The following is a 64,249-nucleotide window of genomic DNA, read 5'->3' as shown; positions in this document are numbered from 1 at the left end:
TGCTTTCATTTTCATCTCAGTTTAATTTCGTCTCTCTAATTTCATGATTTCATAGTGCCTCTCACCATGAATATGTTTGTTTGTTTTGCCCTAACTTCTCTGATTTTGTTTTGTGGTTATCTTGGTTGTTTTAGGTTCTACTGATTTTCTTGAGTTTGTTTCGCCATTTTCTTGTTTGTATAAGGCTTGTTTTGTTGAAATAAAAACTAGAATCTTGTTTTGTTGAAATAAAAACTAGAATCAAGCTTGGAATGTTTTGTGCAGGCAAAGGTGACACCTCAGAACTACCACCAATATTGGCACGTGGAGAAATGAGGTTGGAAGCTAGGATGGAGATGAGCTAAGAGTGAAATGATATGATCAATAAGGCAATAGCAACCGACAGAGGGAATTGCTCATCTTATAGTGGCTCTCATATGTAAACTGACAAATATTCTCAAGGTTGGTATCTCCACTTTAAATTATAAACGTTCTCTATATGAATTTATTTTACCCTCTTTTATGTAAACTGTCGTCTATTGTGTTTTGATAGATACTTGGGTGGGTTATTTGTGCTAACATTATGGTTGGAGATGATATGAGAAGAGGCTTATGTGATGGCAAAAGAAGCGAGTAACAACAGGTTAACATTTTCTTAATAGATGTACAACCAATAAAACAAAGTTTTAATCTCATACGTCATATTGTTAAACATTTAAACTAATTCATCTCCTATGCTAGAGTTTAACAACATTTAATCGGGAATATATTCATTAATTAATATAATGATTCAAATAAAGTTCATTTATTTGTGATTATTGTTTAAAAAAAATTTAGTTATAAATTAATTTTAGTTTATTGAAGATTTTTATGATTTTAGAAAAATCTAAGGAGAATAGTATTTAAATAGGTTTTGATGTAATATGTGTCTTAACCTGTGTTGCAGAGGTATTAGCCGATGACCATTTTACTTCTTAAAATGTTTGAAAAATAAATAATGTGTTTCATATGCAATGCCTTTAGTGTACCTATTTTTAGTAATCCTAACAAATAGTTTTATTGGGCTTTTTAAATTTTTGGGCATTAGCATGAGTTTTCAAAACCCCAAATATTAACTCCTGATAATTTATTAATTATGCTTGTTCTTCCAGAAAAATTACAAACCTCTGGTAAAACTATTAGTGGAGGTTAAAACCTTATAAATATCAAATAAAACCTCACTAAAAATAAGTATTTTTTAGTGATTTTTGTCTAACATATAAACAAGTCTTTTAATTTATATAAAAAATGTTCACATCAAAATTTAAAGATTAAAAGTATATTTAAAGCTAATTTTGTTTGACAAATTCATGTTCCAAAACTAACATTTCTTCAAATTATAAATACATTTTAAGAAAAAGAATTAACTATTTATTAAAAAGTTTAAATTCTATTAAAAACAGTTATTTTAGTTTTTCAAAATAAAAAAAAATATTTAATTTCTAAATATTGAATGGCTAAAACATTTTATCAATATTGTTTCTAATCGAGGTTCGTATAAATTATGAAAATTTATCTAGTGATTCAGAAAATTGTACATACATTTAAAAAATGTATATTTTTTGACGTTTAATTGTAATAGATCTTTCTCATAAAATTTTTGAATTTTGATTACTAACGATAAATTTTTTTGACAAAATCTGTCAATAAATTAAAATTTTAATTATAAATAAATATTTTTATAAATAAAATTTATCAATAATTTTAAATTTTTATTACCAACATATATTTTTATGAGTAAATTTTGTCAATAAAATGAACATAAAAGTTCTTATTTTAAATTGTGACATTTTAATAATAAAATTAATTAATAATTGAAATTTGTTTTTAAATTTTTAGTAAAATGGACTGTAAAATTTTTCTTTAAATTTTGACCATTTCACAATAAAAATTTATCGATAATTAAGTTTTTTTAAAAATTGTCAATTAATTTATTGATAATAGATTTTTAAAATATATTAATAGAGAAGTAATCAAATTATATGACTTCAATCCAAAATAATTTATACTGAAGTCGTAAAAACTGAAGACGACTTCAGTTAAAAAATTGGTAGCTTTGAAGAGTTATCTTATGCAAAACATTTAATTAAAATTACTAATCCCTAATATAATTTCTTCTGATTTATTACGGTTAAACTTAATTACGTTTTTAATTAAATTATGTAGAAATGGGCTGATTTAATATTGTACAGAAGTCCTCATCAGAACTCATGCATTCCAAACAATTTCGTCATTACGTTTCACGACTTAACCCCTTTCATATATATATATATATATATATATATATATATATATATATATATATATATATATATATATATATATATATATATATATATATATATATATATATAAACGAGATCCAAACATGTAATTTTCAAAATAAATTAACCCCGTAAAAAATCCTACCCATTCTTGTGACACCCGAGATATCTTGACAAAGACGTGCTTTTTCTTTCAAAACTCATATTTTATTCTCACTAACATATACACTCAAATAATTACTGTGTTATGTTATAATAAAAAACATATATAACTTTTACTTTCTAAAATAAATTAATAAAAAAAATACTTGTATAATATATATAATATTAAATTATGGATAGAATTTTACCAATAAAAAGAATTATCAGAAAGTAAAAGCTATTAACGAAATTTAAAATTTTAACTAGTAACGATAAATTTTGATCATAAAATTTATCGATAAATAAAACTTTCAATTATGTATGGATATCTCTATCGGTAAACTTTCAATACATCATAAAATTTTGGGTTAAATATGATTTTTATCCTTAATTTTAATGAATTTTTGAATTAGTCAATTTCGAAATTTTGGACCAATTTAGTCATCTATTTTTCAAAATATGTGAATTTAGTCTTTTTAATAAGATTTTGTTAAGTTTATTTGACATTTCAAACACGTTTCATAATAATTCTTATTCACAACTTCCACTTGATGAAAAAACCTTGATCTAATTTAAGAAATTTAAGACAAAATTGCATCATTTTCTCAAAATTCGAGATCAAATTGAAACTAAAAAAAATTAGAGGAGCAACTTCATATTTTTGAATGAAAATAGAAACCAAAAGAATAATTCCAAAATTTCTATAGAAATTAGTAAAAACATTATACTTACTTTTATATGATAATAAAAATAAAAAATTATAATTATTGTTATAATGATAATTATAAAATTAAAATTTAATTATTTTTATAATTTTACTATAATTAATTTTTATTTATAAGGATTAGTTTTAAAAAGATAATCAAATAAAAAGAATATTAAATTAAACAAATAAACACTTATAAAATAATATTAATAAAATAATTATCTTATTTAAAAAATATTTAAAAGGTAAAATTAAAAAATAAGTATAGAAAAAAAATGATTTTTTCTCAATGTATAACATTTTATTAGAATATAAAATATATTAAAATATTAAATTTTGAAAAGATGTATTTCAAATAATATAAATATAAAAAAAAATTGGGGGTTGTGTATCTCCTTTGTCAATACATGTGATGCACGAATACGATATGTGTATTAGATACGACACGTATCCAATACATCTACGTTTATTTTGAAAATAATAGGTATTCGATATATGAATATTGAAAAGTGTGTACAATAATTCTTAAAAGCATAATAAATATATGATTGTTATTGTGTTAATCCAAATTAAAACTATATGTACTAAAGTTATCAATATAAAAAATATAAATTATTGTCATCATAAAAGTATCACTATAAGAGAACTCTTAAATAATGATCAATTTTAATAACCGAAAATATGTTACAAACCAATTTATAGACTAATTATTTTGGTAGCCAAAACTTTCGTAGCTAATGTTAGTGACTAATTTATAAACCAATTATTTTAGTAGTCAAAATATTGGTAGCTAATGTTACTGACCAATTTAGAAATCAATTCATAATAAAAATTATTTTAATTATCAATTTAGAGACCAATTATAATATTTTGGAATTATTTTAGTTGTCAATAATTTTTAGTTTTAAAATTAATACTTAAATTGGTCACTATATAATAACTAATTATTTTTGTTACTAAAATTGATCATTATTCAAAGATTTTTCTTGTACCGTATTACAACTTTGTAAATTAGATACTTAACTTATAAATATCGATAAAGTATCTTAAAGTATTGTATACGGATACGTGTTTGACACGGATACTTGACCCCCAACTTAAAGTATCAGTGCATCATAGGTCAATACCAAAGTTCATCATTGATCCTGCAATAAATTATTTCAAAAAATAAATTATCTATTGGAAGTAAATATATGAAAAAAAATTTTAATTATTAGCTTTTGTGTTTCTTAATAATTTTCTAATTTCTCTAAAATATTTCAAACAAGATTGTATCTCAAAGTTTTCAGTAAAATTAAAATATCCCTACTTATGTTCACTAAAATGGTTTAGTTAAAATATTACTCAAACATTTAAAGGTTTGGTTGAGATAACTATATTTTTTGTACTAAATATTGTATGGTTTTTGCTTCTAATACTTTTTGGGTATGTCATTTTACCCTCTTTTAAATCAATATTATATATATATATATATATATATATATATATATATATATATATATATTCATTGTAATAATCATCTTGGGCTACTTTGGTTGGCAATTACAATGATGTGTACGTCCAAAGTAAGTTGTCTCATATATGTTAAGAATTGTCGTATTCATGCAAAATTCTATTGTCTCGGCATAGTGGCATAATTTATATGAATTTGTTCTAGATACAAAAGTTAACAAAGCCAGACATGAGTATTTTTATTAGCTTATATGTAGAAACATGATAAGTGCTTGTTGAGTACATAAAATAAGGAGGCAAAATATATCTAAAATGCGAAATCCTATTTATATTAAGGGTTAAGTATCTTTTTAGTCCCTGAACTTTGGTTCAAAATTAGAATTCGTCCCTCATCGAAATTTTGATAAATTTTGGTCCCTAAACTTTAAAAATGAATGAATATAGTCCTTTTAACCCAATTTTATTAACTCCTTTTTAAGTTTCAAATGCATTTCTCAGTAAATATTGGAATTGTTTACGCAGTTTGACACATTCTCGACTCAATATTTATTGAGAAATGCGTTCGAAACGTGAAAAAAAGTTAACAAAATTGGGTTAAAAGAACTATATTCATTCATTTTTAAAGTTTAGGGACCAAAATTTATCAAATTTTGACCAGGGACGAATTCCAATTTTGAGTTAAAGTTCATGGACTAAAAACATACTTAATTGAATTTTTATGGTATTTAGATTGCAATTTTGAGTCAAAGTTCGAAATGTTTATTATTTTAAGTTTATTTAAATAACTTTATTCCAAATCTAAATTTATATTTTTTGATTTTAAGTTTAAACTACTTAATTGAATTTTTATGGTATTTAGATTGAATTATTTTTTGAATTTTGAAAATCCAAAATTAAGGTTGTTTAAATCGAGACAAGGTAGTAGATGACCAAGTTGAGTTAAGTTTGACTAAGTCGTAGGTCGAACAGAGTTGACTTAGGCCAAAAGTTGAGCCGAGTTACTTCAAGATGACTGTCGAATAAAATAAGTGAAGGTAGAGTTGAGTACGCATGAATCGAAGGTCGAACCGAGTCAACCCTAAGTTAAAGATTTGATTTAAGTATGCCTGAACCAAATAATCGAGCTGAGTCAACCTTGACCGAAAGGCCTAGTAGAGTTAGCTCATGTCGTAGCTTCACAATCCGAAGGTCAAAATGAGTCGATCGAGATGTGTTGCCTTGTTCGAAAGTCAATGTTAAAGGTCGAGCCAAGTTGACATAGGTCGAAGAGTAAAATTGAATCGTCAAGAGCTCAAGGTTGAGCTTAGTTGATTTAAGCAAAAGAAACATGTCGAGTCGGTTAAGGTCGAATGTCAAAACATGTTCGTCCTACTTGAAGATCGATCTAATTTAGTCTGGATCGAAGGTCAAGTTGAGTCGACACAGTCCCAATTCAACCCGAGTTGACCCAGACCTAAGTCAAGCCAAGTTGACGCAAACCCAAGTCGAGCTGAGTCAGTCGAGGTTTAGGTGGAGTTAAGTCGGCATAAACTCAAATCGAGTCAAGTCGATTCTCTTCTAGGTTGAGTCAAGTCGATTCTTTTCTAGGTTGACTCAAGTCAATTTTAGTTGATGTTGAGATAAGTTACGACCCATATTCAAGTCAAGTGAATCAGATACAAGTGAATCTGATGACATAATAGTCAAGTATATTAAATCAATTTCATTGAATTTAATCTATAAACAAAGTGAATTCAATCTAAAATTAATCCAATTTAAATTGGATGAAAAAAAAAATCTAAAACTAGTTGATGCAGTTAAAATGAATTTGAATTATAGATTCAGTATCGATGTAGATTAAATCTAGACCAGAAAATCCAAGACTACCATTACAAAATATGCTTTTATTTTATTCGCTCATCTTTAATTGTTATGATTTTTTATGCTGGTTTTGTTTTAAGTTTTTATGTTAAACTAATGCAATTAGGGATGTCAACGAGGCGGGTAGGGTACGGGTAGTAGCTCCCCCGTACCCTACCCGCTGGATAAATATTTGTCCCGTACCCGTATCCATATCCGTCGGGTATCCGTTATGCGGGTACCCGTCTATTTTTTTTCATATCCGCAGGTATCCACGAGTATCTGCGGGTATTTACAAAAGTATTTTAAAAAATAAATATTTAATCATAATTAGTGCTTAGATCAACAAGTCCCCTTTCTCCGATTGATTCTTGAAAAACAAACAAATAAAAAATCACTACCAATTTATATTGTAGTTTATTTTTGAATAAAATATTAAAGAAATTACTAACTTCATCAATGTCCACCTCTTGCAACATTGTATAAAGTTTCATGTTGTCCAATTTTAATCTAGAAGAGCCTTAAAACATAAGAAGTTCAGTAAAAATTTCTAACAATCACTTAATTAAAATATCTAAGTAAAAGTGTTAATTTCATTACTTTCCATGTTGGTCCATAAGCAGTCTTAGAGACACATCAATACCTCCACAGTATATGGAAGTAATTTACTCATTTGTGGGGTAAGAATTTGACCACCATTATTGGATGAAGACTCATAATGTTGTTTACTAATTATATATATATATATATATATATATATATATATATATATATATAAGGTAAAGTTTAGCGGGTACGGGTATCCACGGGTACGGATACTATGATACCCGTATCCGCCCCGTTAACATGCGGGTATCAAAAATACTCATACCCGCGGGTAGCGGGTATCCATTTTTAATATCCATTTCCTACCCGTTGCGGGTTTTATCCGCGAATATCCGCGGGTACGGATTTTTTTGAGATCCCTAAATGCAACTGGCTTGTTACTTTTTTGTATTAATAATAATCTTACTTTTGTTTGACGTGATAAATGGTTATTTAATATGGCATCTCTTACCGTTAATGATATACTTTAGCAAATTATTCCTATTAACCTAATAAACTAATTAAAGAATAATTTTATACATCGGTGGCAGTAAAAAATTACCGTAAAAATACTATTGTAATTAGTCGATTTGGTGGAACTCTTCAAGATTTTATTCAAGAATATCACAATTCAAATTGAGTAACCTATTATATAACAAGTTTTTATCACTGCTCTTTCTACCTTTCCTTTCGCAGAGGTTTTGTGAAAGTGTTTGCTGGAAATTAAAATTCTTTATCGGAATATCCTAAATTAATACTAATCACGTTTGGTGGACATCTCTGCATCGGTTTCATCGCGGTTGAAAGCATAGTATGCGCTATATAAATAGCACAAAAGGGAATGTGAAAGGGTGAGTAATTGAAAAGTTTTGAAGATGGCGAAGAAAAATTTTCCCATGGGTTTCTCTGTTGTTTGCATAACCTTAATCCAGTTCATAGCTTCACTGAATTTCAGCACATCCCAGAACGAAATTAGCACTAGTACAACAACCACCACAACTAAGGCCTTTTTCATATTTGGCGACTCCACTGTAGATTCTGGCAACAACAACTTCATAGATACCATTCCAGAGAACAAAGCGGATTACAAACCATACGGACTCAACGCTTTTTCTCATCAACCAACGGGACGATTCTCAGATGGTCGTGTCATTGTAGATTTTATAGGTATGTTTTTGAAGTTGTTTTTGAAGCAAATATCATAGTACTTTGTCCTTTGTGTGTACTAAATTAACTTCTATTACGTGCTAATGCAGCTGAATATGCTGAGCTTCCACTAATCCCTCCATTTTTGCAACCAAATGCTGATTTCAGCAACGGTGTCAACTTTGCTTCTGGTGGGGCCGGTGTTCTTTCTGAAACCAATCATGGACTGGTAAATTGCCGGCACAATATGATACATATGTAATGTAACACAACTGTTGTTGTCTAAGATATATAACATCATTCATTATTACATGATCCTTTTGCACCTATATCTGTGACTCGTGACATGCAACTTGTGAACCTGACTTATGAAGAACTCTTTAATTAACAAGTTGCTATGTGAATAGGTGATTGATTTTCAAACACAATTACGTCACTTTGAAGAAGTGAGGAACTTGTTATCAGAAAAGCTTGGAGAGAAGAAAGCAAAGGAATTGATCTCAGAAGCAGTTTATTTCATTAGCATAGGAAGCAACGATTACATGGGTGGTTATCTGGGTGACCCAAAAATGCAAGAAAGCTACAATCCTGAGCAATATGTTGGAATGGTCATTGGAAATTTGACACAGGCCATCCAAGTAAGCCAGATTAATTAAGCAAACTAAATGAAACCCTAATTAATGAGGAAAAACATAACAAGTTGATCTCTTTTTTACAGATTCTATATGAGAAAGGAGCAAGAAAATTTGGGTTCTTGAGTTTGTCTCCTTTGGGTTGCTTACCAGCTCTTAGATCTCTAAACCCTGAAAGCGACAAAGGTGGTTGCTTTGAGGCAGCTTCTGCTCTTGGTCTAGCGCATAATAATGCTTTGAGTAATGTTCTCACAAGGCTGAAACAAGTCCTTGAAGGGTTCATGTACAGCAACTCTAATTTCTATGACTGGCTTCTAGATAGAATAGATAACCCCACAAATTATGGTAAGTAATTCACAACCGATTCATGGACAAGAACATGTATGAACAAGTCTTGGTAACCAATTGGATTTTGTTTATTATGGAAGGTTTTAAAGATGGAGTTAATGCTTGCTGTGGAAGTGGACCATACGGTGGCATGTTCAGCTGTGGGGGCTCTACGAAAGATACAGAGTTCAGCTTATGTGACAATGCTGGTGATCATGTATGGTGGGATTCTTTTCACCCAACACAGAACATTCATCAGCAATTCGCTAAGGCATTATGGGATGGACCATCCTCTTCTGTAGGGCCATACAATTTGAAACAACTCTTCTCCAACAACGAGATCACGCTCACTATAGCTGATGTAGTTGATGCCCCACAAAACCAGCAACACAGTTTCACTGTCTGAGTTCTTTTTTTCTTTTAAATGAATCTCAAAGGTAATGGTTGAACTGAAATAAGAACGTTAATTTCTACTCAATATTATACAGCAGCACGTTGAAAAGTTATAATGCTTTAGGCATTCAAATAAAAAAGTTATCAGTTTTAGTTTCTTGTCTAGTACTGTAATGATACTAATTATAATCATTTTCAATTTAAAATAAAACTTACATTAAGTGCAACGCATTAACGGGTATAATTTCTACACAATGAAGGAGACCGTTACCTTCCTAGTACAAGAATAGTATAGTCACATAGCGACCATTGCACCAGCTCCTAGCACTCCATTTATAGAGGAGTTCGGTACATGAAGATTAGGTAAAGAATTTCCATCACAACCTCACAAACTATATTTTACAACCAATAACAACTTGTGTTACAATAAATAGCAACTTCTATTACATCAGTACCTGAAAGACATAGACAAGGTTTATAATAAAACAATTCACATGTTTTAATATCTTAATATATGTGTTAGGTTCAAAACATTTGTATTTTTACAATAATATACAATAACATATTATGATGTGTAAGACACTTTGATGTGACTTGGTTATCAATCCCATCTATTTTAATTCCACATGAGTCTGATTTAATCTAGACCGGTCAAACTCAATCTGATCTAAGCAAAATCTAACTTGACTCGTACGAGACATAAGGCAACTCACTTCAACCTTAATCCAAGTTGACTCAGTTCTACCTAAGCCTAGATCGATTCTACTTAACTTGGACCTGACCATACTTGGTCTTGATCGGGTTGTGCTTGGCATGATCTTAATTGGGTAGGCTCAACTCGGTCTTTATCAAACTATGAATGACTTCGGCATAGTCCAACTCAATTGAATGTGGGTTGATCTCGACTAAATTAAATATGGATCCATCCAACTTGACTAAATGAGATATACTCATGCATCATATATTGATTCATCTTGACTTGTATCCATACCAATTCATTTCTATCTCGACCTAAATCGATTTGTTTTGACTTGTTCTCGAACTCACCTGCCTTGATTTTGGACCTTGGCCAACTTAGCTAAGCATGAGCCTATGAAGACTCAACTTGATCTAGGCAGGGGTCAACTTGCCTTGACCTGGGCCAAGGCTAACTCTACTCTACCTAGGCCTAAGGTAACTCACATATATTGGATTCAAGCCCAAACTGACTCATTTGGACCTAGGTCTGAGTCTTGACTCTACGTAGGTCTATATTGATTTAGTTTGACTTTGGTTAATTCAACTTGTACCCCAGTTGATTTGTCTTGACTTTGACTTGGATCAACTCGGTCCAACCTTGTTTGAGCCCAACCCAATTCTATCTTACTTGATCTAACCCAACCTAACATTTTGTAACTTGAAATGACATAGATGTATCTTAGATTTTTTATTTTCAAAATCTACAAAAATATCAAATATCTATACCAAATTTAATCCAAATAAATGGATTTGACTTAAGCTCCCAAAATATGGATTTTGATTTGAAATAAATCCATTTAAATAGACCTAAAATAATATGGATTTGAATAATTATGAATTGGATTTGACAATTTGAAATTTTTACCCACCTTTGGACAAAAGTGCAAGACACATGTCAATAAAAGATGATACTAACGCAAAAATGACTTATGACGTCTGCTCATGTACATATGATTAACAAAGATCAGACATAAAAAATGCGGGGTAGTAATTTATAAATAATTCGTCAATTTTTACGTTTGACATCTTTCCATCAGACATAACTTTTGATTTTTATGTCTGATCCTCTAAGCCATAACCTCTATAGCAAAACAATTATAGTGGATAATGACCATAACTACCTGAATTTGCAATTAGGTATGAAGACAAGGTTAGGTATGTACATACACGCCCCAACCCCATCCCGATATCATTTTAATACTCCTTTTTAATATTTTTATTTTATTTTTTTTACACAAAATATTTGACTCTCAATTTCAAGTGTTCAATCACACAAACCTTTAATTTGGTAGCTAATATAAACAACTTATATTTTTTTATCCTAACTTTTGTTTCATTTGAAGAACTTTTATTTTGTCAAAATAATTTTCACTAATTATCTCTTAATAAATTGACTAGTTTGATATTGAAATTTTTTTCTTAAATCTACAAGGTACTTTTCATTTTATCATCTCTTTAACTGTATATTTATTTATTTTTTTTGCAATTTCAATAAATGGTATATGAAATTGTTTATAAGATACCCATTTGATTATTTTTACTTTTTTATATTTATATTTATTATTTATTTTTATCATGTAAAATATTATTTTTATTTTATAACTTATTTTTATCACCGTAATTATATAAATACAATTTTACTTATTATAGTATAATAATTTAATGGTACTGTGAGTCTTATTTACTATTGTTTAACATCTATCGAAATATATGTTAAAGTTTAAAACATAAAAAAATATTTTAAATTCAATTATTATTAATTTAATATTTATTTTTCATGTGATTTGGTTTGGTCGAAGGTCGGTATTATATTTTTTGTTTATAAGAAAACAATACTTTTCTGTAATAAATAAAGAAATAGATAGGTGTCAGGATATTAATTGTAGCATTTTAAAATTTTCTCTAATACGTTGTTTTTTTTTTTAGTTATATAGTTGATTCATAACTATATATTTATATCATGTAAATACAATACAATTTATGAAGGAATAAAAGCCTAAACTTTAAGAAAAGAAGGTGACTTAGTTTCTTGTGAGAATTAATATGTCAATTCAACGGAATAACTAATTTTAATACAGCCTGTGTTAAATAAAAACACGATGACATAACATGAAGAAAAAAAAAATAGCGAGGTCCTTGTTTCGGTGAAATAAAATTAATAATTCTCCAGCTAAAAGATAAATATTTTATTGGGTTATTAAAAGTTAATAAAAATATTTCATTAAAATCAACATGTTATAAAATACTATCACCAAGAAATAATAGACAAAGTGATAATATGATAATAAAGAGTGAAATTTGTGTATTATTAGCAAAACAAGAAGATGAATATAAAAAACTAACTATTATCTATATTTACATTTTTTTTTCTACTTCTGATTTTGAGTAGCACCCAAACAAAGCCCAAATAAAATATAGCCCAGTGGTTGATGTTTGTTTACAAATATTTATGCAATGCACAGGATTCATTCATGCGACTTTGTTCCATTGGAGTGGGCAAGAAAGTTTAAATGCCACGTTAGTTCACAATCACATTTACTCCGCGGTCGTTGAAACAAACAACAATTCAGATTTCAGACTATACCAAAATCGCATATAATACTTACAATTATTGCCAAACAATCTCTTCCATCTAATTCACTCCAATATATAGTTATTCTAAAATGAAAATAACTTCTCATACTTATTTATTTCAGATTTTTAATTGTGTGGCTTTGCTTCTTCTTTTCTCTTTGGATCTGTGACCACTGAGCTGTCAATAAATCACAACTTCGCAAAAATTAAATACAGTATAATAATATAAATAAATAATATATATAAATTTAAAGTAAACAAAAATTGAATCAATTATTAGCTGTTGGTCGTTCTTCTTCTCTTCTCTTCCCGTTCGTTCCCGTGCTCCAAACTTTTCCTTCTTCAACCTCTCAAATCTCTCCTTTTTTTTTCATCTTCTTCTATATCTTCGATCTCGCGCTAGCGTCTTTAAACGCTGCGTTTCGAGTTTCCGTTTTTCGCAACACGCACGTGCTTTTTATTCTCTGCGACTTCCGCTTCGTAGCTACAAAATCACGCAATCCGTAGTTTGTGAAATTTCGATCTGTGCGGTGGAGATTCTTCGCGGTGAGGTTGAGTCTCATCGGAGGGAGAGTAACGCGGGTTGCCGCGGGTGATGGCGGGGGAGGTGGTGGTTGGTGGCGGTGGTGCAGGAGGAAGAGGCGGTGGAATGTGGAGGGAGGTTCGATGAATTTGGGGGTGGGAGAATGCTGTATTTGAAGCAACCTAGGGTTTTTGAGAGCATGGAGTTGTGTGTTTTGGAGCATTGGTGGTTTTGTGCCTTCTCCTCGTGTTAGGTGGTGGTGATCGTTGTGTGCGAGAACGTTGGGTGATTTTATTGGCTACACTTTGCATGCGTTTTTGATGGTTTCCCTCTGAGCCCGAGGCTCGGGGGATCTGAATAATTGGGCGAAGGAGCAGCCATGGCATCTTCGGAGAATGAACCTTCTTCTCACTCTTCACCTCCTCCTCCTCCCGCAAATATTTGTATGCAAAAGTTCCGGCTATATGAGACTCTATCGGTGTGTATTTGTATGCTATTATGCACTTTTCTTGTTCTTTCCAATTTCCGTTTTTTAGTTGTTGTTGTAGTAAGGTCTGAACTCTGAACTCTGATTCTGCTGAGATCCCTTTATTTTTGTCGCAATTGATCGTTTCGTGTGAAAAATACGTTGTAGCTAAATTTTAGTTCTACGTCTTTATTTCTTGGTTGCTTATTGGCTGGCTTGTTCTGTATCGACGTATTGTAGAAGAAGAATTTTGTTTTTCCTCTTCCTTATAATTGAGTTGAGGGGCTATGATACGAAGGTTAATAAATAGTATTAGAAGTAAGGTCAATGCGCTTCTTTCTCGCTCACCATCGTATGCTGTGATGATATGCATGTTATCGAAGTTCTGTCGTATAGTTTCTCTAAATTTTTATTTTAACTTGTACATAAATTAATTTCAGTTTAGGGAGAAGTTAATTTTATTTTTTACTTATTTTTTTCTTAGAGGGACTTCTTGAGAAGCTCATCCGAACAAATCTTAATTTCTTGCTTTATTATAATGGTTTTTTACATTTCCAAAATAAATTTGACTGTAATTTTTATGGTATACACGTGAGCTTCTTTGTGGGTGATGCTTCCTATTTCATTTTACGCTAGAGTGCAATATGCCTTCACTTTAAAAGTGGGTCTTCTATGGCCTGTTTATGATTTAGACGATGTGTTTTACAATTGCACCGTTGAATTATCATGCCTGTTGTAATCCAATGTGTATATTAAACTTTGGATATCACATTTTGAGAAAATGCCGAGTTTCATGGTTGGATACTTTTGAAGTTGTGTTTATCAAATGTTTCTTTATTTAAAAGTTTTTTCCCTGTTTGTGCCACAGAACTTTTACATGATAGGAAGGGACAAGAGCAGGACTTATTGGAAAGTGTTAAAAATTGACCGTCTAGAGCCATCCGAGCTGAGTGTGCTTGAAGATTCCACCACATACACAGAAAGTGAATGTTCTGATCTGTTGAGACGTATACATGAGGGGAATAGGTCCACAGGTGGACTGAAATTTGTTACAACTTGTTATGGAATTATTGGTATGTTGATCTGATGTGTATTTTTCAGTTGACCTTTGAGAAGTTATGAATTTATATCTTGATTTGTTATTCTGCATCCAGGGTTCATAAAATTTTTAGGGCCATACTACATGGTGGTCATCACAAAAAGAAGGAAAATTGGTGCAATCTGTGGTCATACAGTATATGCTGTCTCAAAGAGTGAGATGATTTCACTGCAAAATCCTTCTGTTCAATCTAACATCGATGAAAACAGGTCTTTAAATTTTTGATGTTATATTGATTTTACTTTTCTAGTTAAAAAGAAAAACTGGATGTTATCGCAAGGGATGCCCATCATATACGTGCATTTATATTTACTATTTTGAAACAGAATGTTGCTTCAGATTTATTCTTTTTGTGTCGTCTTTCAATTTAAATTATTTTAACTGCCTATTGTTCATAAGATATTTAAAGTTAATAAGTTAGTGGAAAACTTGAGGTTAAAATTGCATCCCATCTCCTTGGCCTAAGTAAAAAGAATGTCAAAAGGTGAAAAGGTTTTTTTATTCATTATAAACATGTCTGCTGATTATTGAGATGTGAATTTTGATTACTTTTTGCTCCTTATAGAAATGTTGCATAAAATTGAATTGTTTGGTGATTATTCTTAATGCTTGCTATTTGCTACCATCTTTTGATTTAGACAAAATATTTTGTGCTTAATGTTTTGCTACAATCTCAAATTTATTGTTCTTAATGTTTTGTGCTTTTGTATTAACTTTTTTTTTCGTTCACTTTTTAGATACAAGAAGCTTCTATTAACGGTTGACCTTACGAAGGATTTCTATTTTAGCTACTCATACTGTATCATGCGTAGTCTTCAAAGGAATTTGTGTGATAGTGAAACAAGCCACGTCCTTTATGAGACCATGTTTGTCTGGAATGAGTTTTTGACTCGAGGAATTAGGAATCACCTCCAGAATACTATTTGGACAGTTGCACTGATATACGGCTTTTTTAAACAGGTGATTCTTAGTGTCTCTTAGTGCCATTGCAAGAATATATGATAAACTTTTCTCATTAAAGTGAATACCATTCTGATATGACTCATTCAAGTGACAAAAAAAAATATACTTTATTTTCTTGTTATTAGTATTAGTATAAGTGTTCAACACATCTAGATGACATTGCATCTTAAGTTTTCATTTCTGGGCTAGATACCTTCATAAGAATATGGTCATGTACTATTATCTCATATTCAGATCAAGTAGTTGTGCTGTGTCAACTCATGCTTGAAGTTCTAATGTCTATTTTGTGGCTTCTTTAGGAAACACTTGCAATATCTGGGCGGGAGTTCATTCTTACTCTCATTGCACGACGATCTCGCCATTATGCTGGTACTAGGTATGAAAGTTTCATTGTATTGAGTTTGTGTTCCTTATGCTCTAGTAATTTTTGTATTTTCTACCTGTTTTGACTTGTTGCCACGACTCTAATATAATTATAAAGAAATGGTCCATGGAATCCTTGTCTAAAATTTTTAATGGCATTAGTATTTGAAAAGAAATTTACATGATTAAGTTTTGACAAGCGAGCTCTTTGCAAGGCTTCTTAACATAACAATGAAAGCAAAAAAGAAGAGAGAAGGCAACATGATAGTCAAAGTTGCTTAAGTTGTGATCTGATGCGAGTCCTTAGTCCTCTCCCAATCAATACATTCACATGGAGTTTAGTATTTTTGGTATCATAACATACTAAATCAGCAGAATCGAGTTGGAATGGATGAATATTGACTCTGTTCTGGGTCTGGCGATACAGATCTCAGAGGATGAGAACCAACAAACCTTATGGATTGATGAACTGAAGCAATGATGGATGGGTGTGTTCAGAAACTCTTTGGTAGTGGTCGGCAAAGGTAGTGGCTAGATACAAGCTCTAATGTGCCATAATGCACTGTACAAATATTTGCTTTGGACCAGCAACTCAGGAATGAAGTCTTGTGGCTGCTTTGGCTATGATAACCCTTAGGTCAAAGGATATCTTGGAAAAGTGAATTTTAAGCATAACAGAAACTGGCTAGGTAAGGTGATATTTGCACCCACTTTTATATATTATAATTTGACCATTTCTATAGTTGATATAAGATCTCTAACACAACTCCTTACACCGAATATTGACATTTTGAATGTGGTAATAGATGGAGGTTTCATAATAAGTGGCATGATAGGCCCAAACAAATTTGACTTGGTCATATCTCTAGTTGATATGGGATGTTGAACAAACTCTCACTGAGGACTACACATCTTAAGTATGGAAATATATATTTATGGGTGGTTTGATAGCAATCCAATAATAGGTGACACAATAATTTCAACAACTCTTGCTTGGAGAAGTTATAATACAATTTTAGAAAGTGGACTTTAAGCCTATTCAATCTCGTAACCATCTTGGAAAGATGAGGTTTACACTCAATTATATACTATAATTTGGTCATATCTTTAATCAATGTGGAATTTTTAACACACGTCTTTACACTAAGTACTAGAGATCTCGAACATGATAATAGATATGGGTCTAATAAGGGGTGACATGATAGACCCAAACAAATTTGGTTTGGTTATATTTCTAATCGATGTGAGATCTTCAACATGATATGACATTGGGTTGGTCAAGGTGAAAGTGAAGCACCCCGCCAAACATGAGATTTGATTTGAGATGCATCACCACTGGTGAGAGAGAAATAATGCTATGACATAGGGGTTCTATTGGTAGGTTGTAAGTAAAAGCCTTGTCAAGAGGGACGTCGAGTGTCTCTTGGACACCTTGAGGGTTTCCCTTTTCACCCCTATGTTATATATTCTCTTATCTAAAGTGGCCTTTGGACCTACTACTCCTTTTCTAGGTTAACAAATTTTTTTTCATAAAAACTTAATGGAAAAATCACATATCTTGGTCTAATTTCTTGAGTTTTGGGTTTTTGGTCAAGGTTTTCATGATCACTAAGATAATAGTAAAATACAATCGGATTGAACGTGGGAAGAATATGGGTTCAACTTTGTGCCTTTTGCCATGGGAACTCTTACAACATTCAAAACTTGTAATTCCCTTAGGCCAAGATTATTTTTGCAAATGATATTCAACACCTTTATGACTCTTCTCATAAACCAGTATCTGTTGAACAAATGGATCTTGACATTTCTTCTTTTATTGTTAAAGCCCAATCAATTGCTAAGGAATTGCAGATGTTCTAAGAAGTTGGATAAGTTCTACATGGTTACGATTCTTCATGCCATGCACCTACATTTTGATCATGTTCTATACAAGGTCCTGACTGGTTTAGAAAATTCCATCAATGGAGTGTTATTATAATAATAGAAATAAGGGATAAATCATTTATAATCAGAATTTTTTACTTATTATCATGTTATATCTTTATTATTAAAAAGAATATCAAATCTTCTCTATTGTATTGATTCTATTTTATCAATATAAATTAAGTCACCCATTTTGTCTCAAACATACTGTTTCAACTCAAGGTTTCTTTCTTTCCTATAGTTTAACAGTCTGTTTGCCACATGTTATTTCAAGTTAGATTCAGGCTATTTTCAATGGCTGTGTAGCAGGGCTGTTATAATATCATTATCTTGTTCCCGTTTAGTAATGCTATACCCCTGTTCTGTTGTATTTCATGGTGCTACTATATATTACTTCTGGGTGGTATTGTGGACTGTAGCATGTGGAAAGAATAGAGTTCTTCATTTTATGTTCAGGTCGTATTAACTAGAACCCATCTATATCTGGTATATTCAATCATCCTTGGCTGTTTGATAGAATACTCTTAAAACTAGAAGATTGGACAAAGGTAAAGGCGAAAAAAGAAATTAAGATGGAAAAATGCAAGCAAGAGAAGATTGAACTTTGGTGCTGCTGGGTAATTGGCAAATTAACTAGCACTGGACTCAAGACCCATTTTTCGTTAAATTGCCTTATGTGCTTGTTGTTGTGGTGGTGTTATCCAATGGAGTAAATGGTTGACTTTTCTTTGAAATGATATTGTGAAGTGTTGCTCACTCTCAAATATTGTAGGATTTATATAAAACAAGAACTTACACACTTTGAATTTGTCCATGATCGAATGTTACCGACTGTCAAATATGTGAGGATAGGGTCATAATTACAGTATGGACTGATGAAGTTTCCCTATCATGGTTTGTTTCACCTGTTGCCCTATCAGTTGGCAGTATTTTCTAGACATCAAAGGATGATTTTCCAATTTTGTTTGTTCCTTTCAAATATTCATAAGAAAGCATTAAATACTCTACTTTCCATTTTAAAAAATTATATTGCAGTTACTCATTAATGGATGTTTTCCTTTTAAAGAATAAACAGAGAGCCTTTAAGGTTGTGGAGATATTATCAGATTCAGTGCCTAAAATACTCGGGCCTGTTTAATTTTAGTGCTGAATTGAAAAGATACTGCACTGATAATAAATTTAAGTGGAATTGCATATATTCATGGATACCTAATGTATTCAGGAGCAACCTTTTCCTTATGTAATCATTACATGATATTTAATTTTATTTATTATAAAATCTTGTTTATCTTATGAAATACAAATATTTTCCACTAATACACAAAAAATTAGAATTTTTTACAATTGGGGTTGAGTGCTGAGTTTTCCCATCAGACTCCTTACTAGAAATTCAGTGCAAGTTAATTTTACCAAATATACCAGCTTTACTTTAATTTTAGGTTTCTCATTTCTCCAAGCTCTAGTCAGGATTCTAATATTATATATTTGCCAGATTATATGTGCAACTTGCAACTTCATTTATGTGGTTATTGCTATGTAGGTATTTGAGACGAGGATTAAATGACAAGGGTAGAGTAGCAAATGATGTGGAGACAGAGCAAATTGTATTTGAGGATGTTCCTGAAGGTCTTCCCGTCCAAATATGCTCTGTTGTCCAGAATCGGGGTTCAATCCCCCTGTTCTGGTCACAGGAAACTTCACGTCTGAATCTTAAGCCTGATATCATATGTATGCCTTACCATTTCCTGAATACTAGCACTTTTCGAGTTATGTTTTTCTTATCTTCTCTTCCCCACCTAATGTATGAGGCACTATCTGTTTGCTTATGTTTTCACTTGGTCTTCGTCAGTGTCAAAGAAAGATCAGAATTATCAAGCCACCAAACTTCACTTTGAAGATCTCGTCAAAAGATATGGGAATCCCATAATAATTTTGAATTTGATAAAGGTAGTTTTTCTTCTTTGAAGGAGTTTATTTTATTTTTCCCATTTTATCAATTGTCTAATTTCCTCAATAAGCATTTTTCTTGTATTTTATAATAGAAAGGTGTTGATTTCTTCTGTCTTTTTTAATTTGGTTAGATTCTTAAGTAATTGATATTGTTACTATTTAACCAACAGTCACATGAGAGGAAGCCTCGCGAGTCCATTCTTCGTTCTGAGTTTGGTAATGCCATCAATTTCATTAACAAAGATTTATCAAAGGAGAACAAATTGAGGTTTCTTCATTGGGATCTTAAACATTTTCAGAGGTTAGTGTCTTATCCTACAATTTTTTCTTTTTAACAATTAAACTAAAATTGTTCTCTGAATAAACTAATATAGTTTTATGTTCTTTTTATCTGTTCTATTTCCAGCAAAGCTACAAATGTTTTACTACTTCTGGGGAAAGTGGCTACATATGCTTTAACATTAACAGGTTTTTTATATTGCCAAGTGTCACCAACTTCTAGACTCGAAGAATGTATAGAAAGACCACCTATTGAGTAAGTTTTTCATTTTCCTCCAACGTCTTTCACTATTTCGTTGAAACATTGGGTGTATTTGTGAAATTTCTAGAGGAAAGTATTAAGACAATGTACAATGATATAAAGTTTTCTGTGAATAGCATTAAGGAATGTTATTAAGGTGTTAATACATGTGCCGAGATAAAGGCATTAATATTTGACGTTACGTTCATCCACTGACATCTTTTGTTTATATTATTGATGTTAAGTTTCGCATATGACAATATTGATAAGGGAAGCTTTCAACCCACGAGACATGTTGATGTTGACAATGAAGATGGAAATAATTTAGAGAGGAAACCTAGTGGAGAAGACAACCATGCTAACGGAAATCATTTTGTTAAGTCACCCATGTTCCAGAGGGGGGTTCTTCGAACTAATTGTATAGACTGCTTAGATCGCACTAATGTTGCACAATATGCATATGGGTTGGCTGCTCTTGGCCACCAGCTTCATGCTCTGGGAATTATTGACCACCTGAAAATTGACCTTGATGATCCTGTAAGTGATGATTTGATGGGATTTTATGAGCGGATGGGTGACACTCTTGCACATCAGTATGGTGGTTCTGCTGCACATAAGAAGGTGATTACTTATGATGTTCTTTGCAATTGCTTCAGTTAGCACTTATATTTATCTAGGGAACTGACCTTTAAAATCTTTCAAATAAAGCTTATATTAACTTTATAATTGGTTTAAACTTTATAATAGACAAGATCATTGTTAATCTTAGTTTTTGAAGACAATTTTAGCTGGACAAAATTAAATAGATATACCAAAGGAGAAATCTCTATCAATCAGCCCAATGATAATTATTTTGTGGTTTACTGCCAATAATGCCAATTTAAATGTGTTCCTATGTTATCTGAGTTGGATCGTATTCAATTGTATTAGTAGTCTTGTTTGCTTTCTCATTTATAGGACTTGAGAATAGACTTATGTCTCGGATTGCGTACTTGCATCAGTTTCTGATTACATAAACAAACTTGGAAGTGTTACTGCCACTAATGATGACTATCATATAACATATAAAAAGTTGGAAACCTCATTATCCCTATTGGAGTTAAATTTTAATTTTTCAGAATGGTAATTCCATTATAAACTTGGTCAATCTTCAGAATTTTGGGTTTGGCTCCTATATAGTGCAAGATGTACCTTAACTTGGGCATAGTCCAGAGTTGTAGCTGTTGACTGGAAATCAATGATTGGGATTTTAACAACTTCACAATTTGTTGGACTGGTATTTTATAATAACCTTAACTATTGGTTTTCAATCAAGTATTATCTCCACTAACTCTATAATGTACCCCTGCAATTCACAGTAGCCCAATGACGATTTTCTTTCTTCCTCGGATGCTTTATTTTTTTTTTCATTGTTAAATGGGTAAAGTACATGTTGGAAAATGCTAATTGATTTGTTCATTGTATGGTCTTTTTCTTTAACTTCTTTTCCACTTTGCAATGTAGATATTCTCTCAGAGGAGGGGACAATGGAAAGCTGCAACACAATCCCAGGAGTTCTTTAGGACTCTTCAACGATATTACAGCAATGCTTACATGGATGCTGAGAAGCAAAATGCAATTAACATGTATGTGCCACGGTCATGTATTTCTTAACTGTTTATTATCTCCAAGTAATATTTTTTTCCCGTGGTTGGATTCAAAGCTTGTCTTATTACTCCACTTAGCGTGCTTGATGTGGAACTTGAGTGCCTATAATACCCAATTTTCCATTAATAGCCCCCTACCAAATTCTCAACTGGGAAACGTAGAGAAGAAAAACGTTAGAGTTGAGCGAAAGTCTCTCTCTATGGGTTGTACTTGGTGTATCCCTAATAAATGAATTTCCTTTGACTGTAGTGAGTTGTGGAGGTAGTTGCACTGGCATTACGTACATTACTGCACTTATTTTTATCTAGTACAAATCTTAACCTGTTTCTGGATTTGCCGAAGTTTCCATATTTTTCACTTGATTGTGACCTTATGCTATCTCCATTTTAAATTATCTATACTAGTTATAATTTTAATATATTATTATATGTTCCAGTTTGCAAAGATTGTCTCTTTCGTGTTATTAATCAATTAATTATTGTCTCATAATAGTAAACTAGTCTTCCTTTTTCTTGGCACAGATTCCTGGGGCATTTTCAGCCCCAAGTGGGTAAGCCTGCTCTATGGGATTTGGGTTCAGATCAACATTATGATATAGGGAGACATGGGGATGATGATGCAAGGTATTTGAATTTAATATATGTGCACACCCTTTTTTCTTTCTTCATTCGGTAAATACCTGGGATTTTAAGAGTTTGTCCATGTGAAATTTCCTACCTCAGGTATAATTCTTAAAACATTCTCTTTGTAAATAATGAAGTAAAGGAACTAAGAGTGAATTTTGAGATGAGATCTAGTAAGCCCAAGCCCTAGCCTGTTGTAATTATTCATATAGCTGTTCTTAAGAAAGAGTCCTTCCTATATAGAGGCGTGGGATAATTAGTTGTTGGCATGAGTGTCAAGTGCCAACTTTCTGATGATATACATTCTTTCTCATAGTGTATCCTTACTTACATCGGTCATGGTTGTCTATACTCAGGGAAAATAGTATCCTGTTCTTCAGAAATTTATAGGTTCTTCACTTGACTGGAACATTCTTTGGTTCACCACTTTAGCGTGGTTTATGATGAGTGTTGGGAATTCCAGCATCACCTGCCACAACATTTCTTGGAGTGCAGCTCATGCGGTTTATATATTTTTTGGACTACTTCGCTTAATGCAAATAGGTTTTAAGGTGAAAGCTAACATGGTATCAGATCCTGTACCTTACCTAATAATTGCCTATAGGCTTGACTGGTTTTGGTAATCTATCTGGAAAGGGTATTGGGAAGTCCTATATCACCTACCTCACTTCTTAGGGTGTGGATAATATATTTATTGGAGAACTTTGTTTTAATGCCAATCGGTTTTTAGATGAAATTTGACAGAGTGTGGTTGACATGCTAGTAGTGCTTTTGGCAACTTACATGGTGAACTGCTTTTGCCACTATGTTTTAAAAATAGAGTATATGATTGAAGTTTATAATTTCGATAGGAAAAACATGAACAATTATTAGAACTCGGTTTATGACTGACTAATCTTATCTTTGTTGTGCACATTTGGCCCAAAACATAATCTGAGTTTCTATGTCAATGCATATTAAAGAGATTGGGCGTGAGCTTTGTCAATCTTTTGTAAACAAGCCTCTTAACTAACTCAAATGCAGCAACAAGTGTGATTTTTGAAGATTTATGGTAAATACTGACTTATTTTGCATTTTCACGTATGCAAATCTGTCTGCTAATGAAGCCTGGCATTTTTTAACTGTGGTATAACAGTCATCAAGTTGCTGTTAGAATTTGCTACGAGGATTTAAAGTGTAGCTGTGGTGATTTGTGGGAATAGCTTTTAAATCCATTTGTGTCGTAGATGGAGGGTTGGTGAATCATTTTAATTTGAAGAGTTTAAGTGTTTTAAAACTTGGATGGCATGTTTCTGTCTGGGCATTAGCACTGTGACATGATCTTTATTTTTTTGTTAAATGAGATAGCATATAATTTGACACTACAAAATCATTGTGGGCTTTTTGTGAATATCATTAAGTTCTTGGCGATGCAGCTTATGTGGTCTGAATTATGAATTTTAGGTCATTTGTCAAAAGGTGTTTCTCGGATGGAAGCATCATTCATGGCAGGTTTCCTACGTCATCCCCAAATCCAAATATTGAAAAATTCTCAAAGCTAGGTTTGCAGAACCACTCAGAAGAAGGAAACAATGATTTTTGTGACTCATTTGCTGAAATTTCAACATTTGAGAGTGACATCGCATTTTCAAGGTTTGTAATTGTAATTATTAATGTGATGTGACTGTTAACATGTAATCCAGTTACCATATATAGGAAGGGACAAATTAAGTCACAGTAAAATTACACCTAATAGTGCTCCCATAAGGTGAAGTCCCAGATTCAAATGCCAACTCACTGTTTACCCAATTGGATAATCTAGTTTTGAATAAGTATGCTTAAAAATTATAATTTTGCTTTACTAATCCATCTGACTGAGATAAGAAAGTGTTGATACTAGATAGATGATTTGATAATGTGGCTTGTGGCTCTTATCAAAACAACAAAAAAGAATAATGTGGCTTCTGAATATATTGTAAACAGAGCATTGCTTAATTGCTTTCTCTTGAATAGTTAGTTACGAGATAGTTATAATTTGTACAGCTGTCAGCAGAACAGATCCCCTATAAATAGCTTGTAACGACTTTTTCACCAAGAAATAACAGCTCAGTTTGTTTGTGTATCTCTTACCTGTTTTTCTGTTTTTTTTCTCTCTATTTCAATATTGTATCAAGAACTTAGTGACCCCTATGGCTGATAAGAATCCTAATTCTACTTCCCACCTCCGTCCCAGTGACCTCCCATACCATTTGTGAAAAACTCAATGAATTACTCTTTGTTCTATGGCAACTACAGAACTTATCAGTCAACATATAAACAGTCTTGAATATTTTTTTTGTCTTCTCATCATAGCATACCTTTTTTCTTGAGAACGCAAGTACCTAAATCAAGACTGTCGACAGGATATGTTTTTGTGATAGGGTAGGTTTGTTCTTCTATTTGAGGCAGTCTCTGTAATTATAATAAAACATATGAACTGAAAATAGAAAATAGAAAATAAACACCTCTTGCTTCTTGCTCGGTTGATGACATATTCAGTTATTTTCTGCTTCGTTATGTCTATCTAGTTATCTTATGAATGGTTTGCTATTCTTGTTTTTATAGGTACGCTCCCACATTGCCTCGTCGACAGCTTTTTGGAGACGCACCAAGAGAGCGGTACATTGATAGTGAACATATTTCACATTCTGCACATGAGGTCTCATTCAGCAGTTCCAACTTTCTTGACCTGGATTGGCTGTCTTCTTCAGCAAATTCATGTGAAGAAGAGCCATTTGAAAGGTAATGCTGAATCGCATTCCAGTGAAGCATTTACATATCGTACCTATAGAGATATGTATTTGTTAGAATATTTTTTTATTGGGAGTGAGAGTTATGGAAGCAACAAAATGAGTGGGGAAGGGTAAATGTTGAATATATTTGAGAATTACAATCTTGGGTTAAGAATATGTGTGCAGGGTGTATGATGTACATAAGCATATCACACATATCTCCGAAGTAGATTTACTTAAGTTAAGTTGCATTGTATAATATCTCCAAATAAAATAATTATTGTAAGGCCTATTGATATTGAATGCAGGTTTTCAATTGCCAATTCTTCTATTGCTGGGAGTTCTTCAGAAAATGTTATTAATGGAGTTATTATCGGAGGAGATACTCCCTCCACCAGCGTTCTAGACTCAAACACTAAGGTACCGGCCCTTCTGACATGGTATTTATGGAGCACGGGCATACTACTTCTATGATACGTTAGGATAATGGATGAGACAACTATTTGAATTTGAAGTAAATTAAATTTCTTTTGTGGTACTTATACATGTTTAGTTTATTATCACGAGCTTATGATTTTCATTTAGTTTTTTTATGATATCTCAATAAACATGATGCCTCATGTTTTTTGGGGAGGGTCTTCCTCGATAACGACAGGTCAAGAACATGACATGTATCGATAGTTATGTTGTGCCGTGTTGATCTGATTGTAGAAATGTATTTGGTGCACAATATTACTGATTTAGGATCATAATAGCTCCATGTCCGTAATTAGTCCTGAAATAGATGAAAGTGAGTTTGACTTGTAAATTGCTTTGGTCTTTATTTCACATTTGAGATGCTGATTCCTAGTAATATTCTCAGGGAAGAGAGCGAACTGGGTCAGAGTTATCCCACCGTGATGCCCAGTCCAAAGTTCTAGAGGAATATCCTGATACTTTTGTACAATGGGTGAATAATGGACAGACACTTTGCAATTGAATTTTCACATAAGGATCCCTCGCATTTATATATAATGTAAATTTATTTAATTGACTTGGCTTGCTCAAAAGATGGCTAGTGAAAGAGACTTGGGTGAGCTAAACATATGCGATACAGGAGCCATCGTAAGGAAAAAGAATATATATACAGGCTTTGGAGCAGGCTCCTCTGTAAGATGCTGCTCTCGGAAGAAATCCTATCGACTTTCTTGGTATTGATTTGCAGCAGCATTAATTCTGTCCTAACAATCTCTCAATCAAATCTTGAGGTATAGTAGGACAGAGTAAATAGCAAAATGTTGTAAAATTGGTTTTTTTCTTTTTTTCTCGCAGGAGCTCATTGTATTTTTCTTTCGTCAGTTGATGATCATTTTAGGTGCATTTGTTGTAAATATTGTTAACTTGTTTGTCTGAGCTCCACTTCTAGAATTGCTAAATAATTAATTCTTTTAAATAATTCCGCTTCTTGTAATGTATAATTCTCCCCGCTATCATACCAGCGGTGATTTAAGCTTCCATCTCCTGCTGCACTGAAGATCTGGAGCGAGGTGTCCTCTGGCCTGGAGTTGCATATTTTCCCTTTTCCATTTTAAATTTCATTTTTTATGTCCATTTGTTAATGTATGAACTTTTACGGAGTTTTGATCAATTATTCTGAACAGCTTCTCCCACCAATTTCGTGTTTGCATCTAAATATTGTAGTAAACTTCAAATTGAATAAAGACACTTTTTCAGGTTAAACTGATATAATTGTGGACATTATACCATGATAGAAAAAATGGAAAAGGAGAAAAAAAGTAATGCGTATATTAAGTTTCAGTTTCAATTTCAATTTTGAAGTGGTTGTACGGTAAGAGGCAGAAGTATAAATGAAAAGATTCAGTTTTAGGTGGGTATACCCGCGCGGAAAAGTAGCCGTTGGAGCGATTAAAGAAGGAAGAAAGAAAGATGTTGAAAGTGTTCGGGCGGCAGAAGCAGTCGCGTGCGTTCAAGGAGTACTACTTGGAGTGGTTCAACACCCTAAAGAACAACCTCCTCCCCCTCCTTCGCCGGTCCATCGCAGGTGAGTCATCCACCATCCTCTCCAGCCACGTGGAGATGCTCCACCAGCACTTCCAATCCTACTACCACGCCCTAGACGCCGCCGCCACCACAGACCCCACCCAACTCCTCTCCCAGGACTGGCGCAACAACCTCGAAAAACCTCTCCTCTGGCTTGCCGATCTCCACCCCTTCCTCTTCACCAACCTCGTCCGCTCCTTCCTCCACCAACAATCTCCCCCCGAGACTCACCGAAACAACCCCCGCCGCCACCTCCCACTCCCCTTCCCCGACCGTCCATGGCATGTAGCCCTTGCGTGGAGCAACTCCTCTGACTCTCTCACCGCGTGCATGGACCAGATCGAGTGCCGCCTCCGCCACATCGTCGCCACCCTCTCAGACCGCCTCAAACACGCCGAGAGCGCCTTCATGGAGTGCGTCGTGGGGAACTGGTTCCAGTGCTGGGAGGAGCAGAATATTGCCGCCGGCAAGGAGGCGGTGGGCGCGGACGTTAAGGCGCATATGGAAGAGGTGGTGAACGTGGTTCTTTACGCGAACCGCGTGAGGCGGAGCGTTCTTGTGGACATCATGAGCGCCACGACTGTGTACCAGGCCGCGCTCTTTTTTGAAGGCCTGGCCCAATTCCTTATTGGGTTCAGAGACCACGACCTCCTGAACGCCGTTGAACAGTGCAAGGTCTTGCCTAACGCTAAACACTCTCGCACTTCCTCTCACTGATCCATACCCTAACCTATCTATTTCTTTCTTTCCCCTCTCTTTTCATCATTCTCCATTCAGCCTTCATTCCATAAAATACTTATACATTCATCTTCTTTACAACTGCTTAAACTTGCTCCTGCATTTCATTTCATTGATACGCTTCACCTTTCCTTACCATGTCAATGTTGATACTGAATGACACTTTTTCAATTCACATTTTATCAATCAATTCCAACCATTTCATCTCTATATTTCTTCATTTTTTTTTTCATAAGCTGCTTATCTTTCTTAGTTTCTTTGAAAAAATGTTTAAATTCAAATCTCTCACCCCCTTTAGGACACTATCTTTTTGCATGTGTCCGTATTGATTGTTTGTTAATTCTTGTTCAGTAATGAACTTTTTTCTCTCCTTTTTCTTGAGAGTGTCAATATATTAAAATTCTTAAGTTTTGACATCATATACATCATTTCAAAAATCTCCACAGCTTTCAGCAGGTCCCTTATTAGTGAATGAATAACCAAAAAAGGAAAAAGTTTAAACAAGTTTCTTTATAAACTTCTTTTAAAAAGATAAAAAAGGTCATATAGAAAGGCAATTTTTTCCTCACCCCATGTTTTCTTCATCTCGGTTGCATTCAGAGGCATCTTAAATGAATGAATTAACAAATTCAACGTGTACTTTCTTTTTAGCTAAAAGGTTGGCGTAATTAAGTCACTATGTTTTTATCCAACTTCATATCACAAACAAAATCAATTTTTATAAAAGAACAAAAATAAACAACAATATATAAAGCAAGTTTATCATGCGATCTAATTTATCAGTGTTTTCTGGCTATTGATAAAAACTAAATGTATGAAAGTCTTTTGCTAGTTATATAACTTTACATGTGAGCAATGGTTTATTTATATTAGGGTTTTTAAACTGCAAAAGGTAAGTTTTTTATTACAAAAGAATCATTCACCCAAAAGGATGCCTAAAGTATCCATAAAGAAAATTGCCTCCTACTTTATATTAGGTAACTCACCATGCTTTATATGCGTCTATGCATTATAATCTCAACCAAACTTAAAACATACCATAAAAAATAATTCAAAAATTCAATAATTATATACATATATATATGAGTGAAATGAAATATAAAGTGTTAAGACAATTATGTATATAATTTTTTATATAAACAATCGAATGAAGAATTTCCTTTATACAAATTATTGTCATCCTATTACGTCCTTAATATAAAAATATTTTTTAGTGTATATATTTTTAATAAAATACACTATTCGTTTTTTTCTTAATATATTTATTTTTTAAATTATTGGAATTTATGTGTAAGTTCATCATGTATAAAAATAAAAAAAGTTGAATAATATATATAAAAAGAATCATAAATATAATAATTTAAGGTCTTAAATCGAAGATAATGTTATACGTTTTTAATGATATGTAGTGATTAATAAATATTTATTTGTTCTCTTACCATTATGAAAAAGAAAATTCTTTGTATATAATATACTATATTAGTAGTAGGTTTCGACATACTAAAATATTTAAAACTTCAAATTCGAAAGAAAACATACTTATGACTGACCCGAATAAAACTGAAAAAATATTCCTTCACATCAATAATTATCGTTTAACAAATCCTTAGAGGTAAAATCCTCTCAACAAATATTAACTTTTATATTTATAAAAAGTAAATAAATTTAAAGAGTAGTATTAAATAAGAGTAAAAACTTTTTAAACGTCAAAATATCATTCTCCAATATAAAATTTTCAAATTTAAAAGAATATTAATTGTTTAATATATGAAATATATTCGAAAAGGAAAAAGGAGGGAGAAAGAGATGGTAATAGTTATCTTTTGGGAAATGAGAAACCCAAAACTCATGAGAGCCCATCATTGCAACAAATATGATTCAACTCTCTCACTTTTTCTTTTCACTTTTCAAATGGCAAATGATTTTTGGCATACCAAAAGGAGCTAAAATTCAGAAGAAAAAGTCAAATAAATATTCCTTCATCGACAAATGCCAACGATTCACGTCTTATCAAACTACATATATAGTTCTGTGCCAAGTTTACTCAATCAAATTCCTTCAACTCACTTTCTATTCTCATTATTGTAACATTTATTATTGGGTTTTGGAGGCCACAGATGATGGAACAAATTACACGATTCCCATTGGTCAAAACCTGCAAAGAACTCGAATCTTTATTTTGTAGCACAAATGTCAGATACAAAATAAAACACTTTCTGGGTCTTTCTGTCATTAGGGTTTATCAGCACGATAAAAGGGAAAGCTTTAATCGCCAAGTGCAACCACAGACAACGTGGAACTTATCGAAATTGAAACCCTGATCGGGAATTAGTGGAATGACAACCTCTTAAAACACGAGGTGGCCATCATCATCTTAAATTCTTCCATTTTTGAGCATCTCAGCAATTTGATGCTGTGCTGAGCCAAACCTAAGATACTCGATTATGTATTCCACCTATCCTTCGATAGGTTTGTTTCAGTTATAGGCTTCTTTCACATGTGATCTTCATACTCACAGTACATCACAATTGATGCAAGAGACTCCACTTCGATTACTCATAGATAACCATAACTGTTCTGGTCGAAAATCCATTGGGATAATGTCGTTCAAGAATTTAAAAATTTACACAATATTTTTACAAACGATGTAAATGTTTTGACTTTAAATCGTTCAAATCAAATAGCGTTGTTAAATATTATTCACTTTAAAAAATACATTAATTAACTCAAAGAAAAATGTATTTAAATTAATTAGTTCTGTCTGTTTTACTTTTAAAAGATACAGTACAGGGTTGTTTATATACCAAAACAATTACTATTATTGTTTAATAGATTAAATTAAACTTAAATTCTACCTTTAATTTAAATAATTAATATTTCAATTACGAAAGTAACAAATCAACAATTTATTTTTATAATTTTATCATAAACTTATCTATTTTTAATATAAATATTCAACGTAAATTGAATAAATAGTATTACCAACTCTCATGCTCACATTATCTCATCAAATAGAAAATGTCAAAGTTTTTATTTTTTAACCATGCACACAAAATTGAAATTCTTATTTATATCAAAGTTTGATACATTTTGATTTCTAAAATTATAGATCTAATTGACAGTCATCTCTATCTCAAAATTTGATACATTTTTATTTTTAAACTTAAAAAATGAATGTATATAGTCTTTTTAATCTAATAAAGTTAACTTTTTCCTTACTTGTTAAAGGGTGTTTTAGGTTATCATTTTAACACATTGCTACTCAAATGATAACCAAAAACATCATTTAAAACATAAGAAGAAAATATTAACGTTATTGGATTAAAATACTATATTCATTCATTGTTAAAGTTCGAAAACCAAAATGTATTAAACTTTGGGACAAAGATAAATTTTAATTGTGTCCAAATTTAAGAATCAAAACGTATCAAATTTTGAGACAAATAATTTTCAATTTTGTATCAAAGTTTAGGGACTAAAAACCTATTTAGTCCAATAAAAAAATATTATTTTTGAAAAATGCATCATAAAAATTGAGAATTTATAATAGAAATTTGGAATTCTAAAAAGAAAAACCACATTATTGTGTTACTCTTGAATACACTTTTTTTTAAAGATATTACGAATAAGTTTGTACAAAGAAACCTAAAATAAAGTAAATGTAAGGAGTTGCAAGAAATACGTTGATGGAAATGAAGAATTGTGTGGATGTTGTTAAGTATGAAGTTATTGGTAACCAGCTAAAAAGAAGAAACAACTATCATATTCAAAAGAACTTATCTCAAACGCAATCTCACGCCAGGAATTGGATTCTACGTTTCATCTTTCCTTACTAAAAACAAAAACAAAAAAGTAGCTATCACTGTGTACTGCACCCTCCCTCATATACAATTTTTAATTCTCACTTTGCAAACCATTAATTGTTATGATTTTGCATGTGAATCAGTAATTTAGGTGACACTTTAATTGCAAGAAAAGTGCTTTTGCTAAACTAACTAGCAATGAGCGGCATTATTGGAGATCTGTGTCCCACAAAACCATCTTCATAACTCACTGATTTTGTTTAGGAATATTATCAAACACTTGGTGATCAACCACCACCACCACTTCCTCTCTCTATTATACATTTCAGCAGAATTTGCTTCAGAAGTTAAGTTCACTGTGCTTTTTTTTATCATTTTGCTTAAAATGCACGCTCACACATGTGTTCTTGTTTCAATTACTTTTTAGCCTCTGGATCTCATCTTCTCCACCAATCAAAGTACTTTAATTATCATTTAAGGTGCCACTTTATTTTTTCAAACCGAACAAATGTTTAAATTGATTCTTGAAATACGAGTGTCTTAGTTTATAGGTTTCTAATTACATTTCCATTTATATGAATCTAAAAAAGTGTATTTTTTTTTGTCAAGAATATAACAACAAATTTATGTTCTGAATCTAAATAGACTTATATATAATAAATATATATTTTAAAAAAATTATTTGCATAAACATTTTAATTAAAAATCAATCATGATCATTTTGAGCATTTACTCATTCAAGAAGGATTACCATCTAAGTTTTTCTAATGTTATTAAAAAGGAAGTGATAACATTTTTTTTTCCCAATAAGCACCAATTTTTGTTTGGTTTTATACTTTTGAACTTAATATCAAATAAAGATCGGATATTTCACATGTATATTAGGATTGGTTATGATTTAACGAATCAAATATGAAACAAATGAGAGTCATTATATTTAAATATCTGAAATTAAAAAATATATATTAAATAAATAAGTAATCTCATAATTTTATTAAAGTGATATATTTTATAACATATAGTTAATAGGATATCTTTTAATAAATTTAAAGAGATGTAACAAATTTTTTTATTAAATTTATCCTATATTACACTCTATTATTCAGTATCTTTGATGCAAAACTTGTCTCATTCTTTTATCATTTTAATTTACTTACAAATTAATTATATAATCAATATTATATATTTATAATTGAATTTTTATATTTTAGTTCCTCTAATAAAATATTATAACTTTATTACTATCATTAACTGCCACAAAATATTATTAAGTTGTTAGATTATGAATCAAACTTGATCAATCACAAAAAAAAAAAAAAAACCAATAAACCCCCACACTAATTGAATAGTTTCCAATACCCCAAAAGTAGAATATGAAAGTTGATTTGATAATTGGGAACAACAAATGAAATATTGGTACATGCTCTTCTAACTATAGAGAGTGGAGCACTCTCCAAGATTTTCTCTTGATCTTTTAATGGGGAGGGAAAGAAAAAAATAGGAATAATAAATCTTGTTTTCACATATGAAAATCATAACCCTTTATATAATTTCTATCATTTATTTACTTAATTTCAATATTTCTAATTTGACCTTTTCAAATTAAAATATTGTTAGTATCTACACATTTAATATATTATAATATGTATATGCTCTTAGTCATAAAATTAATTAATTAAATTACTTTAATACTTTGACTAATAATATAATAACTTTAATACATTTAATTATTTATTATATATATATATATATATATATATATATATATTTTCTTCCTGCTATGTTAAATGTGGCACTTATCACCTTGCTTTGCACCCACTGTTGCCTGCACCATGCTGTCTTATACTTATTTATTTAAACTTTCACTCGCACACCAATCTAATCACTATACGCATGTTCCATGAATCACTTTGTTTCTTGGTTGTTGATGTGGTCTTTGGTTGATATCCTAAAACACTGTTACCAGATTAATCTCTCAAGTTAAGATTATGATTAGTGAAGTCTACCAAAACAAGATGTTAAGTCAAACACGGTAATTAGTGAAGCACTATTTAATATGCATGGCATCACAATCTACTATTTTTTTATTGTCAGTTTTGGGAGCAATGTGAAGTACTTAGAGCTTACGTAAAAGCATATAAAAGAAAAATGAACTCCTTTTGATTGCCCAACTATAACTGAAAACTCCAAACTAAATTTTGATTGAGATGTATACCTATAACATTTATGTATTTATACTTACAGATCTTCCTTTTTAAAATATTAAATAAATAAATAAATGTAAATTTAAATATTGGAGAAAATTTTATTTTTATAAATCAGCAGTTTTTTTTTTTTTCACGAGTAGTTTCAAAATACCTCTTCATTTTTTATTCTTATACAATAATCCAAAATGTTTTAGGGCCTTCGAACTTAACAAGGTAACTAATACAATGATTGAAATAAAGAGAAAATGCTTAAGTGAAAGAGAATATATATATATATATATATATATATATATATATATATATATATATATATATATATATATATAGTTTTCCATATTTTTGTGAGGTGTTTCATTATGAGATATATGGAGACAGTAAAAATGGGTATATAATGGCTAATAATTGATATTAAACTCTTCTATTGTAATTTTTCGAACATTAACAAATGATAATGAGTGATATAATAGGTCAAAATTTCTTGGATCAATAATTTTATGATTTTATTTTAAAAAAAATCATGTAAAGATTTTATATTCTGTTACATTATATATATGAAAGTATATAAATAAAATAAAATGATAAATTCTTCTTATAACATATCTTTTATATTTATCATATATCTTATATCTCTAATATTTTTAAACAAAAATTAAAATTTTAACCCTCATAATATTCCATAGTGTAATTGTGACATCCCAATTAAATAGATTAAATCTACTAAACAAAGCATCGCATAATTATGATAATAAGAAACAATCAGAGGAACAGAACACGAACGGATCTACTATTACAGTTATCCATAGGAGTACTTAAAAGAAAACATAGGCATACAACCATGCCAAAATCGAAACAAGGACTGAACTTTAACTGTCTTGCAAAAGGGTCGCTCCTAGAGCAAGAAATCACAAAAGAGAGGGGCATTAAAGCCATAAAAACTACTATTAGGAGCTACAGGTAACTGGTCCAAACTATGCAGCACTGCTACCACCAGCTGATCCATCTCTAGAGCTCTTTCCATCTGCTCCCACCGTAAGGTGATCATTGCAAAAGGAAAAGAATCAAGGCAAGAACATACACAACAAAGAAAGGGTAAGCTAGTGTAATTTAAAGTTAACATAGTATAGCAGAAAAGTACTTAAATAGTTCAAGCATTTCAACACAGTGAGCACAGAGAATCATGTTATCGCAGACAAGCAGGACACTATGACTCGATTATCTGGATAAATATACTAAGATCGGATTCACTGGACGCTTGGACTTGTGGTGGCCTCTACTGCTCTGCAGAGCCATTGCCAATGGGTTTCACCCTACCACACACAAGGTTAACCTTTAAGCATCTAAGGCCATTATCCTGCCAAAGATTAAGGCCTCCCGCCACTCTCACCACTTGGTCAGTTTGCTCTACCTGAGACTCACTGACTCACTTGAATCCATACCTTAATATATACACTACACACCACCACGAGGTCTCCCCACGAGACTCATGGAATTACGCCTATCACACAATAAATTCATGTTTCATACCATATCCACCACCTTTATCTCAAAACATCCAATTCTCATGCAAGTTCTCAACCAACCAACCAACCAAAATCCATGTGTTATTCATGCTAACATACCAACTTTTAGTTCATAAGATTCAAGCAACCATATATATTCACATGCTTTAGGTTTTGAAAGAAAGGGGTAAATAAATAAATCACACAGTTCACCCATCAAACAAAGAGAAAAGCATAATTGAAACCACCCACTGCAGCAGCCTCGCTCAAGCTAGGAGTCGTCGCCCAGACGAGAGAAGTTGTCTCGCTCAGGCGACGGGCTCTCGCTTAGGCGAGCCTACAACAGTGGTTCCTTGGAGAGTTTCACGATCCCTCGCTTAGGCGAGGCTGTCTCGCTTGGGTGAGCTAACATGTCGCTCAAAACGCAGCCCCTCGCCTGGGCGAGTGCTCGAGGCAGAACCCTGAGCGAGCTGCTGATATTCTCGCCTAGGCGAGACGAGCTCGCCTGGACGAGAATATGAGTTCTCCCCCACTGTTCCACACGTGCAAGGTAGGAAAACGACATATAGCAACATCCAGAATATACGCCAACCATTTTTTTTTCACGATTCCAACACCATTCAAGCGCCCACAACATGGAACAGAACATAAGCATGCCACAATAACTTTAAACTAAAAAAAAAACTAGCTCCCCTTACCTTGTTATACGCTAGCAGAATAGAGTGGTAACCCAAGAAAAGTAGTGGAGCACTGGAGTAGGGTACGGAGCTGAAAACAAACCCACACGGAGTTGAGAAAGGGGGTGCTAGGGAGAACCCAAGACAAAACCATTAGCCTCTGAACTGGAGAAAGAGAAGGACAAGGTTAGAGTTCGACTTACCTGGAAGTACAATATCCTTTGCTAGCTTGAAACAAGGGAGAACCTTTGTGCCCTAGCAAAGCTCTTACACTAGATGAGGGGAGGGAACAAGGAGCTGATTTTTCTGAAAATGGAACAGAATGAAGGGGTTAGGGGCTGACAAGGGTATTGGGTCCCCTTATTGGGTCGGCCTTAGGCCCACGAATGGCTAGGCCCCAAATACTCAGCTGAAAAGGAAAAAAGGGGCTTACAGTAATTATATGACCCCTAATATTTCATATTATAATATGACTCTTAAAATTTCATAAGTCCACATCCTAATTAAGTCTACATCAAACTTTCAAGATCAAGATGCGGACTTAGAAGAATGTTTACTATAATGGTCTAACAATAGTTTTAGTAAGTGAACTTTAAATTTAATTCAATTCTATGGAATCAGACTTGCATAATGAAAATTATATCTATTTATATATATGATAATTAACACTAAACATTAAATCCCTGTAACTGAAAATAAATTGAATACACTAATTTTATCAAAAGCTCTTTTAAGAAAAGAAAATAATATTTTTTTTATTTAAACCCCGCGGCCGAATGATATGGAATCGGAAGAAAAAAAAAACGAAAACTATGATAATAAGATGAGAAATCAGTTATTTAAAACATAAAATAAAATATCCAATTGGTTCTAAAACTAAAATGTGAGAGTGTGATTTTCTATCTTCTATCTGTTTATTTTGTTGTAATATAATCATTTAAGTAAATTACTCTTTTGGACTATTAAATTACAAGATGACGACTAACGAAGATAATAATTTTCACTCTTTATTATCTACTATTATATGTTATGTAATATATTATTTGTAGCCAATTTATAAGGGCGAATTGTGATTGGAATTTTCTTCTAAACGTTCAAAATCTTGGACTTGGATATGGTATGCAACTATATTTTCTGTTTTCAACTATTTTTTTTTCTTTGCTGAACATTGCGTTCGTACTGTCCTTTTCCTTCTAGAATACTAGGGTTCGATGTTAGTTAATCACCTATTCAATCCAGTTAGTTTTGTTTATTAAACTAATATGTTAATTTAGTATAATATATTGGATAAGACACTTTTACTATGTGTTTTATTTGTTAAAACATGAGATAATTAAAAAAATCTATTTATTTAATTTTGAAAATGGCCATGAGAGAAATGTAGTCAAATTTGAGTAGTTTTGGTTTAATTGTTGAGAAAGATTGAAATAATTTATGTGAAAAAAAACTTTCTAAAAGTTAAACAATAAGAGATCAAATGAAATTTGAGTGAATTTAGAGATGAGAGTAAAACTGTCTAGATTTTAAAATAATTGTATGATTTGGGTGAATTTGAGATAAAAATGAATGAATGATATGCATAGATTTGATAAACTAAAATTATTTTAATTTTTTAATAAAAAATAAATATTTTAAAATAACAATATAATATAGTATATTTTATTTGATTAAATCACTTTCGAAGGATAAAAGAAAGTTAGTTTAGCCATAACTCTATTCAATTTAAAATAAAAAAAGTAATATAGAAAAGTCTTTCGAAAGTATTTATTTATTTTGCATTTATTGAAGATGAAAGTTCCAGAGTGAAGCAGTTTTATTTGATAACTGTATGTGGTTGGCTGAATCCAAGACATTTCATCCTAATAATTAAGGAACATTGACCTTGACAGAGAGTTTATCCTTAAGAATCAAATATCCAATTATTTCTAACTTTTATCTTCTTGAAAAAGTATTTAATTTTAATTGAAATGTATTTATAATGTATGTTGTACAAACGACTGTATAATATATTTTTTATAATATTATAATAATTTAACAATAAAACATTCACTCCTTTTGAAGTAACAGTACTATCTCAACAAAGACTATTGAACCCTATAAAACATATATGATTATATAATTTTAAATAAATGCTTAGATTTTGTGAATTTATAAATTTCTCTTCTGTTGGTGAAATATGTTATTGCCTTTAAATTTGACCTAAATAAAATGTGTTTTTGGTTAATAATAATTTAATGAGCTGCAAAAGTTTCTCTGTAGTCTCTAGAAAGAAGCATGGGAAGCCATGAAGTAGTTTTCAAATACGAACGTAACAATCCAACAAAATGGATGGATATATCCAAATTTTCCATAAGATTCCAGAAAATCCATGCGACTAATACGGTTTCCCTAAGTTGCTTTTTTCTTTTTTTTCCTTTATACGTACATGTCAGATCAATTCTTTTACTCAATTCATTTTATTTATCTATTTTTATTTTCATTTTACCTGTATGTGGTACTAATATTTGGTTTATATGGCATATTAGTTTAAATTATAAAAATTTATCTTATCACACAGAGTATATAATGTTTTACTTCAATCAAGTATAGTCTGACAAGTGCGTAACTTTTAAAGTGTAAATTTAATATAGTAGTGTATTTTTAAATCGTCACTTGTTTGATGAGATAGGATGTAATTATTTATGAAATGTTTTAAATTTATATTTTAAAATATTAATTTTATTTTTTAAAATATAATTATTTATTACATTTTTTAAAATTAACTGTTATTTTATAATTTTTTTATAAAATTATTTATTTTTGCTTTTCTTTTTTTCTTTATGTATTAATTTTATAAATTTTATAAAATTATTTATAAAATTACATTATTATTAAATTAATAATAATGTAATATTATTAACAGTTATTTTTTATTTTTTTATATATTTCACTTTACTTTTAATAAATATAATTTTATTTTATATATTAATTTAATAATACTACATTATTATCATTATTTGTTAATATAATATCATATATATTTATAAAATACGTACAAACAGTTATAATATTATGCATACTAATAATACATAAAGGTTATGCATATGCTACCGGTTGATTTATTAATAAATTATATCTATTGTTATGTGTTAAGGTTTGGGTTGATTTTATTTATTGATCACACTGTTCATTTTATATTAATGTATTTTTAATGGATGAATTTTTCTTTGTTATTAAAACATTTAAATTAATAAATGAATAATTTCTAACTACTAGGTTGAATGAGAAGGGTGACACCAAAGAAAAAAATATCACGCACTCAATGTTCTTTTTCAGGGTCTTCGTACTTTTTTAATAACATTTTGACACCTAGCACAAGAGGTAAAATTGGTCATGCATTAAGTATTAATTTATTTATTTACTTTGTAGATAAAAGGTCATTCTCTCAATGAACAATGACAATTAGGAATGGTATGAAGACTTGTCGTTTGACATTATTTGATGGAAGAGTTATCTCAACAACATTTAACATGAAATATAGTCAATTTGTGTTTCCATTACATTTTTTTTTGTTATAGGATTTTTTATGAAACATAAAGAAGGACAAATAAAAATGTATTTTGAAGTTCACAATACACAAGAGGTGATCATAATTATCTAATCATAATCTTAATCATTGGTTGAAGTAAAAGAAATTGACAAGAGACAATCATAATCGTCCAATCATAACATTAATCATTGATTGAAATAGAATGAATTGGCAAGAGACGATCACAATTGATCGATTATAATCTTAATTGATGGTCAAAGTGTTAGAAGTGGGTTTTAAGCCTATACCATATCAGAAGTGAATTTTAAGCCTAACTCAACCTCACAAAACCGGCTTGTAAGGTGAGGTTTGCACTCCACTTATATATTATGAATTTGTCATATCTCTAGTCAATGTGAGATTCTCAATAGAAGTAGAAGAAATCAACAATAGATTATGATAATCGTTCGATCATGATCTTAATTGTTGATCAAAGTAGAAGAAATTGACAAGAGAATGATCATAATCTTCTAATCACGATCTTAATCATTCACCAAAGTAGAGAAATCAACAAGAGGCAATTATAATCATCTAATTATGATCTTCATCATTGATGAAAGTAGAAGAAATTGATAAGAGACAATCTTAATCATCAAATCACGACCTTAATCATTTTCGAAGTAGAAGAAATCAACAAAAGGAGATCATAATCGTCTAGTCATGATTTTAATGATCGAAGTAGAAGAAAACAAGAGGCATTAATAGTCATCAAATTATAATCTTAATCCTTGATCGAAATAGAAGAAATTGACAGGAGGGAATCATATTCATTCGCTCATGACAGAGTAGAAGAAATCAATAAAAAGTGATAATCACCTTTTCACAATATTAATCAATGATCGAAGTAGAAAAATTTGATAACCAATAATCATAATCATCTGATCACGATCTTAATAATTGATTAAAGTAAAAGAAATCGATAATAGATTATCATAATTATATGTTCGCAATCTTAATCATCAATCGAAGTAGAAAAAAAGATTTCACCCATAATTATGCAAAGTCATCTTATTATTATCTTAATCAGTTGGTTAAAATAGAGGTAAATAATTTATATATGCGAATGTATCTTTTGGTTAGAATAAAAAGCAGTTTTGTGAAGTAAGTGTTCAACAATTATCTTATGTTAGTCAAGTTGATCCCTAATGGTAAAATTATCTTTAAGTTTATCAAAACAAAAGAGCAATAAAATATAGAAACGATATAGAAAATTGAAGGAATTATCACTATGTTATCGTAAGGATGATTTAAAATTACCTTTTGAAAAATAAATATCCACACTGAAATTGTAAACGATAGATGAGAAATTAATAAATAATAAATAACTTAAAATAAAATTTAGCCCACTAAAATTAATCAATTACACCATTTTTATTTTTAAAAGAAAAAAAGTGAGATAAAAAATATTAAATGAATAAAATAATGCAAGAAGAAATGAAGTGTTATGGAGAAATTGAATGCACACGAGACATTCGGACATAAAAATAAATGAAAAATATTAATCAGTGCTCTAACTAAGAAGTATTTTTTAAAATGTAATTAATAAATATTGAATTTTGTAAAAATTTATAATTAATTATAATATTAAATAAACTATATCCTTAAAATTAGTACAATTTTATTTTATTTAAAGAACAAAAATATTTATAAATATTATAATATATAATTAAAATAATTATACTTTAATAAAAATAATTATATTTTAATACATAAAATATTATATTAATTATTTTTTAATTAAAAAGTAAAAAATATTTTTTAATTTAAATTTCTTAACTTTAATTATATTTTTAACAATATTAAAATATAATTATTTAATTATTATATGTAATAAATAAATTATTAATTATTATAATAATTATAAATAATTTACTTTATTTCTAAATAAAAAAAATTATATTAATAATTATGAAAATCAAATTTATTTAATACCATAATAAATCATAAATTCTCACAAAATTTAATATCGATTAATAATATAAAAATTTAATGTGAATTAATTATACTTAAGACAATAACTTCCGCAGGGACGCAAAATAAATCTACCTAACCTCAAACAATGTAAAGTGTTTAAGGGAACCAAAAAAGAACACGTGGGACTAACAAATACAAATGTGCTTTGGGGAACACGTTGGATTTGACCCACTGTTCTTAAATTTCGATGTCGTAAACTTGTCGCTATGTAAAATCTTGTAAACATTAGATTTGGATATCTTTACTTTTAAATGGTTAAATAATATCTCTTATTTCTTTATTTTAACATCGTACAATTTATAGTATTTATATATTTTTTCTCATTAGTACAATTTTAATGTTATGAATATCTCTAACATACATGATAATCATTCTAAGAAAAGAATTTCACTGAAACGTAATATAATATAATAGAGATTTTGAGATTAAGAGTTGAATCATATTTGAGTTCTTTAAAAATTTTATTACTTTGTAAGGCAATAAATAAGTATAGTACTTGAGGTATATATGTTTTATGTATTATCCTTATTTATTTAACCTAATCCAGAATAGAACAGATTATCACTTCATTTACTATCATTAATTAGTTAATTAATTACTTGATAATGATAAAGTCCATTTTGCTGAGTCAACTGTGTGATCTTGTGTGCTAATTTTATGCACCGGAAACTAAGATCAAATACCAGGTTCTTTTTTTCCAAACCCTTATTCTGGTTTGCAAAAATTAAGGAACCCTCTCAGAAAAATCATCAGACTTTGACTTTGATTTCTTACACATTGATGACAGCCAATAAAACTTTTCCAGATGAAAAAAAAAAAAGACTAAGAAGTTTCTTCAAAGTTCACTTTTTCGATGATATTCCGCTGATTTTATTCGGTATATCTTATTGTAGGATTGCTATTTTTGTTATATGGGATATAGTCACGGTTTGATTTTAATATATAAAATTGGTCTTTATACGTATAAAATATTTGACACTACTTTCAATTTAAGATATTCGACACCACTTTCAATTCGAGATATTTGACACAATTTTTAATCCAAAATCTTAAGGCAATGTAATTATGGATTCTTATTCTTATAAATTGTTTAACTTTGTTTATTCTTTTCAATATGAGATTTTGACTCACACTTGGACTATTCTCAATACCCAAGACATTTGACACCACTTTTAACCAAAAACTTTAAGACAATAGGATTATGAGTCTTTATTCTTATATAGCGTTTAACATTGTCTATTTTATCTAATGTGAGACTTAGACTATTTCCAACCATCGACTCAGATATCGCTGTTGAGTTTATATATATTTTTCATATGGATTATACTTATTGAGAGATTGTGATTATATATAACATTAGTCTTACACACATTTGACACTATTTTTAACAAAAAATCTTAAGATAATGAAGTTATGGGTTTTTATTATTATATAATGTTTAACTTTGTATATTTTATCTAATATGAAACTTTGACTCACACTTAGACTATTATCGACACTTATTATTTACATCTTTTGAAGAGTGTATGAATAGGTGTTGTATATTTCTCAATTTTTTCATAATTTTGAATTTTTCAATTTCATTTCGAAAGTTTAAAAGCTTTAGTTTAGAAAGATAGAACATTATTTTTTAATTAAATTAATCATAATTGTACTTTCCAATCTGATTTTAGAGATAAATATTTTTTAATCTTTGTATAGCACTGAAATGATTAGAATAATTTATTGATTATATTAATTTTGCAGATTTTTAATATTTAATAACTAAATGCCAGTCGTGTAAAAAGCATAACTAAATGCCAATACTTAAAAGAAATACTATAACTCTACTAGTAACATAAAACATGTTAATGGTTTGTAAAAAAAATCATTTATGTGACGATTGATAAAGGTCTAACTAATTGTTGAAAGTAATGTTTTTAGTTTTTATATGTTACTTAAGATTTAGTGGTGGTTAACTAAAAAAAGGAGTACTTTTTACATAATTGAAAATTTGATGCAATCATCACCTTTGTTTTTCTTGTGGGTGATGTTAACTATAGAGATGTTTTCATTTTCATGCAATTTTGATAGATGTATTTATTTTTTATTATATTGGCTTTAAATAAATTATTGATTACGATTGATCATTATTGAAGTGATAGGATTTAAGTGAGATACCATAAATTAATTAAAATTTACAAAAATGTAATTAATATAATATAACTTAAAAATAAAATAACTATTTGAATAAAAAGTAAAAAATATGGTATTTATTAATATTTTAAAGCATGGATTGTGAAAATATATTAAAAAATCATGATTAATCATAGTTAAAAGCTACTCTAGTAATAAATTGAACATATCTATCGTTATAGGACAAAGGTAAATGTCATGGAAGAACATTTAAATTTGGTATACATATATACCAAATAATTAAAATCATATTAAATGAAGCATAATTATTAGTGTATACTTATATAAAGCAAGTGGAAATAGAGATGTTGTTTTTGTTACATAATTAAAATAAAAATAATTATAGTAAAAATAAAAATAGTTACTAAATAATAAGAAAAAAGTAAAAAATAGTTCCTACAATAATTACCAATATAAATATTAAATTATATATATATATATATATAATATACTTATTTTCCTTCCAATTTATTTTTTTATCATTCTCTACCTTTTATACTATTTCATTTATAACACGTGTGAGTCAAATTTTTTTTTTCCTATCTAGCTTTAGCCAATTTCTTTACCTGATGATAAAAGTAAAAAAGTAGAAAAAATAAAGTCAAAATAAAATTATTTAAGCGGAATATAAAATTAAAAATAAATAAGATTATACTTATCGTAACATTCTTTCAAATCAAAATCGTGTTGGTAGATAATTCCACGTAGACAGACAATGATGGTTCCGCCACCTGTCACTCTGTGGGACCCTCTGTGACATGTCAAAGGCTAAACCCACTTACAAGATTTGCCCAAACAAATGGATCTTGTTTGCGACTCTGCACCATTTTCGCAATAATTATTGTAAAATTATATAATTAGTTTCACATCAAATTTTACGCATTCACCCTTCGCTTTTATTCGATATGCATTCGAAGTAAAACATTTGAGCATATCTACATTAAGTATTGCTTTTTCGAAAATAATTTAAACCAAATATTTTTAAAAGGTGTATAAGAGGATCGAAGAAATAAAATATATTTAGACTAATATTCACTCTAACTCTTAATTAACGTGAATAAATTTTTAATCGAGAATTAAGTTACTGTATACAAGATAAAACTTCGTTACTGTTTTATTTTTAAAAAATATCTCAGAGGATTGAAAAAGGAAAGTGCATTTAGACCGACCTTAGTTTAGAGTCCTAAACGATGTGAGTATACCACGATAAGCTCCCAATCCAAGATATTTTCGCTTTGGATATTTAAATTAGCTTCAGTCTCGACTCCTAAGTGATGTATTGAGTGTACTAAAATAAGTCATCCAATCGAGGACTAAGAAAGTTTTTATTTCCACAAACAACAAAAATGTTTCGATCCCAAGTTTAGTGATATCATTAAGGTCAATCATCACATTCAATGTATATTGTCTGGAGTGTGAAACATCGTACGATCTTATCCTTAAAAGGAGTCTTAGAAGATTGATGGGAAAGGTGTATTTAAACTAGCATTGACCTGGACTCCTAAGTGATGTGAGATTATTAGGTATATTAGAACAAGCTCCCCAGTCAAGGGCTAATGATTTCCCATGATGGATGCTAAATCTTCTCACGAAAAAAGAATGTAGATCCTTTTATATGACGTGCAAATGTATATTCTTTTGATTTTGTATTCACATATCAATTATCTGATCTATCTACGTCACCTCGGAGGTCGTGCACTCTTCTCTGATAAAGCACATACATTTATCAAAATAAATTTTTTATCAAATTGCTAAAAAAGTTAAAAAGAAAAAGTGTTTTTAACATAAAATTAGATGGTGGTTGTTGTTTTAATTCCATAATTAATTATTAATTAAAAATAAAATAGTTTTATTAATGTACTATTGCTCAATTTCTAAGATTAAACGACTCTCATCTAATTATAATATACTCATAGAGAACGTATTGTTGTAACGGTTAATAATAATAATAATAATAGCTATTTATTCAGATAATATAATAAGAAAATTGATTTTTTGATTACTAAATTTTAACAACTTTCTCTTAAAATTTTAGGTGTCATCTTCTAAATGGTTCTCTATTTCTTCATTTTTTTCATTCTCTATATTTCAAAACCAATTAGAAGATGACACATCATGTTATAAGAGAAAATTGTCAAAATTTAGTAGTCAAAATATCATTTTCTATATAATAATATAATGTTTAATACTACATTTAATAATCATTACTCAAAAGACGTTATTCTTTTAATAAATTATTGAATTAAAATGGTTTGATTTTAAAATAGAATAATTAATTTAGTTTTGTACATGCTATTGATGTTGTTTATAAATTTAGTTATCATGATGACATGAATCCTTGTTTGATCGTAAAACAGAAGAATGACATGTCATTCGATAAGATCTTATAATTCGTAGAGAACAACGTGATTTCTCCGACATAATGAATTAGTTTCCATACCCACCAATCCACCATCATACTTGCATCTCATCTAACCATCTATCACTTTATCTTAATATCTTTACCAACCAATCTACTTCTATCCACTACAAAATTATTTTCATTTTAGTATGTAAAAAACTTTAAGTCTAAATCACACAATTGCTCACAAAAAATAAAATCAAATTTATTACTTAAAAAAATCTTAAATAATAATTAATTTTAATGATGAAAAATATATTTAAAGACTAATTTAAAGACCAATTTTTAATTAAAAATTAATTGTTGTAATAATTAAAATCTTAGTAACTAATATTAATGATCCATTTATTTGATGTTTCGTACACATATCAGGATTGTAGTTGAGTTGTTTATACTGTTTTTGTTTTAATATTAAGTCAAATATTATTATAAAACGTGTTTGAATTGTCAAATAAACTTAACAAAATTTGATTAAAATAATTAAATTCACGTATTTTGAGAGATGAATGACTAAATTGGTATAAAGTTTTCAAATGGACAAATTCCAAAATTCACTGAAAATTAAGGGACCAAGAACATATTTAATCTCAAAAACTTTTTTAGTTATCAATTTAAAAAATAATAATTTTTTTATTCATAATATAATTTATTTTAATTATGAATAATTTTTAGTTTATATATTAATATTTAAATTGATCACGCAATTAATTATATTTAGTCACTATTTATAAATTTTTTTAGTGTATGAAATATTTATATAGTTATTTTTGTTAAAATTAAACAATTTGAAAACAAGTAAAAATAGTTATATGATTTATGTGATTTGGAAAATCACTTTTGAGATAACATTATTAAGTAAAAGTTAAAAGATAATTTTTCTTAAGAGAAGTAGTGTAACTATGTGTGTGCAGATAACATGAATCATAGTAAATTTTAAACACGCAATTGCTAGTGATGTTTTAAGTTGTTATAGAAATTATAGCTTTTGACATATTAGAGGCACGTATATAATAACACTTTGAAACGGTGTTTAGAAAGTTCTTCGCATGGTGTAGTGCTTAATAATAATAATATTATTATTATTTTCCATGTTGAAGTGGACGCCACTGCATAAACTTTTAAATAAAAGTAACTGCAAATTGCAAAGGACTTAAATCAAAACATGACACTGGTCAGATACTATGGGCACCACAGAAAAACCAAAATACCATTTCTGACAGATGCATTCTACAATACAACACATTAGCGTAATAATTACTTATTATTCCAAATTAATATTATGAGATGAACAATAAATTATCATGGCTGGATTTATTAAAAAGAGTAAATGAAATGAAAAAAAAGAATTAAAGTGGTTCGTGAAAACAACACCGAAACCACTGCAAGGTTAGCTGTACTAATGCACTGTTTCTCTCACGGAAACAGAGGCACTGGTTTTACCTTAAATCTTAAAATTTCCAACAGCATGCACACACTGTGGGTTGCTTTACTATGAACATACCATGATGTACATTTCATTTTCCCATTTATTGTTTTTAATTTGCTAAGATTTTCATCACTTTCTGACATTTATGACCAGTTAACCCTTTCTCATTTTTTCACTATAAAAGGGGCTTCCCAACCCACCACTCTTCACCATTCAATTCACCCGTTTCATTTGCTATATTGAGAGATATTTTCGTTTCTTCTCTTTTGTTTCTTTTCCTAATTTCTTCTGTCACTGCATTTGCTCTGTTCATTCCTCTGGGTGTTGGCATTTCACATTCAAGGTGAGTGAATCCTGTACAATGTCAAACTCATCTTCTTTTCTTTTATCTTTACATGGCAAAATATCTACCTCACCCCACAAGCAATCTCTGCACCTTATCCACTCCATCATACCCAGTTATCCATTACTCTTTATTTCTGAGTGTTATTTCTGTGTGATGATGATGATGATCACATGCAGTGTAATGTTGAACACTAAGTGGTGAATGTGTTCAAACAAAAAACTGGGCTGGACCAGTTTTTTATTAACCACTATTACAGCAAAAGTAACCACATGTTCTAGGTAATAGTGTATCTACCGACACAAAGTTATTGCTTGATCATATCAACAAAAATGCACCCACCCCTATGTTCACCAGAGATCAAAGGGAATAAAACTATCAAAATAAAGATTCAAGTTGAGATTTTCACCCAGAAAAAAACAGAACATAAGTACATTATGCAGATAAGCTTGAATCAGTTCACCCACAATAATATTTTTCCTTTCATTAACAAAATGTACGTTAGTCAGTCATGTGAGGATAAAAAGATGAGACTAATCTGATGTAGGTCCAAAATATTGAAGGTACGTGTAGAATATAATTTATATACGTGTTGCATTTACACATCTGTCCTTGGTAGAGAGAGAAAGCTTTTGACCTTTATGGAATTTGTTGAAAATTGTTTCCTTTTTTATTTTGTTCGTCTCTCTCTCTTTGTGTTTGGCGCTCGTTGCCTATAAATTAGCACCTCCTCCTCTTCATTTATCATTCATTCATTTCGTCTTCTCCTTCCTCCCTTCATTTTTTGCGTTCATTCTATTTCCATAGGTATTCTTTTCCTCAGTTTCTGTTGCTTTTCTCTCCTGTTTTTGTTATTCTGTTTGTCTTCGTTCCTTCATTGCCTTCCCCTTTTGGGTGTTCCACACTGCCACGTCAGCTTTCACTGTGTAAGATCTAGCACAGTGATCGATTGTGTTTCAGCCATTGGATCAGAGTCTGTGACATGATCCTGGGTCTCTAGTACTTTATGTTTTCTTCAACGACATGTTGGAGAGTTTTATAGTTCTGTTCTGGGATGCTGTCTTTGATGAGCTAATGGCTCAGTTTCATTCCCAAGCTTGGTTTTTTATGACAGTTCAGCTGTTTTGTAGGATTTCCTTTTTGGATTAAATTAAATTACAGACAGACGAAAATAAAAATAAAAGAAGTAATTTTTCTCTGCAGAGTGACCCTGTAATAAGATCTTCACTGTCTGCAATGATTAATTTAACGTTCAAACACTTAGTTTAAACGAGGAGCAGGATCTGTGCTGTGATAAATGTTTTTTGGACCCGGGGAAGGGGAGGGAGGGTAGTTGGTAGGATTTGAAATCCAAGACACTATTCTAGAACAAGAAAGAATTCTACATTGTTTTGGTTTTTGACTTTTGGTGACTAACCTTATCCTTTTTATGGTGGCTTGTTGCATACAATTCTAATCAGTTTCTTTATGCTTTTCTTTTTGTTGCTGCAGTGAAGTTTTGCCCCTGAAGAAATGGCGCATCATCCTTTGACGCACTCTCACTCTTTCCGCGAGAGGGTTGATGAAACTCTCTCGGGTAACAGGAATGAAATTTTGGCCCTTCTGTCAAGGTACGTAGCTCATAACTATAAATAAAAACAAAAAACTTGTCTATTTAATAATTAGCTTCAGTCCAAGAATGTAAAATGACACTAAAAATCTTGTTGTGATAAAAGGCTTGAAGCCAAGGGCAAGGGAATCCTGCAACACCACCAGGTCATTGCAGAGTTTGAAGAAATCCCTGAGGAGAACAGGAAGAAGCTTCAAGATGGAGCCTTTGGAGAGGTTTTGAGATCTACACAGGTAACTTTTTCCCTTTTGGTGTTTTCTTTATCTGGGGTGTTACATCCAAAATATGTTTTGTGCGCTTTTGTCGTTAAGTTTTATTTTTCTTCATTTTATTGGTTTTTGTTGTGTAGGAAGCCATAGTGCTGCCACCTTTTGTTGCTCTGGCTGTTCGACCAAGGCCTGGTGTTTGGGAGTATCTGCGTGTGAATTTGCACATGCTTGTCGTTGATGAGCTAAGTCCTGCTGAGTATCTGCGTTTCAAGGAGGAGCTTGTTGAGGGAAGGTAAGGTTCAGAGTTTTTTTTGGTACTCACTCTGTTGTTGTGCATGTCAAGACAATTTAACAGTTTCTCTCCCTCTTGATGCAGTGCTAACGGAAACTTCGTGCTTGAGTTGGACTTTGAACCGTTTAATGCCTCTTTCCCTCGTCCAACTCTGAACAAGTCCATTGGGAATGGCGTGGAGTTCCTCAACCGCCATCTTTCAGCCAAACTCTTCCATGACAAGGAGAGCATGCAGCCGCTGCTTGAATTCCTCAGGCTTCACAGTTATAAGGGCACGGTATGCTTCTTTTCAAGTGTATTTGGGAGTTTTCAATTGTTCAAAGTATTTGGGCACGATATGCATTGATCAATCCTTTACAGTTTTATTTTGACAAACTTTCTTTGATCATAATGAAAATTGTCTTGTTTTTTTTTTTTTTTTGTTACAGACCATGATGCTGAATGACAAAGTTCAGAATCTGAATTCTCTCCAACATGTTTTAAGAAAAGCAGAAGAATATCTAACTTCTGTTGCTCCTGCAACGCCCTACTCAGAATTTGAAAGCAGATTCCGGGAGATTGGTTTGGAGAGGGGGTGGGGTGACACCGCCGAGAGGGTCCTCGAGATGATCCAGCTTCTCTTGGATCTTCTGGAGGCACCTGATCCTTGCACCCTTGAGACATTCCTTGGAAGAGTTCCTATGGTCTTCAATGTTGTAATCCTTTCTCCCCATGGTTACTTTGCCCAAGATAATGTCTTGGGATACCCTGACACCGGTGGGCAGGTTAGTTGAGTTGAGACAACATTTTTCTAATTTTCATACTAATTTGGTAGCTACTAAGGTTGTGTGGCATGCTTTAACTTGTTCATTCTCTAATCCAGGTTGTTTACATCTTGGATCAAGTTCGTGCCTTGGAGAATGAGATGCTCAACCGCATCAAGAAACAAGGCTTGGATATCACTCCTCGTATTCTCATTGTATGTTCTAGTGTTGTTGTTAGGACAAATTAACTTACGGAAATTTTCTCTAACTTGAGCCTGTGATTTCTGTTTATTGCAGATCACTCGTCTTCTCCCTGATGCAGTAGGAACAACCTGTGGCCAACGTCTAGAGAGGGTATATGATACTGAATATTGTGACATTCTCCGAGTTCCTTTCAGAACAGAGGAGGGAATTGTTCGCAAATGGATCTCAAGATTCGAAGTCTGGCCATACCTAGAGACTTACGCTGAGGTGAATTTTAACTTTTTGCTCGGTTCAATGGTTTTGATGTTTCATTTGAAAGTAACTTCCAGTTTAACTATGTTTCTTGTCAATATTAGGATGTTGCTGTTGAACTTGCTAAGGAGTTGCAAGCCAAGCCAGATCTGATTGTTGGAAACTACAGTGATGGAAACATCGTTGCCTCTTTGTTAGCCCATAAATTAGGAGTGACTCAGGTTTGTCTATATAGACACCTACTTTCTAGTTAATGTTGGAGAAACCTTTTTTTTGCACTTTTCTCTGATTAAGCTTTTTCTTTAATCCAATGATAAATGCAGTGTACCATTGCTCATGCTCTAGAAAAGACCAAATACCCTGAGTCTGACATTTACTGGAAAAAATTCGAAGAGAAATATCACTTTTCATGCCAATTCACTGCTGATCTTTTTGCGATGAACCACACAGACTTTATCATCACCAGCACCTTCCAAGAGATTGCTGGAAGGTGAACTATCTTTTCCTTTTACTTCCTATGTTTTGAATGCACTATTTTGATATTTTGATTACCTCACTGAAATGAACTCGTGCATCTGTATTGTTTCTTGTGCAGCAAGGATACTGTTGGACAGTACGAGAGTCACACTGCCTTCACCCTTCCTGGTCTTTACCGAGTTGTTCACGGCATTGATGTCTTTGATCCGAAGTTCAACATTGTCTCTCCAGGAGCTGACATGGGCATATACTTCCCATACACCGAAACTGAGCGTAGGTTAACAAATTTCCACCCTGAGATTGAAGAGCTTCTTTACAGCTCAGTGGAGAACGAGGAACACATGTGAGTTTCTTTTCCTTGTTCCTTCAACTCTTGTCTTTATCATCTCCCAATTGTTTAGATAGAAAATAATTTTCCCCATTGTTGTAACAGATGTGTACTGAAGGACCGCAACAAGCCAATCATCTTCACCATGGCAAGACTTGACCGTGTGAAGAACATCACGGGACTTGTGGAGTGGTACGGCAAGAACGCGCGGCTCCGGGAGTTGGTGAACCTGGTTGTTGTTGCCGGAGACAGGAGGAAGGAGTCGAAGGACTTGGAAGAGAAGGCTGAGATGAAGAAGATGTACGGCCTGATCGAGACCTACAAGCTGAATGGGCAATTCAGATGGATCTCTTCTCAGATGAACAGAGTTAGAAATGGAGAACTGTACCGTGTGATTTGTGACACAAAGGGTGCTTTTGTTCAGCCTGCAGTTTATGAAGCTTTTGGGTTGACAGTGGTTGAAGCCATGACTTGTGGATTGCCAACATTTGCCACATTCAATGGTGGTCCTGCTGAGATCATCGTGCATGGAAAATCTGGATACCACATTGATCCCTACCATGGTGACCAGGCTGCTGAGCTCCTTGTTGACTTCTTTGAGAAGAGCAAAGCAGACCCATCTCACTGGGACACAATCTCTCAGGGAGGACTCAAGCGTATTCAAGAGAAGTATGCACATTGCATTAAACTAAACAAAAACAATACTCACAAACATCATCAAAAAGAGCATAAATCAATGTTCATGTGTATTTAAGGTTTCTGTTTTTCTCCATTTGTTGCACAGGTACACATGGCAGATTTACTCTGAGAGGCTCTTGACACTGACGGGTGTCTATGGCTTCTGGAAGCATGTCACCAACCTTGAACGCCGTGAGAGCAAACGTTACCTCGAGATGTTCTATGCTCTCAAGTACCGCAAATTGGTATGTTAATTTCTTCTCTCATTTCCACTGTTAATTCAATGGTTTCACTTTTCACTTATGAACTAGATTTGGTGTTTGAGCTCTGCTTAAATCTCTACTTTCTAATGGATTATGTGATTCTTGTGATCTCAGGCTGAGTCTGTTCCCCTTGCCATTGAAGAGTAAAATCATATTGTTGAAGAGAAAATCGATGGAGAAACCGGCTTTTGGTCTTTTGGAGCTTTCTTTCATAAATAACGCCATTGATTTTGATTGTCATCAGCTTTTGGATTTAAAGAGTCTAAAAAGAGTGTCTTTGTTTTTATATTTTGCTTAGGTTCTGGGTCAGAAAAAAAAAAGTGAAAGGAAAAAATGTCATTTTTATTCTTTATCGTCGTTGCAACATCGAATATGATTGGAATCTTTGAATTTGGGTGTTGAGCCCCCATCAATTCAGTGCTCATTGGTCTACAGTTCCCCCTCAACTTCACTTTATCATTTTCTTGTTCTGCTTTCTGGTTGAATCTCACGATTCCTACTTCAACATGTAAGATATTTGAAAGGAAACTAAATAAACAATTAATCTACTTTTTCCAATTTGGATTAAGCTTTAATTTGAGAAGATATTATCTTTATAATCGGAGAGTATAAAGGTAAGTAATTTTGGATCGATTCTCGCAAATATCGGGTTTATTTAGGGTTAGAAATGAACTTGAAGTTTAATTTAATCTTACAAAATTGATTACAGGTGAAATAGACTTTTTTAAAAAGGGATTTTGATACTACCATATTAGAAATGAATTTTAAGTTAACTCAGTTTCATAAAACTGACCTATAAATTATATTTTATTTATATATTATAAAATTATCTTAATGGAAGACTTTCGATATTTAGTGATGATCTTGAATTTGATCGATGTAACGAATTAGAAATGAAGTTATAAAGAAAGGAAAAATATCTGCACTACTGAAAAGACATGATGGGATCCTGTGTTGTTGAGAATCTCATATTCTCTCACATGAGCAGGTTTTATGAAATTTAAGAAAGTCGCAGTCGACATATATTAGTTTTGAGTTATGTGATGTGTTGGGTGATGTACGTTACACGTCGTGTGGTTGTGAGTGATTGAGGTTTGCAGCTTTATAAGGTGCCTGCTACAACCTTATTCTGATGGAGAAATAAAGCCAACAAGCTAACTATTCTTGCTACTTCTCAATTCGGTCAAATAATGATGCAACTTTCTCTTCTTTTTTTTAAGAAATAAAATGCTAAACCATTTTATTCTGATGAATTGTGCTAGTGAAGCCAAGTGTACAAATAAGGGCTTTACAATTGTGGGGTGTACTTATTCAGTTTCTTCCTCCACCCACCTCTATAAATCTTTCCTAGACACATATATAAAAAAAGAAATCATTTTTTTAATCTTTTATAGGTTGTACAATTCAAAAATTATTTTCAAAATTTAAAAGTAATTTTCAGGTTGTACAATCTAAAAGACATCTTTTATTAATAAAATACTTTGAAATTCTTTTTTATTATTTTTTAATTTCGAATTGCATAATTTAAAAGTTGTTTTTGGTTTTTAAATTATATAATTTGAAAGTATTTTTAGAAGAAAATACAACTTCGGGATTACATTATGGTAAAGTCAATTTTGATTTTCATAGTATAATTTAAAAAAAAAGACAAAAATGGAATTTTATTTATATAGGAGTGCAGAAAGAAATTTATGGAGGTGCAGGAAGAATCTGCGGTGCGGCCATAAGTAATGACAACAAAAACATGAGGGTCCAAAAATCGTCCAATTTGGTTCAAGTAGTTATTTTGGGTAGCTTGTTCTAGATGTTGAATATACAGAGGCCCAAGAAAAAAAGTTATTTTTTCAAAGATGGACAAAATTTTGTAATTCTGTTCGGTAAAAGAGAAAGTTCTACAAATTTTCTTACAAATCATCGCACTATTCTACAAAATTTATTAAATAAAAAATGAATATATGCAACGTTTGATATATAAAACATATTTAACACTTGACTCACGCAGTTTTATAATCATGATTTAAATAATCTCTATCCACAAAGTTGCGATAGAGAGAAAGTGAGAAAGTTTGAGGATTTCATATAGTATTTTGTTTTATATAAAAAAAAAAAACTAAATTGAACTGCCTTATTTTTGTATTTTTTTTCCCAATGAAAAAATGGATCAAATATTTACGACTTAATGAATGATGTAAGAAAATAAAAGTAATGCTAAATTTGATCCTTACAAGTAAATTTGATTTTGAGAAATGGTATGAGTTGTACTAATAAAAAAGAATATGTAAAAATTATGAATTTAACAAGAATTTGTGTTTATAGTTAAGACATGAATTCATATCATCAAATGTCACTTTCAACTTCAAATTAAAATGAAGATGGACACTTATTAATCGATATTAAAACTGGCATTACATTCATTAAATTTAGGCTTAATTAATTTTAGATTTTTGTTTTGTTTTATTACGTGTTTAAAATAACTTTTTGTTGTTGTTATCTAACTACTGTACGTAAGATATTACCGTTGTATATTCTCGTTTTTATTTGATTTTTTTCAAATTCTTCCCATTCACAATTATATAACTCCTTTATTTTAAAAAACGAGTTGACCGACAAGCAAAAGAAATTAAAAAAAAAAACAAATTAATTCATAATTACTCAATTTCTTAAGATTAAGTAAAAAAATATGTTTTTTAAATTTTTGTTAATTTGACACGATATTAAGAATGCATATGTTGTTTTCGAAAAGAAAAATGGATATTATGTAATTGTATTATAGAATGACATTGGTGGTTTTATATTTGGGTATCTAAATTGATTAAAATGTATTATTTTTATAGAATAAGGTTATACTTTGTTAGTTCGACCTGAATAGGTACTCACTGAAACTTTCATTTTTTGTTGCTAGTTAATTTGATTTTTTTTTTATTAATGCTTAATGAGTATGTGCCCAATTGAATTATAGACAATGTTGGTGTGCTTTCCCAAAACGTTGCAAACTTGATTTGTTGAATGATATGTCACTAGCTAGAACTTTGATTCTTTGGAAATTGTTGTATGCTCGTCTATATATTGATTTTAAGATTCAAAAAACATGAGTGTTGTAATAATGTTAAATCTTTCTCTCATTTGTTCTTTCATTATTCTATTATATGGTTATTGGAATGTTTGAAGGAAGTTTTTCAAGATTTGCAGTTTTCTTTTTTAAATTTTGTTATTCAGATTATGAAGTCTTTTTATTGTCCTTCTATTAAAGTAATTAAAGTGTATGTTATTATTGTAGTTATTTTAATGATTTTGAGGATGAGAAATCATAGTAGATTTTAGGATCAATTGAAACACTCCATTTAATTAATAAAGCTAATTAAAGGAAGTGTCACACAAAATAATATAGAAACGCGGTCTAGGAGTTCAAACCTTACTCCTTACAATTATCCAAAGGAAGTTCAAAAAGAAAAAGGGGACACACCACGATGCCAAACAAGTACAATGATAAAACAACAACATTTGGAAATAAAGCCCAAGAGCAAAAGTCACATGGGCCAGAGCCCTAAAGGAGAGTCCAACTAACAGAATCCATCACAAAAAGAGAGAACCACACAACGTAACACATAACAAATAACAGAAGGGTAAGCTAAAGCCAAAATAGTTTTATCATACAATCATATACACTTTCATAGTCAATTATACATACATCATCTAATCATGTTATGACCTACCAAACAATACATTAAGACTCGGCACGACTCATCCAGATATGTATAATTTAGTCGGATTCAGCGGATGCTTGCACTTGTGGTGGATTTTCCTACTCACCCCCAATCTAAGTGTTACAAGTGTTATAATGTCTCAATCCCCCCACACAAGATTAGCCCTTAATGAGTTTCAGGCCTCCTGCTACTTTCACCACAAGAGTTAGTCCGCTCTACATGAGATTAACTGACTCATTAGAGCGTCAGGATGCAACCTTACCTTGAATCCTTACTAAATTATATAGATGGGGCACCACCATGAACTCCCACTAACAGGGGTCATGGAATTACGTCTTGACCACTGAAGCACCATCATGAGGTCTCACCTAGAGACCCGTGGAATTGCGTACTGAGAACAAACCAATCATATTCAAACAACCAGTAATATATATCATGCATAGAAACCTTATGCCAACCTCTGTAACCAACACTCATTCATATCACAGGTGGAATCCATACCCACTCGTTCTTCCCAAACCATGAATATAGAACTTAATCTCATATCAATACCATGTCACTTTGATTACCAACCATCTCATTTGTTTCACATGCCAAGATCACACAATCACATCAATCCAATTCATAACCACTAGAATTTCATGCAGAATTACATGCCTTAGTCTGTAAATAAAACAAACTAACCAATCAAAACACCAAAAATCAACCATAAGAGGAAAACAATGTGGCATGCAGTGGATCTCGCTCAAGCTAGGAGTCCTCGCTCATGCGAGAGGAGTGCCCTTGCTCAAGCTGTAGACTCTCGCTTAGGCGAGACCGCGACAGAGGGCCTGAGAGGTTCTTTGAATGCTCGCTTAGGCGAGACCAACTCGCCTGAGCAAGACCACCCATCGCCCAAAGGTGGGGTTCCTCGCCTAGGCCAAAAGTGCAGCGACATGCTAAGGCTCCCACACGTTCTCGCTTAGGCGAGCCCCTCTCCCTTGGGCGAGATGTCACCCCGCTCAAAACGAGAGCTCTTTGCCTGAGCGAGAGCTCGAGCACGAACCTAGCATGTTCCTGCAAGTCTCGCATAGGCGAGACAGGCTCGCTTGGGCGAAAACATCAGGTCTCACCACTGTTTTCCCTACAACATCCATGCATACATATCCACACAACACAACCAGGCATTTCACATATTCACAACAGCATATAATCCATACAAAACATGATACACGACTAGAAATGGGTAAATCTATGGAAAGTACTAAAGACTCTAGGTTCCCTTACCTGAAAATAAGCTAGCACAAGACTTCTAAACCAAAACTATCGAGCACAACAACTTCGAGGTTAGCTCAGTGAACTGGAGATTAGTGGAACAAAGGGGAAACTGGATCAATAAAGGAAACTTCAGTTGAAACCAAGACAACAGAGCTAGAATAGGGGAAAAACAATTGGGAGGTTAAATTACGTGGAACAACGGAGTCCTTCTAGCTCAATGTAAAAGTGGAAGCAAAACCCTAGCAGAGGTTCGCAGCTGCTCAAGAAAGGAGTAGGGAGTTCTGTTTTTCTGAAATGAGATAGATTGAGTGGGTTAGGGCAGATTAGGTTTGAATTCCTTTTTTTGGCCAGCCCTTAGGCCCAATAGATTGGGGCAACCCTTAAAATAAAAGGGGTAGAATATATGTGGGCCTTACACCAATTGCGTTTTCTTGAGTTATTTTTCAAATTAAGAAGTTAATGTGTATCACTCAGAATAAATCTAAGAAGCATATGAGTAATATTATCTCTGATTTTTTGGTGTTGAAATTTTCCAATATTCAAACAAAGGAGGGTCGGGTGGCTTCATTTATGGATGTCATAAATCAAGTTCCATCTGCTAATTGGTTAAAGGTGAATACTAATGGTGCAACTAGTGATTGTCCTAATTTAGCTTTTTGGGTCGGTCACTATTTGTAAAGGAAGTCAGAGTGAAATATGAGTAGTTTTTCAACTTTTTTTAGAAATTTTCACTTTTATTTATGTTAAGTTTACGGGGACCTAAATGCAAACTTTTATTTATATTGAGTTTATGGAGGATATTTATGTAACCATATAAGAAGTTCAAAGTTTCTCATATTTTTTTTGTTAAGAAAGTCATTGTGTTTAGAAATTAACTAATTTACCTTCATTCATATAGAATAATATAATTTGTTTAATATTTTACCTTTATGTATTTATTTATGTTTTTTTTATAATATTTTGCCTATGTTTCATAAAATGTAACTTTTATTATGGTTTAGTGTAGTCCTTTTTCATAATTTGTTTTTAATAAATTTTCATGTGTAATAAATGATTAATAAACTTTGATATGATAACATAACTTAAATGTCAAAAATTTACCCTGACATCTAACATGATTTTATTTAAAAAAAATAAAAAATAAAAATAATAACTACATAATTTTATTAACATATAATTATACAAAATTAAAAAAAAAAAATTGAATAGTTTACCTAATAATACTTTTCTAATATAAAGTCGATTAAAAAAATTGAAATTTATAAAATAATTAAAACCTAATTAAGTCTTAAACTTATAAAAGAAAAAGAAGGAGCCAAATATACACCTAAAAGAGATAAAAGAATGCATCAACAATATTTGAACAACAACATCCAGAATTCACACCAACCAAACTCCAAAGTCCAAAGGCCAAGCTTTCATGTTGGCCACTTTCGAATTCCCAATTCTAAATTACACCAGTTATGTTATGACTATTTCACCCTTCTCCCTCCCTTTTAATACCAAGGAACGCAACGCCTCTTCACGTTCTCACAAACCCATTCTCACAAGTCAAACCATAACAACAACAACAACGTCATTCTCGAAGCTCCAACCTCAACCATGTCGAAAGGAGGAAAACTAACGAAGCTGAAGTCAGTGCTCAAGAAATGGAACTCCTTCAGCAGCAAACAGAGCCAAGCCACCATCACTTCCGTAGCCAGCGACGGTGACTCCTCGTCGCTCCGCCCCGTATACGTCGGGAAGACACGGCGGCAGTACCTGGTGAGCGCGGAGGTTATCGGACACCCGCTGTTCCGGGAGCTGGTGGACAGGTCCCGCGACAGCAGCTCGGAGGAGGAGGAAGACAGCATCAACGTGGCGTGCGAGGTTGTTCTGTTTGAACACTTGCTCTGGATGCTCCACAACGCCGATCCTCAACCTGAGTCGCTGGATGAACTCGCCGATTTTTACGCCTGCTGAGTGAAAGAGTTTTTCAATTTGCCATTGTAATTGTGAATTTGTGCTCGTGTATGCTGTTCATCTTCATCAACCACAACAAAATATTTTAATTTTAACCATCACAGATATGAGAGATTATCACCGAATAGAAGAATGTCACTGATAAGAAGCACCACAAAAATTTGAAGAACAATAATAAAAAAAACTAAGAAGTTTTATTTTACCATATTTAGTATTTGATAGCATAGCATGTTTGTGTATGTGTTGTTTAGGAGTTAGCTAATGTTTGGTGGCACCGTTGTCTAGCGGAGAATGAGAGCGGTTACAGCAACCGTGACTATGAGATCACTTTTTCTATACCCTACACACCCATAATACTGTGTGGCTCTTCTAAAATCAAATATACATGTTTCAATTTGCGAAAATAATAATAAGTGGGTTTTTTAATTAATAAATATTTTTCTACTTTATTCATTAAAATTCTGTTTAGAATAGTAAAGTATATATATATATATATATATATATATATATATATATATATATATATATATATATGTTATGCCGGTTATGATGGTGGGATATGTCAAATTAACTGCTGAGTTCATCTAAATGAATTAGTTGAGTCTCAAAAATATAAAAAAAATGTTACAGTACTTTTATTTTCAATTTTATATTTTTAAATTGAGTTTCAAATTTCTATATTCATTTTTTTTTCTTTTATTAATGTTTTAGATTTTTCAAATTAAAATAAAAGTAAAAAGTCTTTTAAAATTAATTATACATTAAAAGTGGGTCTTACTAAATAGTATTCTAACCGTTTAAGGTGTAATTAATAAACAATCGAATTTTATAAAAATTGATAAATAATTATAATACTATATGAATTTTAATTAATAAATATTAACATAATTTTATTTTATTAATAGAATAAAATGTCCACTAATATTATACAACTATAATTGATAATTTATTTATTACATAAAAAAATTAAATAATAAAATAATTATATTTTAATATTGTTAAAAGTTAAAATATAATTAAACATAAAAAACTTAAATTAACAGAAAATAGAATATTCTTTCTTTTTTAATAAAGAAGATAAAAAATAATTAACATAATATTATCGGTAATAAAAAAAATTATTTTGGGTTAATGAATTTTTTAATTATATTTATATTTTAGTACATTAAAATATAATATTATTATTATTGTTTAATTATTTTTTATTTTTTTTCATCAAATGGATTATTATGTGTATAACATTTGTCGGTATTTTTATCCTTTAAATAAAGTAAAAATACATTAAAAATTACTAATTACTAAAGTCATAATTCATTTTAATATTATGATTATTTATGAACTTTTATAAAATTTAATATTCAATGATTATACCTTAAACAGTGGATACTAGTTAACCTTCTTTAAAGTAAAATACGATCCTAAATTGTGGATGTTTGTTCACTAAATAAGGAGCACGGGAAGAAAATATGCTGGGTTTTTTTTTTTTTTGCAAAGTAAATGTTTTATCAATAAAACAATTATTGCTTTATAGTGGAGTAGAAATTAATTTAATTTTAACATTTAAAATTTTAATAATAAAGTACGAGGGATATGAAGAGGACTGAAATTAAATTATGGAGATAAAATAAATATTTCGTGTATAAAAGATTTCTGCTTGAAGAAAAAAGAAAATTTAAAAAAAAAATATATATTAATTTTTAATTGGGTGGTGTTTCAACTTTATATTAAATTTTAATTGAAAAATGATATTTAATAATAATTGTATTATTTTCTAATTGGATAAAATATGATGACAACACACATAACAATGAAAAATTTTAACTACATTAACATTTAGTTAGATTTATGTTTAATTTAATTTGAATTCATTTACTCAAGAAGGTGAAAAGGCAGTGTAACAATAAATCTAAAGAAAACATAGATTTATACGATTTTGCAATTTTATATGATGATCTTATTGATTATATTATGTTACAATGATTATCACCCTCAAGTCATGCCTCCCCAATCCCTTTGAACAATAAGTCTTCACAAGTGAATCCAATGTAAGAGTATTTAATACCTTTGGAATATGGATACCTTTGAACCTGCTCAACTTAATATTCTCTCCTGTGGTCCAACCTCTATCTTAGTTTGGCTTTTCTATTCATCAACTCTTCTTCAAATTTTTCAAAATCATTCATTTGGTATGTAGTACTTCAAACTGAAACAAGTTCAGAAATATTCATTTAATTCTAACTTTTTTTATTAGTGATAGAAATGAACCAAGGTAAGAACTAAGGTTCAATTTTGATTTTAAATGTCATAAAAGTAAAAAAAAAAAAACTTTTTTTACTATTACAACGTATTCTTATAATGAAAAATATGATAAATAAAGGGGATATTGGTGCGAAGCCATATTTGAATTCCCCAATAAAGAATCTTATTGAGAAATAAAAATGAAAAGAATAAAAAACATATCTTAATCGTGGAGCAAAGTCAATGACAACACATACATGAATCCCTAAACCACCAGTATTTCGTTGTCGAAGAAAAATCCTAACTCCCAAGAATATTTTTGATGTTTTTGGACAATGAAAAATGAGTATAAAAACCTCCGATCTGATATATAAAAAGAAATTTATGTTTGAAGTCTTATTGTCCAACCTAAAATAGATTATTTATGTCAAATTCTATGTTTGACATAAAATAATCTATTTTACATAAGACAATAATAAATTCAATGTAAATCAATTTCATTTATTTGAAAAATGACACTGATTTTTTTATGTGAATTTCTTTGTTGTTAGATGTAAATTTGGTGACATAAATTACTAATTTTGTATAACTGATTCTACTAAAATTCAAATTTAAAAAACATCTTATTTCTTACAATTATCCACTACAAGAAAAAATGATATTACTGATGCCAATTATCATCATCTTCTTTCTCTCATCTTTCTTCTTTATTTCTTCTTTTCTCTTACTCTTTAACCAACCTCAATTTATCGACGAATTTTAAGTTATGTAATTATTGACAAATTTTATTGATAAATAATTTCATCGGTAATTTAAATTTGTATTACTGACGAATTTTACCAATAATTTTTTTTTTGTTGATAATTAAAATCTATATTATTGACAATAATTAAAATATCAAAATTGGTCAAAAAAATTCGTTGATAATACAACTGTACTGACAAAAATACATCCATCGATAAATTTCATCAATAATTTTAATTTTTTTTGTAGTGATTTTTTTATACTATATATATATATAATTTTATCTTTTAACATATTTGATACGATTGAAAGAAAATAACGTATTTAAATTATTCTTTATATATTCTTTTAAATGATATGGGATGTGGGATTATTAGACATATAAAAACATCTTATTTGTTTTTGTATGGTCTGACTCAATTCGGACTTCCATTTTCTTCAGCTCCTTTCATTCACGAGGTTTCTTCATATTTTGTTTTTTGAACTTTAAAATTTCCTGCAAGGATGGTTGGCTGTTCGGCGAGATTTCTTTATTTTAATACATGAATAACCTCAACGACATTTCTTTATTTAAGATACATGCATATCTATTCTCTTTTTCTTAAATATTTAACTTTCAAAAGGAGAGATGTGTTGTCCATTTGTTTTATAGTTAAAGGATTGGACTCATTCATTTCATGGAATTTCACTTTGTCTACTATAAAGCCATAGTTATTTTATGCTATCTTCTTTCCTTATACTTCATTAATTGAATGTATTCTGTAGGTGTGGGTATATCTGGTGGTGAACATTCTGC

At 30.9% G+C, this 64,249-nt stretch overlaps 5 protein-coding genes across 6 annotated transcripts; all 5 read left to right on the top strand.

Annotated features, from left to right (window-relative positions):
• Window positions 1-7,784: 7,784 nt before the first annotated feature.
• Window positions 7,785-9,671, top strand: LOC114164585 (GDSL esterase/lipase 1-like). The gene is made up of 5 exons (XM_028049310.1): window positions 7,785-8,172; window positions 8,262-8,380; window positions 8,559-8,789; window positions 8,870-9,128; window positions 9,212-9,671. The coding sequence occupies exons 1-5, from the start codon at window positions 7,881-7,883 to the stop codon at window positions 9,514-9,516; spliced, it is 1,206 nt and encodes a 401-aa protein (XP_027905111.1). The 5' UTR covers window positions 7,785-7,880; the 3' UTR covers window positions 9,517-9,671.
• Window positions 9,672-13,094: 3,423 nt separating this feature from the next.
• Window positions 13,095-27,295, top strand: LOC114196239 (phosphoinositide phosphatase SAC3-like). Its single transcript, XM_028086823.1, has 16 exons — window positions 13,095-13,816; window positions 14,673-14,877; window positions 14,959-15,112; window positions 15,641-15,863; window positions 16,166-16,242; window positions 19,693-19,880; window positions 20,002-20,099; window positions 20,273-20,403; window positions 20,509-20,637; window positions 20,868-21,243; window positions 22,126-22,247; window positions 22,791-22,892; window positions 24,336-24,524; window positions 25,476-25,652; window positions 25,951-26,062; window positions 26,505-27,295. The coding sequence occupies exons 1-16, from the start codon at window positions 13,718-13,720 to the stop codon at window positions 26,619-26,621; spliced, it is 2,499 nt and encodes an 832-aa protein (XP_027942624.1). The 5' UTR covers window positions 13,095-13,717; the 3' UTR covers window positions 26,622-27,295.
• A 108-nt stretch (window positions 27,296-27,403) lies between these two features.
• Window positions 27,404-28,677, top strand: LOC114196241 (protein INAPERTURATE POLLEN1). The gene has a single exon (XM_028086824.1). The coding sequence runs from the start codon at window positions 27,569-27,571 to the stop codon at window positions 28,397-28,399; it is 831 nt and encodes a 276-aa protein (XP_027942625.1). The 5' UTR covers window positions 27,404-27,568; the 3' UTR covers window positions 28,400-28,677.
• A 19,677-nt stretch (window positions 28,678-48,354) lies between these two features.
• LOC114162957 (sucrose synthase-like) lies at window positions 48,355-53,994 on the top strand. Of its 2 annotated transcripts, none has more exons than XM_028046975.1 (14): window positions 48,355-48,493; window positions 49,985-50,103; window positions 50,209-50,335; window positions 50,452-50,603; window positions 50,688-50,880; window positions 51,032-51,367; window positions 51,466-51,561; window positions 51,644-51,817; window positions 51,907-52,023; window positions 52,126-52,292; window positions 52,398-52,622; window positions 52,713-53,276; window positions 53,392-53,530; window positions 53,663-53,994. In XM_028046975.1, exons 2-14 carry the CDS (start codon window positions 50,006-50,008, stop codon window positions 53,693-53,695), a joined length of 2,421 nt encoding a protein of 806 aa, XP_027902776.1. In that variant the 5' UTR covers window positions 48,355-48,493; window positions 49,985-50,005; the 3' UTR covers window positions 53,696-53,994. The 2 variants fall into 2 exon arrangements, with proteins under 2 accessions (XP_027902776.1, XP_027902775.1); XM_028046974.1 differs by lacking the exon at window positions 48,355-48,493 and adding an exon at window positions 49,181-49,300.
• A 6,013-nt stretch (window positions 53,995-60,007) lies between these two features.
• On the top strand, window positions 60,008-60,813 carry LOC114164551 (auxin-responsive protein SAUR76-like). The gene has a single exon (XM_028049268.1). The coding sequence runs from the start codon at window positions 60,112-60,114 to the stop codon at window positions 60,469-60,471; it is 360 nt and encodes a 119-aa protein (XP_027905069.1). The 5' UTR covers window positions 60,008-60,111; the 3' UTR covers window positions 60,472-60,813.
• The last annotated feature ends 3,436 nt before the right edge of the window (window positions 60,814-64,249 follow it).

Source organism: Vigna unguiculata, chromosome 9, assembly GCF_004118075.2.
Source record: "Vigna unguiculata cultivar IT97K-499-35 chromosome 9, ASM411807v1, whole genome shotgun sequence".
Classification (NCBI taxonomy): Eukaryota; Viridiplantae; Streptophyta; class Magnoliopsida; order Fabales; family Fabaceae; genus Vigna; species Vigna unguiculata.
Note: the sequence above shows the minus strand (reverse complement) of the source record. Positions and strands in the feature narration are given on the sequence as shown.

What these genes read in the sequence shown, in the direction of transcription:
- LOC114164585 (XM_028049310.1), top strand. Translation starts at nt 7,881, where the DNA reads ATGGCGAAGAAAAATTTTCCCATGGGTTTCTCTGTTGTTTGCATAACC. An exon ending in CTGAAACCAATCATGGACTG is followed by an intron (nt 8,381 to 8,558) that starts GTAAATTGCCGG and finishes CTATGTGAATAG; the next exon opens with GTGATTGATTTTCAAACACA. An exon ending in AGATAACCCCACAAATTATG is followed by an intron (nt 9,129 to 9,211) that starts GTAAGTAATTCA and finishes TTATTATGGAAG; the next exon opens with GTTTTAAAGATGGAGTTAAT.
- LOC114196239 (XM_028086823.1), top strand. Translation starts at nt 13,718, where the DNA reads ATGGCATCTTCGGAGAATGAACCTTCTTCTCACTCTTCACCTCCTCCT. An exon ending in GTTCTGCTGCACATAAGAAG is followed by an intron (nt 21,244 to 22,125) that starts GTGATTACTTAT and finishes TTTGCAATGTAG; the next exon opens with ATATTCTCTCAGAGGAGGGG. An exon ending in TTCTAGACTCAAACACTAAG is followed by an intron (nt 26,063 to 26,504) that starts GTACCGGCCCTT and finishes TAATATTCTCAG; the next exon opens with GGAAGAGAGCGAACTGGGTC.
- LOC114196241 (XM_028086824.1), top strand. Translation starts at nt 27,569, where the DNA reads ATGTTGAAAGTGTTCGGGCGGCAGAAGCAGTCGCGTGCGTTCAAGGAG.
- LOC114162957 (XM_028046975.1), top strand. Translation starts at nt 50,006, where the DNA reads ATGGCGCATCATCCTTTGACGCACTCTCACTCTTTCCGCGAGAGGGTT. An exon ending in TCACTCCTCGTATTCTCATT is followed by an intron (nt 51,562 to 51,643) that starts GTATGTTCTAGT and finishes TGTTTATTGCAG; the next exon opens with ATCACTCGTCTTCTCCCTGA. An exon ending in CTCTCAAGTACCGCAAATTG is followed by an intron (nt 53,531 to 53,662) that starts GTATGTTAATTT and finishes TTGTGATCTCAG; the next exon opens with GCTGAGTCTGTTCCCCTTGC.
- LOC114164551 (XM_028049268.1), top strand. Translation starts at nt 60,112, where the DNA reads ATGTCGAAAGGAGGAAAACTAACGAAGCTGAAGTCAGTGCTCAAGAAA.